Source organism: Cyclopterus lumpus, chromosome 9 (genome assembly GCF_009769545.1).
Source record: "Cyclopterus lumpus isolate fCycLum1 chromosome 9, fCycLum1.pri, whole genome shotgun sequence".
Taxonomy (NCBI): Eukaryota; Metazoa; Chordata; class Actinopteri; order Perciformes; family Cyclopteridae; genus Cyclopterus; species Cyclopterus lumpus.
The window spans coordinates 17,694,330-17,766,418 of NC_046974.1; the positions used below are offsets into that span (position 1 = coordinate 17,694,330).

The 72,089-nt window shown below is 42.8% G+C and overlaps 2 protein-coding genes across 2 annotated transcripts; both read left to right on the plus strand.

Moving 5' to 3' along the window:
- Positions 1-5,375: 5,375 nt before the first annotated feature.
- On the plus strand, positions 5,376-10,655 carry LOC117736928 (eosinophil peroxidase-like). Its single transcript, XM_034542591.1, has 14 exons — positions 5,376-5,641; positions 5,918-6,005; positions 6,201-6,376; positions 6,461-6,593; positions 6,849-6,978; positions 7,084-7,290; positions 7,713-8,073; positions 8,183-8,343; positions 8,437-8,695; positions 8,786-8,956; positions 9,093-9,330; positions 9,462-9,661; positions 9,755-9,787; positions 9,897-10,655. The coding sequence occupies exons 1-14, from the start codon at positions 5,575-5,577 to the stop codon at positions 10,361-10,363; spliced, it is 2,691 nt and encodes an 896-aa protein (XP_034398482.1). The 5' UTR covers positions 5,376-5,574; the 3' UTR covers positions 10,364-10,655.
- Positions 10,656-15,166: 4,511 nt separating this feature from the next.
- LOC117736323 (transcription factor COE2-like) lies at positions 15,167-41,277 on the plus strand. Its single transcript, XM_034541576.1, is given in 18 exon segments — positions 15,167-15,265; positions 15,267-15,301; positions 17,030-17,186; positions 18,888-18,951; positions 20,270-20,325; positions 20,412-20,485; positions 21,848-21,916; positions 36,465-36,546; positions 38,031-38,172; positions 38,265-38,267; positions 38,959-39,089; positions 39,311-39,437; positions 39,554-39,642; positions 39,747-39,812; positions 40,359-40,533; positions 40,628-40,810; positions 40,894-41,064; positions 41,246-41,277. Coding segments are annotated over 18 exon segments (1,755 nt in total).
- Positions 41,278-72,089: the final 30,812 nt, after the last annotated feature.

Below are 72,089 nucleotides of genomic sequence, written 5' to 3' on the forward strand. Positions count from 1 at the left end.
AAACATGCTTGGTTTTGATCACATTGTTGGATGCTGGTGGTTTTTGAAGACCTTTAAAAGGTGCAGTGTGTTGTATTTGGCAACATTTAGCGATCAGGTTTCAGATTGCAACTAAACAAACTTTTCCCATGTGACACAAGCGCCGGAATAATACGACGATGGCTGCCCCGAAAATGAGTGAATATGCAACCCAGTGTCACTCTCAGCGGCTGGTCAGTGCCCCTCGGTGTTTGATGCCAATGCTCCAGACTTTCAACTGACTACAATGTAAAACCCAACTGCGTCATTATTAGACGATCAGAGCAACTGCGCACTTTAAAGAACAAGATAATCGACAGAGGGCTGGTGGGAGGGGAGCAGGAAGAGTCAAACAAACACAGGACACTTGTCCAGGAGACCACTGTTAATGTCGTTGGTGTGAAATTTAAAGTAAACGTTGACATTGTGACGGTTCTGTAGCCTGTCTACTGTCTCCTGCACCCAGCAGGTAACTGGAGGCGTGGAAAGCCCTACTTGGAAGCACCTGGGCCCGGTGCTCTTTAAGAATAAAGACTCCGCCTTTGAGACAGCCCTCTCTCTCTCTCTCTCTCTCTCTCTCTCTCTCTCTCTCTCTCTCTCTCTCTCTCTCTCTCTCTCTCTCTCTCTCTCTCTCTCTCTCTCTCTCTCTCTCTCTCTCTCTCTGCATTGTTTGTGTGCCGCCAGCCAGGCAACAGCAACTTATCACTTGTACCCGTTTGCGATTGTTCTGTGTTATGTGGTGTATTGCAGCCAGTGGTGGTTGGCCAATAGAGGGCCACCTTGAGCCACAAAAAAATCTATATAATATGTATAAATTATACAAATTGTCAATGTTTGTGTTTTGGAAATATGGAATATACCTAGTAATATTTGTAGAATAGGATATCTGCACAAAATATATGCTTTTCCTGCACTTCCTGCACCTCCGCTCCGCCTGTCTGCGCTGTGCTGGGGCCGAATCATTTTGGCCCAGAAGAGACGGGTCTAAAAAGCAGTTTAGCTTATTACTGATTAAAGATATAAATGAGTGATATACAATTTAGCCAATCGGCGTCCTAAAATAGGTTCAGCTTTGGGCCAAAGTCGTCTGGTTCAAAAGCTGTGCGCTCTTGTCATTTGTTAGGTGTGTGTCTGCTTAATTTTCAAAGGATATAATCATTTGTTAATATGGATAATTGCCACAAATTGTTTCTCAAACACACCTTATAACCACAGACAACATACATAAGTGTCTGACTAATTAACCGTGGTTTCTTTATATTATTACTTCGTTTGTACTACTTCAGTTCTGTAGATTTAGTTATTGTGATACAGTTTGTTTTTTCACCATTCATTGAAGGTTCCTTACTTCACTGAACTTCCTTGTGGACAAGAATGTTAAAGGCCCACATCCTGCATCCAGCTTGGAAATGTGGATCTTATTGAATTGCCATGGGCCATCAAACCGCATATAAAATGATTGTACACAAATATCTACACAAAGATATTTAAGTCTAAAATAGTTTTAGAGTATATCAAATGGAGCCATATAGTCGATGCCAGAAAGGCCAGAACTGTATTAGAAAGCCCTCAGGGGAAAAAACAGCCCGGACTTCCCCGGTGCTACCTGTCACATTGATAATTATCAATCGTTTTAAAATGCTGTCTCCTTGAGGGTGTAGCATTATGGCTTACCATCAATCATACCTTAGTCAAGCTCACTAATAAGTCACACAAATTATTAATTTGAGATGTCAAATGGTTCAATTTGAAAGTGCTAATAGTGTACAAAAAGTATTCTTTTGGTATACGATTAGCACAATATAAATATATTAATAAGCTATTAATAATATATTTAAAATATACTTAAAATAAAATAAATATATATTTTAAGTGAACTAACGGCATGCATATTAGCACATACACAGTCATGTACTTAAAGTGTACTAAGTATATAAGTCACTTCACTGAACTTCCTTGTGGATAAGAATTTAAAAGGCCCACATCCTGCATACAGCTTGGAAATTTGGATCTTGTTGAAAAGCCCTCACGGGAAAAACCAGCCCGGACTTCCCCAGAAAAGAACACGTTGTTTAATAATTGTGGAACATAAACTGGTCAGGCCACATATTGAAGTGAATTAGTTTGAACAAATAAAACAATGATTTTAGGTTTCACTCTAAGGGGTATCTATATTCCATATTTGTTTGGAATCCAATAAGAGAAGGACACTGGAATCCATGGAATATCTATTGGATTAGCCAATTACCGATTGATCACCAAATCAACTTTCAAGTTTCAAGGTTTTATTTGACATTTGTGCATAGACCAACAGTCCAGAAGCATTGGAAATCTTGTACAGGGCTCTCAGAGTCAACAGTTTAGAAATAACACTATAATAAGAAAAAAATGAAAAAGAACAAATATAAAGAAAACACTATACAGAAGGTGGTAGTGTAAACAGAAAAGGTGGTACTATGTACAGAACAAGAAATATGCTAATATGTACAGTTTGGGATACAGTTTTAAATTATTTAGTTTTAAGTAATAATATTTCACATATTACCCAACACTACCTCACTTACAAGTGTAGTGAGGTAGTGGTTGGGTTATTATTAAACATATTTCAATAGTTTTGTGTTGCATCAGTCTGACAGTGGCAGGGAAGAAAGCTGTTGAAAACACGTGTTCTTTGAGTGATGATGCTGTCCGCTCTGCTGTGTCTCAGGTTGTATGAGCATTGTTTGTGTCTGAGCAGAGAGTGAGCTGGATGGAGTGAGTCTCTGATGATTCCCTCTGCTCTTTTACGACAGCGCTGCACATATATAGAGTCCATGGAAGGAAGTTGTGTCCCTATGATCCTCTCCCCAGTCTTTATTGACTCTTTGCACAGCCTTCCTCTCTGCCTGTGACGGTACCGTACCAGACAGTGATGCCTGCGGTGAGGATGCTCTCTTCCAGTCCTCTGTAGGCCTGGGTGAGAGGGCGACGGTTCAGACCAGCTTTCCTGAGCAGCCTGATGAAATAAAGCCTTTGCTGGGCTTTTTTCACTCTGGCTGCGGTGTGAAGAGTCCAGCTCAGGTCAGATGTCACCTGCAGTCCCAGGAATCTGTAGCTGTTGGCCCTCTCCACCTCAGTCCCTTTGATGTTAAGAGGCTGTAGGAGGGGGAGGAATTCTTCCTGAAGTCGAGTATTATTTCTTTAGTCTTGTCCGTGTTGAGGATGAGGTCGTTCTCCTCTCCGTAGACAAGAATGTTCTTTACCACGGTCCTGTACCCTGACTCGTCCCACCCCCCCCCCCCCCCCCCCCCCCCCCCCTTGATGAGCCCCAGGATGGTGGTATCATCCGCGTATTTGATGAGGATGGTGTGGAGACACAGTCATGAGTGTACAGGGTGAAGAGTTTGGGGCTAAGGCGGCAGCCCTGTGGGGATCCTGTGCTGACTGTGAGCTCAGCAGACACATGTTCTCACCACCTGTGGTCTTTCTGTCAGGAAGTCCAGCATCCAGTTGCAGGTGGGAGGTGGGACGTCAAGGTCTGTCAGCTTCTCGATCAGTTTGCCCGGGCGGATGGTATTGAAGGCAGAACTGTAGTCCAGGAAAAGGATCCTGGCATACGTTCTGCTGCTTTCCAGGTGTTGCAGAGTGTGGTGTAGAGCTATTGGCAGAATACAAGTAAGTGCAAGTGAGGGGACCTAAATAATGACAGACTAATGAAGAGAGAGGATAAAATTGTTTCAAATTGTGTGCGTCCACAACATATATAGCGTCAGCAAGAACCTCCACATTCCTTAGAGTAACCGGCTTGAACTGGGGCAGGGGTTGAACTGAGTGACGAGAAATAATATGTAATGAGGGAGTGGACGGAGGCTGCACCTGCATTGAGTGCGATGCTATAATAATACGTCAATGTGTTTGTTCGGGAGTTGGGAAAGACAGATGTGGAGGAAAGTTGTTGTCTTTAATACCGGACCCAAATCAGGTTTATTTGTGAAACTGTTGGTTACAAATAAATCTATGTGAAGTGAACTCTGATCCAAACTTTCTGTGTTCTGTGGGTGTTTGATGAGGTTCAGTGTGTGAGTATCCTGTGGCGTCTCACCAGCAGTCAGATAAGAGAGAGAAACAAGTTTATACAGCATCAGGTTAAGAGATTAGTCAGCATTGACCAAGAAGGAAGAAATCCAGCCATAACGCACTTCATGGCAACTGGTGTGAGTGCCACTGGCCTGAAGTCATTTAGAGTGGGTGTGTCTGTATTCAGCCTGTCGAACCTGGCATAGAAGGTGTTAAGGCTGTCTCGGGGGTCTGTGGTTGTTGTGGTTCTCCTGTAGTTTGTGACAGACTGGATTCCCTGCCACACACTGCTTGTGTTGTGGTTGAGCTAGTAGCTCTCAAGTTTTTCTCAAAAACACTACTTCTTGTTTTGTTTTGAGCATTGGTGCAGAACGATGTTTGTGTTTCAACTCGCACGCACAAGAGTTGCATGCCAGCTTTAAGAAATTCCTTTGATGTTTCCACTCCAGGAGCTCGTTGACACTTGACATACCTGTAATACAAAAGGTATATTCAATCTGTACAAAAGAAAGAGTAATCATTTAGGCCGCTGAGCGATATATGCTCTCTCAAATGTTTATAAATATAGCTTTTGTATTACATAAAGTTACATGAATTTTCTTTTCATATATAATTTTACTGCAGTTTTTTTTACTGTTGAGTATTTCAATTAAAAGATGTTTTCTCTTCTCATTTTTATCCTGCTGTGTATATTTTGTGTCTTTAAAAAAAAAAAAAATGATGCAAGCCATTATAATAGAAGCTGATCAGCTATTATCCTCGGTAGCGTTTTCGAGAAACGCTCGATGATGTCATATATAGTGCATCAAATGCCAACAATTTCCTGGAGTGGAAACAACGATTGGAATTTTGACAAGCTGACGTGAAACTGTTGTGCGTGTGAGACGAAAACCCCAAAAGAATCGATCATCACCAATTGTTTCACCAATCTACAAAGAAAAACAAAAATTAAACAATAAATTATAAAGCTAAATGTGTCAATGTTTGAGAGATCATCTTCTCTCTGCCATTAACCAATAATAATGTTGTTAATTATTGCTGGTAACGTCTTCGACGTGATAAGCGTCTTGACATATAGGAACTTTGCTAGAGGATTGTTTTCTTCATTGTTTCATTTACCGTAAATGGCATGCAGTTGCTCAACAGGATTTATGCTGCAGATGCGGAACTTGGAGGATGAATATAAAAGTAATTGTCTGAGAAACATTCCTGACAAACAAGGACGGTGAATGACACACGTCCATTGAGAGTATAAAAGGAGCTCCATCTCCAGATAAGAGTACACAACTTTGTGCTTATCCAAGGTTACTTTACTTTTATTTTTAACCCTTCCACATTCTTTTTACTTTGACTTAATATGTCCAGTAAATATTCTATGGGCATTTAGATGCATTAGATTGGATTATATTTGTTTTAGAACAAAATTTGTAACAATTCTATTAGTTTAAGTGATTTGACCTGTGCTTTACCGACTGGAGAACATTAGTCTTGTTTGCAAAGATGAACCACTTTCTGTGCCTACTGGCTGCAGTTCTTTACCTGAGCGTGCAATGCCAGGTGGATGCCGGTGAGTAAAACCTCTATCATCTTACTGAGAATAGCTATAGCTTTAAATGCATTCATTACTTGGTTGATTCCTACTACATTTTAATCTCTTATTTTTGTATTAAACTTTTGAAACATTTGAGTTCATGGTTTATTGTGAGACAATATATATTTAGTAAAATGATGTAACTGTGTGCCATGGATGAAAAATGATCATCTCAGAAATGCACTGGCCAAAAACATCATCATTAAGTATAAAAAAAAAGTATATGAAACAAAATGTATTTTATGATTTCAGAATCCCATTTGAGCAGGAGTGCCATTGAAAGGGCTGTGATGGAAGCCAAGGCCACAGTAGACTCGGCCTACGAGTACTCCAGGAGAGTGTGAGTAGCCTGCTGAACACATTCTTTCCTACTTTGATTGAAACATAAAGTTGTTCAACACAGGTGTATTAAATTGCTATTGAAGACATTGTGACTGAACACAGGCACAGCATGGAAGTGTACAATACATTCAACTGGAAGTTGTACGGCGCCAGAAGCAATAACTCATAGATCTGATGTCTCCACACAATACAGGAGCGTTGAGCGCGTGAGGAGGAATGCAGTGAGTCCGTCAGACATTCTGCGGTTGGTGAAGCAGCCTGTTGGGCAAACCCGTAATGCTGTGCGTGCTGCTGACTATATGGATAATACCATTAAACTCATCAAGAGGTCTTTGGAAAGACGTGAAAAACGCTCCATCAATGCCACAGGTGTTTATCCTTTACAGCTTCACAGAAATGTCTTGCAAAGAGCAGTTGCAGCTGAGTTGCTCATTTCTTGTCTCTGTTAATAAGATCTGATCTCTGAGGAGGACCTGGAGGTCATTGCTTCCCTGACCGGCTGCTCTCCCAAACATCGTCCCACTTCTTGCAAGACTATTCCCAATTTAAATAAATTTCGCACTGCAAGCAACGTCTGCAACAACAGGTGAGGCAATTTTACGATTGATGGGGGAAGTAAAAGAACAGAAGTTACAAATATGTCCACAGCTAATTGACTACTTAATCTGTTTGCCTATCTGAAATAAAGATGTTAAAAATGGGAGTACAACTGCAGGTTTGTCAATCACTGGTACTCGCTCTGCACCTATGTGTGAAAACAAAGAAATATTCAGACTTTTTTCTTGTCAAAAACGAGAAGATTAACACATTATAATAAGGGATTCATTTGTTTCTTGTCTAGACTTAACACCCGCTGGGGAGCCTCCAACACACCTTTCACCCGCTGGCTCCCTAATGAGTATGAGGATGGAATCTCTCTGCCCAAAGGCTGGGACCCTAAACGCAAAATCAACAAACATCTTCTTCCCTTGGTAACATACTTCAGAATATCATCTTCACTCACTATGAGAAAACAACACTGGCAGTCGAAAAAGTCCTTTTCACCAATGTGCTCATTGCCCACATGCTGTTCTCAGGTCAGAGAGGTGTCCAACAGAATTTTGCGTACAGCAAACTCTGATGTGGAGAGCGACCCACTCTACACTCACATGGTCACAATGTTCGGCCAGTGGACGGATCATGACCTGACCTTCACTCCTCACTCTCCTGTGATTCGCTCGTTCAGTAATGGGATTGACTGTGACCAGAGCTGTGACCGGACAGAGCCCTGCTTCCCCATCGAGGTTAATGTTTGCTGCATTACACAAGAAAAGACATGAATACACCTGACACACACACACACATACACACGCACACACCAAACAAACACACACACTCACACACACACAAACACACACACACACAAACACATACACGCACACACCAAACAAACACACACACACACACACACACACACAACACACACACACACCAAACAAACACACACACACACCAACACACAAACACACACACACAAACAAACACACACACTCACACACACAAACACACACACAAACACATACACGCACACACCAAATAAACACACACACACACAACACAAACACACACACACACACACACCAAACAAACACGCACACAAACACACACACAAACAAACACACACACACACACACACAATGTTAACTGATTCTTGTCATCTCAACAGATTCCCAAGAAAGACCCTCGCTTTGGCAAAAAATCTCAGAGTTGCATCCCCTTCTTCCGCTCAGCAGCAACTTGTGGTTCTGGCAACTTTGGCCACACGTTTGGAGCGAGCACCGTCCGTCAACAGATCAACAGTCTCACGGCTTTCCTTGATGTAGGTCAGGTGTACGGTTCAGAGGACACCAAAGCTCTTTTCCTACGAGACCTCACCTCAGATAAGGGCCTGCTGAGAGTCAACACACAGTTCACTGACAGCAGCCGTGAGCTCCTGCCCTTCTCCACCATGGTTACCAACATGTGTGCCACCCGAGCCCGCATTACTAATGACAGTAAGGCACAGGAGGTGCCTTGCTTTGTGGCTGGTGAGTGGGTGCACCAACACTGATGAACCAATACTAAACGTGTTAAGTCCATCACAAGCATTGCACAGGGCTGACCGTTCTTTTGTCCTCATTTTATCTGACTTTTAAGGTGACGAGCGGTCCAATGAGCACATTGGCCTGACCGCTTTACACACACTGTTCCTTCGTGAGCACAACCGCCTGGTCCGTGCTCTGGCAGACCTCAATCCTCACTGGAACGGAGAGAGACTCTATCAAGAAGCACGTAAAATCATGGGAGGATATTCGCAGGTTAGAAACAAGTTTAGCTGCATGGTATACAGAAATATTGGAATATCTTCACCCAATGTGTTCAATCAACTGAATGTATTTTCTGTCTTTTAGGTTCTCACTTTCAGAGACTACTTACTTCACATTGTTGGTCCAGACTTCATAGCCAGTCATCTGTCCACCTACCCTGGTTATGATGAAAACGTGGACCCCTCAATCGCCAATGTGTTTGCCACAGCTGCCTACCGATTCGCTCACCTTATGGTTCAGCCTTTCATGTTTCGTCTTAATGAGCAGTACCAGGATCACCCTGATTTCCCCAGCCCGTTGCTGCACAAAGCCTTCTTTACACCGTGGAGGGTCGTCTTTGAAGGTAATACCAAGGTCTTGAACTTGTTAGTCTTTCCTTAAACAGAAAATTAATACAAATGACCACAATTAAATGATCTCTTGTGTTCCTCAGGTGGTCTGGACCCCCTCATCAGGGGCCTAGTGGGTCGTCAGGCCAAGCTGAACACACAGGATCACATGATGACGGATGAACTGAGGGACAGGCTGTTTAAATTCTCCAGTGAGTTGGCACTGGATCTGGCTGCCCTCAACATGCAGAGAGGAAGAGACCATGGACTCCCTGGTAGTTATTTAGTCTTCATACTTATTTATTTTTTTATATCTAGAGTCAATTTTAGTTACATATCTAGGATTTTGCAGGACCTACAGACCACAATCTTAAAACATGTCAACATATTTACACTGTATGCCCTTTTTAGGATACAACCAATGGCGTAAATTCTGTGGGCTGTCGCAGCCAAGAACTAATAAAGCGCTGGCAAAAGTGCTGAAAAGTAAGGACCTGGCCAATAATCTGCTGAATCTCTATGGGAGAGCTGACAACATCGATGTGTGGCTGGGAGGAGTGGCTGAGCCGTTTGTCCGTGGAGGAAGAGTGGGACCTTTGTTTGCCTGCCTGATTGCCACTCAGTTCCAGCGGATCCGCACGGGAGACCGGTAAGTTACATAACTAATAACTGTTAAAGATGTGGAGTATATATAAAATATTTGTGTTACCTGCACCTTTCCATTAAATAGAGATTCAGGGATTCTGAGACTTTAAATATTATCAAACTGTCCAATTTCAGACTTTGGTGGGAGAATACTGGTGTATTTACTGAGGCCCAGGGCAACTCCCTAAGGGAAACCTCGCTCGCTCGCATTATCTGTGACAACACTGGCATTACTGAAGTACCGGAAAAACCCTTCCTTTATCGGCCTCGAGGGTCCGGTTACACCCAGTGCGAGAAAATCAGTGCCTTCGATCTCAGTCCATGGAGGGAGAATGGTGAGTAGACGATATCACAGTTCACCAAAGACAATCATTTCTAACATTGGCATATTTTGAATGTACCAATTTTCCTTTTAATTTTCTCTCTAGCACAAAACTCTCGTGGACCCCCTGGACCACCAGGTAAATCTACAACTTATCCATAAATACTTAATTTGAAAAGTATTACTTGAAAATACTCTAATGGGATGGTCCTGTTGATATAATTTGACTATGTCTTTTTTTCATACAGGACCCAGAGGACCAAGTGGACCCCCTGGACCCCCTGGACCCCCTGGACCTCCTGGACCCCCTGGACCTCCTGGACCTGGAAAAGTAGCTTTCTTTGTGCAACTTGGCAATGACTACTTCAAAACTGGCAGGCCTATACCCTTCCGTAAGGTCTTCTACAATGGACAGAACAGCTATAACACAAAGACAGGAATGTTTACATGTCCCCAAACAGGTGTGTATGAATTCCAGTTTCACTGCCCCATCTCCAAAAAGAAGCCCGAGGGGAATCCCAGTATGGATCTGATGCGTAACAAATATATGGTTCTGCACTCATTCAACACGCTGCAGGGCGGTTTCATCTCAGCCAGTGGCAACACGTACATTAAGCTTGACACTGGAGACAAGGTCTATCTGGTGGCCAGCAGTGGGAGCAACGGTCTGACCAAGGACTGTGTGTTCAAAGGGCATTTGCTATTCACTGAGTAGGAGACTGCTCTTCAATATGTTCTTAATGCACTGATACCTGGACTATAGTGTTATATGAAGATCAAAGCATGGTCTACTCTTTTTGTTGAAGAAAAGAGTGACGGAACTAGCTGACTTAATACATCATATTTTACTTTTCTTTTAAAATATTAAGTTAATTGTCTTTCCCTCTTTTTTGAAAATTGTAATGTATTGTAAGATTAACAACTAATAATACTCAAATAAACAGCACACTGTTGTTTTTCCAGTATGCATATGTGAAACACTAATAAATGACTGTTGTACAAATCAACCACATTCTCTGAATGATTTTTTTAATAAAACACAACAACTTCAGAGGATCACAACATCTTAGTTTGCAGACCCAGATTGATGATGTTCTTAACCAGACCAGTAGATGGCGCTGACATCCTATAAGTCATTAAAGCTTTATCATCCTGCGGTTTTGGATGAACTTAAGTCCTGCTCTGTTCATCTTGAGGACTTAATTGTTCTTAAAATAAACAGTCAATTTGTAGAGTAAACTTATACTGGTATCATGCACATCTCGATACATCATAAAGTTGAATCTGTGCTTTAAACACATGCACTTTAAACTTTGTAAAAGTTAAAGCACACGTTAATCGCTTAGAACACAATTGAGAGAATATTGTTCAGAAAATATATTTATTGATGTTGTATCTACAATCTCTAAATGTAACAACTTACAACAACAGTTTGCATTAAACCTCTTCACATGAAATGGAAGCACACACTTGACCTCGGTTCAGTGGTTGGCGGGTCAGCAGGTGTGCAATGCAACACGAAAGCAACGTTTCTATTACAGGGATGACAAATCATGACAGTCATAAAACCCATGCTATCTTTCAGTGCAATAGCAAATGCTTGTGTACAAATTATTTACAGGTATATCAGCTTTAAAAAAGGTAAAAAGTTCAGCAAACAGATGATGAAGCGCAGTGTTTCACCAGTGCATTTCTACTGCTGCAAGCAGCGTGCAATATGAATTATTAAGTGGACTGAATTCATGCTCAGCTCTTCATAACTTGGAGGTGAGACATCCTCTAAAAACAACCAACGACTGTTGTGTTCACCCAACCAGTTAATTATACGTTTCATTGTGCAGTGCACTATATTGACTGAAAAATGCCTTCTGAGTGCGCTTGCATTGGTGTGTGCTAAATAATATCTTATTGTTTAAAGGAACTTGTAACATTTGTCATTTGGATTAGGGCCAGTTCTAATACTTTGCTATTGTGCAAGCTGACTCACGGGCGTGGCCTTTACTGAGAAAGAAGACAAAGCTCGTTGTTTGTAATGTAATGTAGAAGCTCGGTCTGCTTTTTCTGACAAATGTGTTAACACTTCCCGAAGTGTTGGTGTCTTTTCATGTGACCGGGTATACACGACAACTAATTGTGACAAAACAAGAGAAATGACGGAAGGTGAAAGATTGAGTGTTATTCAAAAGGTAAACTATATTGCTAATATTCATCCAATTCAACTGAAAACCAAAAATATCAAATTTGATCAGACTGAGATAAATATAAATATATACGAAGCCTCTGTCGCACTTTTATTTTCTTTAAATAAACACTATTTAACGCCAAATCACAACAGTGCTTATATCGAAATGGATGCAAATGTTTGATGGGTTTTGATATTAACAAATGAGGCTAAAGTTTCTCAACCTTAATTACGGATACCAACTCCTCCCGGGGGTGATCAGCATCCAATGCTTATTAATAAGTAAACAAACAAACAAAAACGAGAACAATATATGGCGATCGATGGGAGACCTGGTGGGTCGCATTAGCTTAGCGAGGTTTTCTGCGCAGTGGAGAAGAGGGACGGGAACCAGCTGCTGCGTCTCCACGCACACACACACACACACGCGTACACACGCACACGCACACACGCACACGCACACACACACACGCACACACACACACGCGCACACACGACCACGCCCCTCCTGACCTCCGTGGACACAGTGCCATCCGCACAGAGGGGCTCTGGGTGTCCCATGGGAGTGGGGGAATGCTGAGAGGACGAGCGGCACACGATACCCCATTGTTTAGTTTAGCAGTCACTGATTCCCCCCTCACCTCCTCCCTAAAACACACGGGCTGACCGTCTCAGCGGGTTAAATTGATTAGAAAGACGTTTGTGGTTTGACTAATCCCCCATTTTCGCCCCGACTCTCCGCTTCACCAATTTAGAAAAGCCACATTTAGACGGGAAAGTCCTGCGGGTTGTGATGATAATCACGGCCGAGCCCGTCGCACCTGTGGGGCTGAAGTGGACAGACCACTCCGTCTGCTTATATGATCATGGATACCATGATGATTTTCTATAGACGTAAGCTGTTTTTCTCATAAATGCACAGCTTTCAGCCATGCTTGAGTTTCTCAACAAATAAATAAAGGAATGATAGATTATTTGTGATTATTTATTTTTTCGGGAAAAAAATTAACACAATGCATTAAAACCCATATGCCTATGTTGTGTTCGGGGAAAACATCACATAATTTAACCAAACATGTGATGACATCAGAAACCTGTTTGTCACTGACTCATGATGACTAAACATGGGTTTTGAAGGTTTCTAATGGTGTCTTCATTCTGCCACCTCCCAACTTGATGGACTAATAGCTCAAATGAAATGCTTGGCTGTTAATCACACACATTATAAGCAATTTATCTTAATTGGTGCAATTAAAGTGCAGTAAAGTCCAAAGTTCTTAAATTAATGTTTTCTTCTTGGGTTATTCCCTTTAAGTTTTGCAGAGGGACGGTCAGCAGCGTAGATTTCCTGCACATATATAACCAATATACAACTGAGTCGATGAGTTTTATAACGAGGAATTGAAACAAAATCCTGCAGCTATTATAGTTTCTTTTGAGATGAGACAGTCGAATAACCAATACATACACACATTTTAAAGAGCGCCCCTCCCTGCATTTCAGTAGAGGAATTTTATTAAAGTGTGTCATCATATACGGATTGTTCATGCTTAAGTAGAGCTGTCAATCATGTCAGGGAAAGTGTGTGAGGGACACGGCGACAGGGCGGAGTCTCGGCAGCAGGATTCCCCAAGAATGCCCTCAGAATTGGGGGAACATCTGACTTTGTCCCGCGCTGGCAGATGGTGGGTTGAGGCGGGATCCAAGGGGGGAGATTTACTTCCATTGTCCAGGCGCACGAACTCCACTCAGAGACAATAGTATCGGTACGGGGCAAAGAAGCAGGGTTTGAAAAAACACTCTTCTTTTCAATGCCAGATGACCAGCAGCAGAAATTAATTTTTTTTGTCTGCAAAAAAAAAGAAGCAAGATATATTCGTTTTGTTGGGCCTAAACACAAAACCCATTATGAAACTGATCATTTATTTAAGCTATAATGTGATTACTGTAAAACTCAGCGCTTTTTAACATTCAACTTATTAGGTTCGTTGCAGCCTTCTAAAGCCGAAAATCACACAAATAAGCAGCTTAAGAAACTTTATCGGATCCAAAAGTACCACTCTTATATCAATGCATTGGTTGTTTCCATAATAGATAACTTGCCAAATCACGCTTGAGGCAACTCCTTTTTTTATCAGCGTTATTTCTCAACTGATTTCATGACCACTTTGACAAGACATTATGTTGTATTGATTAAGAACTCTTTTCGGGCATTGGTCCAAACGCCAATCACAGTGCAGCCCTGTCTGCTGCTGGCGGAGATTGATGGACCAACCAGACGGCCATTGTTGCGGCTGACACTGATGCGATGCCTCCTAAGCGGAATCACTGCGTTCAAAGGAGCAGACGGCGGAGCTTCTGAATGCGCGCATGTCGAGAGCGCACTTGTGTTAGATTTTGACTTGAATGAATAGAACAAACAGGATTTGCTGTACAGACTTTTCAGGGCAGCGTGTGGAGGAGAATGGAAACCCGCATTACAAACAAGTATAAAACACTCAGAGATGAACGAATATAAAACATTTACGTTTTTGTTAACATGTGTCCACAATTTTGAGGCGGAATACTATTGGTTGTAAATGTCCCTTCTCGCCTCGCCCTCGCACACACCAAGAGAAACGGTCATTTCACACCACCATTAAAATCCTACATTTGTACATAAACTATTATGCGAGTATATCTTTTCCCCTCATCATCATCCTGGTCCAACTTAATGTGTGAAAAGTTTGCTGCACGAGTCGCTGGTTGGATGCTGAGTCTGGCAGAAGTCCAAACAACGGATGCACTTTACACCAATGAGAGCATCCATTTCAACAATCGGTCCCCCATATGGCACTAAGGCCCCTCCTCCACGCTCTATCCCCGCAGAGGGTCTCATCATGCTTTAAGACAGCGGTTCACTCCAAGCTTCCTGGCCTTTGGATCAACTGTTTTGACGATCTGGCCCTCTGACAAAGGCAGACTTTCTACACACACATATTTGAAATAATATTTCCTAACGGACTCGCTCTGAACTGTGTGAGGAGTGAGCACCACGAGCAGGTGATCATTTGCGCTCGAACTGACTGGAGATTTGCGCTTGGACAATGCTTGCAATTAGTGTGAGGATATATCTGTTATCATCGTTTCAGCCTTGAAAGAAAGTGCGCGTGGATTTTTTAAAAACTGAAACATCATCACACGGCGTCGGTCATTTGTTTTTTGCAAAGCTGTGGAGGAGCGCAGCGCCTTGGGTGGACCTTCTGCTGTTGGCCAAAGTGCTTTTAGCTCTCCAGCTCAGTTGATCTTTTCTTAAGTTCAAAAAAGGTGCACCAAAACGCGCAGGACGTGGTTTAAATGTTCGGGATCCAGGAGCATCTGATGCGAGAAGTGAGCGGATTAAAAGAGAGAACTCTTGGAGAGGAGATGGATCCGGTTCGGTCGTGGGTGCGTAATGGTCGGGGTTGTGGATGCGAACGTAGCGGCGCAAAGGTACAGTACAAAGCAGCTGATCTACTGACATCAACTTCTCACGTTATTTCCATCAGTTGCGTTCAGCTAGAAATGTCATGGCATTTATTTTCGAATCCGCATCACGAGCATAATATAGTTTATGATGAATGAATACGTAACATATGAGCAGGCGTCCTTACAAACTACTTGTTGCAAAAGATGACACGAGTCCCCTTTAAAGCTGTTTGACCCCCAACTCATAAACGTCGTTAATTATGATGTAAGAGCGACACTTTATATTATTGTAGTTGTTTTTTAAGACGTTTATGTGCACAAAAGGAAAGGAAGGCCTCGACTGCAAAAACGTTAAAACTAATAATCAGAACGATTAGACCTAAACATAATGTCACACACAAGGAGCAACTGATAATTACTCTTGTGTAAAAGGTAAATTTACATATCAGTTTACACAATTCAATTTGAGATCATTTCTGAAAACCCGAACGTGATTAAAGCTGCATTTCCCAAACCAGCTATTTTAGTTGATGCAGCTCAAACACTTTATCTTCAGCGGCCACGCACTTTACATGTTTTAACCGTAGAAGTAAAACGTTTTTTTTAATGTTGAATCATTTTTGTTTTCCACATTCCCCAAAATGTCCAATCTTCATTTTTATTTATTTTTTTACCAACACAAAACCCCCCCCCCCCCCCCCCCCCCCCCCCCCCCCCCCCCCCCCCCCCCCACACACACACAAACACACACGTCGTGTCCAAAGTTTAGAAAACAGTATTAAGTCAGAAAAGCGGCACCAGCGATTTAAAGAAAATAGAACAAGATGATTAGTATAACACACATGTCTTATTAGTCATATAGGCAGTAATTAGTAAGTGATACAACAATAGCGTTATTTGAACTGTATTTAGGTTATTTGATAGCATGCATTATTTTATTATTTTAAAATGTAGCCTAATGAACTCGATTGTAATATGGTATTCCCCCCTCGTTTATTTTTTTAAACGCAAGGTTTAAGAACCAAAAACAATCACGAAAGAACTGCTCAAGTTTTGAGTTATCTGAAAAGCTACATTTCATAATTTTATAGAGAAGTAATTCACAGAAAAACACAGCTGCACACAGAATATGGTAGAATCTTTAAATTATTTAAATTCAACAGTCAGTGAAAAGTATCGTCAGTACATTGTTAACCAAGATGCTCCACCATCAGTAGCAAAGTCAAACATTTTGATTTTATTGTCGAATTTTCAGTTTTCAAGCTGAAACACAGTTTCAACAAGTTTAGCTTTTCCTGTTATTTCTTCTGTGCCTGTTTTTTGTGTGCATATTTTTTGGCCATATTAGTTTCTAATCTCGAAAATATAAAGTGGCCTTCAAGTTATGGGAAACAAAATATTTATAAATAGTCTGTATGTGATTATTTTGCTAACTATTTCTAATTATTGTATGGATAAACCGAAGGCCTTAACATTTGAAAGGAACGTTGTAACCAATGGGAAAGAACAGAACAGAAGAGAAAAAAACAAATAATGTAAAATTGAGTTCTCAGGATTTACAGCATGGAGAGAAAAGTCTTAATTTTGTATTTGGTTTCATTTAGATTTAAGAAATATTTTCCACTACTAAGGAATAATATGTTAGATGTTAATTTAATTAAAAATGACCTTTATATCGATCCTAGATGCAGTTTATTATAACACAATGTACATGTCTGTGGAGCTGACTGTCTCTTCCTCTTGTGCCCTCAGTGGAGTAGCTTTGTCAAGAGCTCATTTTGAGAAGCAGCCGCCCTCAAATCTCCGCAAGTCCAACTTCTTCCACTTTGTCCTGGCTCTCTATGACCGACACGGCCAACCTGTGGAGGTGGAGAGGACTGCCTTTGTGGACTTTGTTGAACATGACAAGGTGTGTTAGTGTTTCTGAACGCCTGTCTGCCTTATTGATTATTTGAAGATGTCATCGATTCACTATGTCAACATTTCAGTTCCATCCAAAACCATTCATCTAGCGCAGTATTGTCTGAAAAACTGTGAATAACCACAGCATTCAAATGTATTAGAAGTATGCCGTATTTCAGCTGTAACCAGGTGCTCAACTTGATCCTCCACATCCCCAGTAAAGCCAAGCATATTGAACAGCTGACGGCTACATGTTTACAGAAGCTCTACCCTCAATGAGCTGATGATGTGGGATTGAAAAAGAATATCTAATGACTAATTAGCAGCTTGCCTCATTAGGAGGACATCACTACTTTTTAAAATGCAAATTATGCTTGCTCCTGTTAAGTTATACAGTGAACTAATCATCAAAGTCTCTTTTCCTTCATGCCCCCCTCCTATACTCTAAATACTGCAGCAGGGGGATTCCTCAGGTTGGACAAGAGCAAGATGAGGAAGGGTGCAGTGTGGAGAAAGAGTTAGGAAGAGAGCTGCCTAGTGCAGCCTTATGCCCCATGTTGATGTGTCTGACTCGTGCTAAAGGGAGCGAGAGTCTCCTAAACTGGCAACAGATCTCCCCTGTGAGAAAGACAAGAGGACACAAACCTGTCAGCTGAAGTTCAGAGATAGTTTTACTATGAATTTCATGGGCAGGGAGGGTTGGAGAGGGTGGGAGGCAGCGCTAACGCCAGGGCTGAAAGCTGTCAGCGCACTCCCCTTTGTGCCACACAGGCCAACGTAGAGCAATATGACGGCAGTGGGGGAGTTCATTTTCTGCATGGTTAACCTGGCATCTGTTTTTGCTTTGTAATTATGCAGAGGTAGAGTGATGGCAAGGCAAAAAATAAATGTTCCTCTCTGTATATTCACAAAACTTATGAAGCTAGGCATCCATCTATCTCCCGACGTTAAGTCTCAATCTCGACTTTAAGTTTATCTTTGGACCCCTTTTACTTTCCAATTTATCTTCATGCATCTTAATTTCCCTCACTACTTATTCTTCCCTTCTCACAACTGTCTCCTCTTCCCAGTTTATCTTCTCCTCCAACCTCCTCGTTCTTTCTCCTCCTCTCTGGCGCTCATCTCTGTGATGCCAGCCTCCTGGGTTATTGGACCAGAGAGCATTCCTTTGAGACCACTTAGAAAGACCAGCAGAGGTAGAAGAAGAGAAAGAAAGAGGGGGAACAAGAGACAGAGGGGGGAAGAGAAGGAACAAGTGAGAAGCTAGTGGAGTGCCTGGGGGAGGAAGGCATAGCGGAAGGGAAGTTTTTCTGTCAAGGTCGACTGCTGCTCAGTCTCACATCCAGTACTTTCCACACTTTGCACACACACACATGCGCATATCACCATGCCTGTGCTACCTCACTGCGAGGAAGACCACTGCATTTGATGTTCAGGTTTTAGAAGTTTGCATCAGACATGATAGTTCAACCCCTACAAAGAACATCCGACTCAAGGTTAAGAGCTCAGCTCTTGAACACAACGAAAGGTCCCACATGGGCTCTGAGCCTAAAACCCTCTGATCTCGATGCTGTTGTCAGGGAAGGGCACGCTGCAGGATTAGGAGAGACTCTCTGTGCTTACCACGGCGTGGGGATGCTCAGCCGTACTTATCTGTGCCTCAAACGTGCTAAACTGTGTGCCATGCGATTGTCTGTCTCTTTCCAAGGAGCAGACAGGAGAAAAGACAAACAACGGTACACACTACAAGCTACAGCTCCTCTACAGCAACGGTGAGTTCTCAGATTATGGGCTGATTCTTTGCTCTTTGAGGTGTCTGATTTCATCATCTAGATGTTGGCGTGGAGCGCTGCATGTAGTTGAAAGTGGTCAATGGTGACACCAGCGTTGCTAACATGACACACACCTTTCCACTTAAGTAATCTTCCTCCACATCCTCACCGCTCCTCGCCGCTCCTCTCTCAACTGATAAATTACCTTCTGCTCATCGTCTAATCACAGAGTTTGTACAATTCAATGTTTCGGCTCTGCGAGGAGCAACTTCTGGGCGCACGCCGGCAGAAATTAGGTGCATGTCCCCCCCCCCCCCCCCCCCCCCACACACACACTTCTCCAACCCCCATGGTGCTTTCACATAAAATCGGGGATACACAGAGAAATTTGGTTCCCATGAGCCACTGCTGCCCCTACTCTACCATCGCAGTGGCACCCATGGGAGAGAAGATAAAAGACATGTTCCAGAGCAACCCCCGTACACACACACACACACACACGCGCGCGCGCGTACATACAAGCACACCAACACCAAAAGCACTTCCTCTGCATCCCATCCTCTCATCCCCTTCCCCCAAGCGATATCAAAGGCATCTCAATCGAGACTTTGATGAGAGGAACACATTTTGAAAGCGATACTCTCTGAAAAGAAATCCTTGGGTAATGCGCTCTTTTCTCAAGAAGCAATTCATTACATGTCGTTTCCCTGTGTGATTTACAGCGGAGGTTTTGAAGCATCCAGAGGTTCAGGTGTTTCTGTAAATCTCACTCAGACACACACCTGATTAAATAGAAGGGGGAGACCAAGAAAAAGGACATTCACTCTTCAATTAAACCCCTTAACAAACTGATCAGGTGCTATTGTACCTGTCACTCTTGTAAACTTGGGAATAAATCAGAAGTTAACTGTGAACCACAAAAAAAGAACAGCTTGACAAATCGTGAGAACATGGTCGTAAATTCTGGCCTCAAAGCCGAACATGACTGATAATCATCAAACATAAAATAACTCTCAATCTCCTTAGAAACCATCAGAGAGAAAATACAAACTGCGTGCCAATCTTATTCCTCCATGTTGGCTGGACAGAGTTCAATACTTTTTCTGAGCGCTTGTCTCGACTTTGAGATAAAAAAAGATTTTATTTTATTTTGAGAATCCTCAGCACAATGTATGTTTTTAGGGGGTTTAAGAGTTTATCTATAGCAGAGCAACTGAGGGCAAGAGATTATGCATTCATTTTCTTTCAGAAAGAATGTCCCTCATGCTTCAAATGGCTTGTGTAAATTATTGCTAACAATCAATTTCTGTTCTTGCAGGGGTTCGCACGGAGCAGGATCTTTATGCACGACTTATTGACTCTGTAACTAAACAGGTTGGTAAACTCTCATCTACGCAAGTAGCAGTAACTGATTCCACTGACACATGACACTGAATCGTCCCCTTGTTTCCTCCTCTCAGCCCATAGCATATGAAGGACAAAACAAGAATCCAGAAATGTGCAGAGTTCTGCTCACACATGAGGTTATGTGCAGGTGAGTCGAACACACACAGACACACACTCGCCCAGTCATTCAAAAAGAAATATCACATATCATTACCGTCCGTCCTCTTTCGTCATCTCAGTCCACTTGAAATGTGGTTTTGGGACGACGCTTGAGGCTCTACAATTCAAATTGTCTGTGGTTAAACTATAAGTCTAGCCTATCTCTCATCATCCTTGTTACAGTGGTAAACACCTGCTGCTTTCTGCTGTAACGCTGCATGTCCTCTCGCTAGCTCCTGTTTCTTCTTGGCGCTCCTCACTCTCTGGCATGTCGTTCTGCAGCTACACCACAGCTGACAGCAGCTGACACCCTTAGGAACAATCTGCCTTTCCCTCATTGAAATGTAACTCAGGCACTTCTGTTTAGCCAAGACTTCCCGTTTGTCAACACGTCATGACAAGTCCACTGGTACATTTCCAATATCTCAGTGTAACAAAGAGCTGTTATAAAAGTTGGGATTTAGGGAGCAGAATGGTTTGGTTAGTGTTTGGTGAATAGAGAAAATAGGTGAATATGGGGTTATGGATGGAGAAGAAGCCGAAGAGAGCGGTCTGGAAGTGGGGTAGTGACCCAGGATTCGGGGGCAGTAGGAGGGAAGGATAGGGGGCTGGGACATGGAGAGAGGGGCTAAGACGGAGTGGGCTTTGCCATTGTGTAGCCAGCAGATGCCCGAATGTGACTCACAGCTGGCTAATAACAGAGCCGAAGAGGCAGAGGGCAAGCGTCACAGCTGGGGAGTGAGGCCGTCTGACAGGGGGGCGGAGGGGGGCAGGGCAGGGCCAAGCTGGGACACGAGAGGGGTGAGGCGAGGTGTAGGGGTGGCAGATGGTTAGGGGTGGGGGCACTTTTGTTATGCAGTGAAGGGGACTTTGGAGGGGGGTGGGGGGGACTGGGTGGCCAGCAGGCTCCTCGGACAGGACTGCTGACGAATGGTAGGATGTTATGGGATGGTGTGTGTGTGTGTGTGTGTGTGTGTGTGTGTGTGTGTGTGTGTGTGTGTGCGTGTGTCTGTGTGTGTGCATGCGCAATGAGGCTGCTTGGGGGTTGAGTTTGATTTCGAAATCAATGTGACAGATTGCCGGGCTGGCTTTTCACTTTTGAATGGTCTCTCACTGTTTGTAGGGTGTGCTGTTGTACCTTTTCTTCCTCTTTTATTCTTTTGTCTAATCCTCCCCTCCCCTCTCATGCCTCCTTTGTGTGCTCCTGGATCTTGGCCCCGACTGCAGCAGAGTAGTCTGGGCCTGTGGATGTGGATGGGCCAGACAAATAATGTCTCCTCCTGTTTAATTTGTTGTGTTTTTCCTCCACTGACTTTTTCCTCTTTTCTGTCTCATTTAACTGCCCACTCAGCCGCTGTTGTGAGAAGAAAAGTTGTGGCAACCGAAACGAGACGCCCTCTGACCCAGTCATCATTGACAGGTAATGAGATCAAAACACGTCCCACACAGTGTCCACTACCTTGAATAAGCACCTCTTCATGTTGCCCTTTCTTTGTATGTATGCACCTACACACTCACAAAGACAGTGAGAGAGAGAGAGAGAGAGAGAGAGAGAGAGAGAGAGAGAGAGAGAGAGAGAGAGAGATTGCGGGTTGATGTGAAGGTTGTTGTGGTGAGATCTCACCAAGCAGCTGTTGCATCTACACAAACCAAGTGAGCGGAGTAGCTACGTAGCAGAGTAGAACCTCCAATTACAACACATTTATATACGGATGTGTGTACAGTGGTATTGTTTGTCTGTGCATTTTACACATTTTACACATATTTATACTAATATTTAACAACATACAAATAATTGCTTCTTCCACTTCAGTTTACACTGCATCCATGGAAGCAGGTCGCAATAAACAGTATAACATATGTGTCCATGTCTGTCCCCCATGTGTTCCTCTCTCTTCAGTTCTCTGTTCTCTGTTGATCTATCGTCAGCCTGCTGGGATTTGTTTCAGTTTGGTCACTCATTACGTTTAACGGCTGACATTGCACCTGAAACCTGCCAAAAGCATAGATTTCTTTTTATCGGAAGCATGTGGATCTTCCATAGTACCAGACACGCTGCCATATGTGGGAAATGTTCACCCTGACAGCCAGTTATCAGGCTTAAAGGCAGGTGACCCCCTCAGTAATCAGCGTGTGTGAGGGCCTTCACGTCCGAGGGATTTTGGAGGTCTCTCGCTGTCTGCCTGGCATTAACCAGTGTGATGAATGCTCGTAAGCAGACCGCATGTGAAATACCTTTTCTGTGATGTCATAGACACAACCTTCATCTCCTCTCTCTCCTTATCCCTCCCCTTCCCTCTCTCCTTCCCTGCAATCGTCTGTCTAGAAAACACTCACTTCATATACGTCAAGGACCCTTTTCTTTCCCCTTCTCAGTTCAAGCTGGCTGGCTGTTGACAGTGAGTCTCGAAGGATCTCCTCCGAAGATAGTTTTCATATAACGGAGAAAATCGGTCTGTTGTCTCTTGAATTTTCCCAGAATACCTTTGGAACAGCTGCTTTTTCTATTTACTGTAGCACATTATTCTCCCAATAACCCCCTCGGCACCCTTTATACTTCCTCCTTACATGTATAAACCTCATCGAAATTTGTTTGTAAGCAGCTTGGTGGCGGGCTGATGAAGGTAGTGTGTTACTTATCTCGTTACAAGTCCTTGTATGTGTGTGAAGACTATAATGTGAGGCTGTGAGGATTGATTTAAATGGAATCATTGACCTACTGTACTCTCTAATCACACTGGGCACATCCCGTCCTGTTGGGGAGATTCTCTCTCTTGACTGGCCTGCAAAACCCTCTCCTCAGGGAGCAGCCTATTAGCAGCCAGTTCATTTCTGATAAGCCAATGGGATCTTTGCGTGGCCCTGGGCCCTTTTATCCAGCTTAATGTGCACTCTCTCTTTTGACTGCATGCATGTACACCACACACTGAAACAGTCAAAAGACTGACAGATGTGCGTGTGTGTTCAGAGCATGTATAGGCTGTCTGTGTGCACACAGACAGATGTATATTTTCATGTGTGTGGGGATCCTTGCACGTTTATTTATGTATGTATATGGTTGTACGTGCGATTGTCTACGTGTCTTTGTGACCCCTAGTTTGACCTTTTTCCCTAGTCACTGCTTGGGTCTTAAATTATTCATGTGTGTGTGCAGCCTATGTGCATTTGTGCATGTGTGTGCCTGCAATGGTGTGTGTGTGTGTGTGTGTGTGTGTGTGTGTGTGTGTGTGTGTGGAGGAAACGGTCTGTTTCTGTGGCTCCAGTAATCAGCCTCCTGCTCCCAGCCCCAACACCTGTTCTCCAATTAACATGCAGCGTGCTGGGGCCCACTCGCTGCTATCACACCAGCCACTGCTTTCTACTCTTTTTCTTTCTCCTTTTCTCTTTTTTCTCTCACTCTCAGCCCCACGCTCCCTTCCTCCCCGCCTTGCCTCGTATCTGTACTTCTGCACACTCCTCTCGCTCTTTTCCGTTCGCTCTCACATGCTCCTACTCTTCACTCACAATTGCTTAGTTCCCCAGCTCCTCTTCTTTTCCCTTCACGTAGCCATGACCCCCCCCCCCTCTCCTTCTCTTTAGCCTGTCTAATTTTGCCATAATTAGGCGGTGTCATTAGGACACCTAGCCAAGCACAAGGGAGTTTGCAATTCCCCAAACGGCCCAAACCCCCTCTTTTCTAATCTCCTTTCCATATTGTTTCAGTTTTCTCTCCCCCTTCTCCTTCTGCTGCTGCTGCACCCCTATCCACCTCCTCTTCCCCCTAATCCTGATTTGAGTGAAAAGAGAAAAAGGAGATCACAGCTGATCCATAGAGAGGGTGAAGGGATAGAGGGTGGAGGGACCGAGGGATGAAGAGGGCAAGGGCAGTCGTTGACAAAGAGATGACTCTTAAGTTGCCGATGGGAGAGAATTATCTAATACCCTGCTGCCTGCTGTGTCTAATAGTTTTACAATTGTCTCATCTTAACACTGGTGAACTGCTACACTCACAGGCCTAATGTGACTTTTCTGTTTAGAGAGTGTCTTATCTTTGACTGATGGACTGGCATGTTCACTGATTGGTTTGATAATCGATCAATATACAAACAGATAGATAGATTGATTCCTCCGGGCTCATCACCATAAATCTTCACTAACGCTTCAAACTCATGCAGTCGATGTTTCAGACAATTCACTGACAACTACTTGGATCATCAATTTCTTTAAAAAGCAAAGTGAAAATATGGTGCATTTCCTCTGTTTTAACCCTATCAATAATCAACTTGAAAATAATCAAATGAAAATATACTATACAGTCAGCCATATACTACTAATATTTTCCCCGAGATCCTTTCATTACTTAGAGCGTCTCTCTTCTGAAAAGTATTAAACCCAAGCAGATCTGTTAATGGTGGCATTATTGCCATGCTGACCTCTGACCTCAGAGGAACTATATTGGTTCTGGGCCAAAGCTGGCCTCTGTATTTATGAGTGAACCATGGGTTTACAATGGAGACAAGCAGATGTCAGTATTAGTATGAGACTGTGTGGTTTGGATGGGAGGGGTCAGAGCTCAGTGTGAGTGTGTGCTTTTATATTTGGCTATGAAGCTGAGATCAATAGTTGGTCATAAGGAGTGTGTGGAGGGATCCATCGAAAGGCAAGAGCCTTGTGAGGTGGGGGTCGGGGGGGTTGGAGAAGGGCTGATCAATGGCAAGCACTATCTCACTAATTGATCGTGTTTCCAAGAGGGGTCTTTTTTAACAAGCCGACGCTCAGAGAAAAGAAGAATAATCAATAGGAATTTTCCAATGTTGTCAATATGGCTCTTCCCTCCCCTCGATTCAAAATGAGCTCACAATGACCAAACATACAAACATTTTTAATACAAAACTGAAAAACAAACCCTCCATCTGGAATGCACAAGCACCAGAGATGTGCTATTTTAAAACAGTTAATTTTGCTTTCTGAGGTGATAATTTTTGAACAACTATTAGTTGTCCTGGGTGACTTCAGACTCTCGGCTCCAAGAGCAAGAAGAATCCATTATTGTTAATCTCAGGTTGTGGGTTTTATTGATTTGTTTGTAGTCTTGGTTCTATATGTGCATGTACCACAGCTTTGTTTTCAACTAGTGAGAGCAGGGTTTTGTTTTCAGTACTACAATCGTTGCGTAGTAGATCTGTTGAAGAGCTTTAGTTTCCATGGCCGTGTATCATTTATTACCCGTTAATTCATTTTGCTGATGTCAATTATCAAAGCTATTTTCCCTGCAAAAAGACGTTCTCCAGTATGATAACCCTCAGACGCACATGCACACATGTTCTGCAGTGCAGTCTTTTTTATAGTTCTTTACGGATTAACACTGTCTGGACTGTTAACAATAAACTATTCAGATATCATTTGTTGTTGTATGTAAATGTCTCTGGTGTCTCCGGGAGGCACCATCTGTTTCCATGGTAGTCCATCCACCTGCTTGCCTCTGCATGTCTTGAGCTAATTAAAAAAATAACAGTATATGGTGACGCGGGCCACGTCCCTCTGAATGGTCTTTTTTTTCCTGCCTGCTCTTACAGCAGGACAGATAGTTTCTTCTTGTACTGCCAATGGAGGGGAACGCCGGCCTCCTCATTCTTCAGCACCAACCAAAAAGAAAATAGAAGCTTCAAGTCTTTGGGAAAAGAACATTAAACTATCAGCCAAAGAATAAATGCAGTAACATTTGTTGGACTGTGTCAGGGGTCAAATTCTTCCCCTCTCCCAGATGCATACTCATGCACTGCCGCCAAGTCGCTCTGTTAGGTCATCATATATGCACTTGAGAGTTTTATGTGTGAGACAACAATGTCATTTTAGGAGATTGTTTCTCATACTCGAAATATAATGGGGTTTTTTTTGCTGTAAAGTGGAACTCATGCTGTAGCTTTTTCTGTTGATACTGGCACCCAAAACCTGTACTCTCATTACCATTTCCACCACATTTTCTTAAAGATGGCTTGTCTAAAAGTCTTTCATAAGGCCCAAGTCCTGAGGGGCAGTGAACCATCCCTTCTTTTAGCCAAGAAATAAAGACAATCCAGTAACATGGATTGGAGTTTCTAATTTCCCTTCTGTTTTTTATATATACTACTCCGAAACAGGATGTTGGATGATGATGTTGTGGTGCAACAAATCACCAGAAAAGAATACTTTGTTTAACTGTGTGAGAAGTAACTGAGAAAAAGACGGATGTGGAGGAGGTGCTTTTTTTTTTATCTGAGTCTCTGGCCACAGAAAGAGCTGCATATGACGTTGGCAAAGTTGCTGCAAACCCTTCATTGAACTGGATATATAAGCGTTTATGGAGAAACTACTGTATTTAACACAGCATCCTAAATTATTACATTACCACCTGAAGGATACTTACTACATGTAGTGTCTTGACTTACTCAGGGCAAGCCGATAATCCCTTTTTAACATTTATGAGCCGTCACTTTTTACTTAAGTATTACTGTATACCATTTTCATTTAATGAACATATCTCAACAAATCAGAGACACGTATCGTATACTGTGAGATGTTATACTGGATATTATACTGACTTATGGGTTGGGTTGTAAGTGACCTCCCGTGGATATATTCCCTCCACAGACTGATTACATTGTCGTGTAGCTGGATTGCACTCAAAGTCTGACACATCACACTGATACGGGAATATGTGTATAAATTACCTGTGTGCCACACATAAATACATGGACATCAACTAAGTCAGACACACTGGCCCCTTCAGTGCGCTGTCACAGGTCTCCCCATGGTGGGGTACGACTGTCCAGTCCCTCCAGACCCCCTGTCAGCGAGCCCCTCAGGCTGGGGGCCAGGCAGCGTGGCGACAGGGCCCCGAGGCTCCAGTGCACACCGCCTCACACAGCGGAGCGGCACACAGGCTGGACCAGTGAGCAGCTGGCACAGGACCGCGGGGATGGCTCCTCCCTTGGGGCGATGCAAGGGGTAGAATGACACAAAGACAGACAGGGAGAGACAATGCAATGTCTAGAATATCAAATTTGCTGACAGGTACCGCTTGAAACAGAGAGAGTCTCACTCAGAGTTAGACCGGTGAAAACAAGTTCATCGACCTTTTGAGGGGCTCGAGCTTTCTGATGTGAACTGGGAAGATCCTGGACTCGAATGTGCACAGGAAGTGTATAATGAGTCGTAGGTTATGAGCCGAGTTTGTGTTTGGTCACCTTTGCTCCGTTTTGGCCAGTGTTAGCTGTTGTGGCTTGAACCCTGACACAAGGAGTTGGCCTGGTTTGTTTTCTTTGAGAGAGCCTACAGAGGGGGCAGTCGGAAACAGAGAACGGTGGAGAAATGTTTTGACAGGAAATGGGAATAGACTACCAATGGGCTAATGTGGAGGAACAGCAGGGGGACTTTTAGAGTGGGTGGGATGCAGAGGGGAAGAGGGGGGGGGGCAAATTTGAAGTTTGGAGTTGCAGCTCAATGGCACTGTGAAAGGCCTCGCACTTTCAGAGTAGCTGGGGCAAACCCTCTCATTTGTCTGGCCACTAATAGGGTTCACCTTTGGTTGAGCAGTGTAGAGATTAAGTAGGGGCACTCAGGGGATCAGAAGGGGGCAGATTAGGTTGATTTAGAGGCACTTCAGATCGCAGGCAAGTGAGCGCTTTGTGGTTATGTGTGTGAGATTTGTATTTGTGGGTTTATTTTTCATGTGAAATTCCTGCATTTGGGATCTTGTATCAGTATTATCAGGGTCTCATGTCTGTGTGTGTGTGTGTGTGTGTGTGTGTGTGTGTGTGTGTGTGCGTGCGTGTGTGTGTGTGTTTGGGGATGAGAAGGGGGGAGGGGTGGAGTCAGAGGCCAGTTAGCAATGGTATTTAGGAACCAGGGCTGTTTTCTTTGGCTGGATGCTGCTGCTGTGGGTGGAGCTGTTAGGGTGTGTGTGTGTGTGTGTGTGTGTGTGTGTGTGTGTGTGTGTGTGTGTGTGTGTGTGTGTGTGTGTGATGGGGATCGGTCTGTAAAGTCTTAAATTTCGCTAATGACTTAACAATGCCCCCTGGTGCTAGGCCGGCCCCGCTAGCCACCTTGTTTGTTTGTTTGTCTATTTATCTGGATTCTGGACATAGTATTTTTCTCCCAGGAGTGAGATTTCTCTACAAATTCTCCACCCTTTCACTTTTTAAAAACATTTCCCAACACTAATATTTACACATCTGCAGTAGTTCTTAAATAAAATGCGATTAAGTATCCTTATTATGCTCGAGGCAATACTTATCCCTCCTGTGGGACACGAAAAAAGGCAAGGGTATTGTGTAGGTACAGTTTGTATACAATAGATCCATATTGTTATCTTCTACTTGCACTTTAAAAGCACCACGCTAACAGAATAATATGGTACACATTGCAGGATAGGCTTACTTATGCACTGAATGCAGTGTATAAAGTTAAAGCAAATCAGACATCTTTGCTGGCTCTTTTGTGTTTTGCTGGCTTAGTCATTAATGCAGCAGATGTTGTGTTTTCCTCATCATGAACGAAAAGTTAAAGGAAAACAGGAACAGCAATCACAATGTCACTATAATCTTTGGATGCATTTGTAAGCTTGTGTGTGTTTGTGTGTGTGTGTGTGTGTAATGGTCCTGATGAATCTGTCAGGGCTGAGGGCAGGGGGTGATGTGACTGCTGACAGGCTCCCAGCATGCATGCTGGGAGCCCCAACAGTCAGCGTGCCCTAGCTCCCTTCAGCCTGCCCACCACCCGGCTCCCCATTCTCCTCTCCCAGTCCTCGGCTACACACATTTGCTGTGTATTAGCCACGGACAGTAAATTACAGCACCCTGGACCTCTGAGTGATTCCATTCCCATCTCTTCACACGTTCTTCTTCTCCTCCTTCAGCACCATTATCCAGCTCACCTTCTCTTGCGTCTGTCTATCTCCCTCCTTTTCTCTCATTTTGATCTGTTTTCCTCCCTCTGTCTGTCATATTCGTCCTGGCATTTCGACTTCCTCAACCCTGTCAGATTTCTCTCCCCTTTCTGTCTTTCTCTCACTTCTGTTATACTTCTCTTCCGCCGTTCTTCTATTGTGTCACGCTACACAGCGCTCCCTCCCTTGCACATCCCCTCCGCTCCCCCTTTACTTCCTTACAAGCAAGTCCCTGTTGTCTAGGCTTCACAGGTTTCTCCACTGCTTCTCTTTCTCTCTCTCTCTCTTTCGTCCTCCTTCCTCCTATCCCTCTCTGCCGCCCTCTCCTTCCCCCTCTCTTTCTGGAAACAGATGTTGTTTGTCAGATCTTATCATTACTGGCTAATTAAGAAGACATCTCTTCTCCTTCTGTTGTTGCTTCTCTTTCCTCTCCTCTCCCGCTTGGTGGCATCAATCCCAGATTCATTGTTCTTTTCCAAGAAAGGTTCAGGTTGAGCTTTGATATACATGCGTTATCTGTACATCTGCTTAGTGGCTGATTGATTGGAAGGGTATTAAGAAAGCAATATTAGTGTTGGTGTATTGCAGATGACCTTCTGGTATGTTTGAGATCTCTTCAGCTGTAGAGGGTGCTCCGTGTCTACATGTGACAGTTGAGAGTATATTTTGAATGCTTGTCCCTCAGGATACACCAGGCATGCTGGGAGAGGTGAAGCCACTGATGGGATTTCTATTCCCTGTCCTGGTTGTGAATTCATGTTCTCCAGACTCTGAATATCTATCCATATCCATCTACTTGGCAGGCTGACCGCAGTCCCGTGTGGCCAAGCTTTGTATGCAATCTTTGCTTTTGGCTGCAGCTTGAGAGACCGAAACAGTAATTCATTTCAAATTGTTGAGATACACATTTAGCAGCTTGTGAGAGGTTATGCAGTAAAACACTTTAACGCCCAGGAGAAACCTCTTTGAAACACTCGAGTGCCTCTTGTGCACCCTTCCCATCATTTTACTTTCCTCCCCTCAGCCCTCTTTTCCTCGCAGCTATGCCGTGCCTCAGTCACTTTTGCGGCGGCAAGCATGAAGGTTTTACAGCGCTACCAAGCTCTATAAATCAGCACTAGTGGTTTAAATGTTTGGCTTTGTCACAGTTCTCAAGTTAAGAGGCGGGGTGGGCTGGGGCTAAGGTTGCAGGGGTGAAGCCAGCCTGGGAGGCAACGGAGAGGAGGCCAAGAGGGGCACAGCCAATCCACCAGGCAAATGTATAAAGAGCTGAGTTCCCCCATGTGCTCGCTGTCTGCCTGAGACTACCTGGAGTCCATTTAACCACTTATTCTCTTACCACTGATCAATAAGATAGTTAAAAAATAAAAATCATATAGTGTAGCTATTTTAGCTGACTTTACTGATATGAAAACAGTACTTTTTCCAATCCTTTAATTAAAGGATTCAAAATCATTTCTATTTTGCAAACTTCTAAACTTCTCAAATACTGAACAATAACTTTGCCTGGAATAAATACAAATACAAAACAACTACCAACGAGTGATGTTGACCCCTTCTGATCAGTGCAGTGGTATTTAGAAAGTAACTAAGTATATTTGGGGGTATTTTGGCAGCAGTAGCTCAGTCCGTGGGGACTTGGCTTGGGAACCCATTCCCAGTATGAACCAAGTAGTGTGGACTGGCAGCTGGAGAGGTGCCAGTTTGCCTCCGGGACACCCTCAGGGATCAATAAAGTAAATGTTCTGCTCAACTACTGTGCTTTCAGATACTTGTACTCTACTTGTATTTCCATTTGATTCAAATCAAATACTTGTATAAATTGTACATTTTACTCCACTGCATTTATACTGCAGGTGTAGTTACTGGTTACCTGAACAATTCAGCCATGTGAGTATAGAGATGGTGTTTAAAGATATACAGGATAAGTACACTGAATATCACTGAGAGGCCATCAGACATCAGACATCAACGTGATGGCCAGTCATTTACTAAAAGGTAAACAGTTTCAGCTGTGACAATCTTGTTAAAATCAGAAAAGCTACAGCTGTTTTATTGATGACTGGATGTGTGTTTTACAAGCTGTCACAAAAAGGGAGAAAAGACTAGCTCGGAGTCTGTTTGGCTGTGAGATGTTTGCTGGTGAAAGGCGAGTGAAGCTGATGCCACAGATATCCCTGTATGTTTTAGGAGGAGGATGAGGGGGTGGAGGGGGTTTGGACTGGGAGGCTGGTGTGAAAGGTCCTGTGGTGGTATGCGACAGAGGGGGTATCAGTTCGTGGAGGGTTCTCTGTGCCCCATTAGCAGTGTCAAAGGTCATGTGCCCCGGGTGTTAACCCTGGTGACCAGTCTAGCTTCCAGTCTGCCAGGGGACCCGGGTCCAGGGGTATTTATTACTATCCCTCCCCCACACCCCCGCTCCATCCCCCAAACACAGCTCTCCCAATGGAGGAAAACAAAACACCTCCATTCCTCCCCCCAGCCTTTCCTCTACTTGGGTATATGTACTAATTGGATGCATATCCATACACTGATGCGTGATGACCCTGGTCTGGTTTATCCAAACCCTAGCACACAGCCATGAGCTGCAGCATGCTTTTGACCCATTACATTACAATTAAATATCAGCTTGCATTTGCAAAAAATAGAACTTTTAGACATTAGTTTTTGATGCCTCCTTTTTTGCTAATGGGGATATTTTTGCACAATCGATTGTGCACCCATGGTTGCTTGCAAGTCGCTATTTGTATTGAATGTGCGCATGAATGTGTGGGTGGTTTGTACAGCCAGCGTGTGACATATGCATGCATACGCACACGTATCTGGGCCTGCTGTATGAGTTAGTGCTCTATGTGTGTGAGTGTGGCAGAGGAAGGTCCTCAGCATGTCAGTATGTTTTAATGCTTCACATCTGGTTTCCTAATTTTCCTCCCACCCTCCCTGCCCTCCCCTTAGCTCCCCTCCACCGCGATGTCAGGACACTGTTTTGTTTTTTCAATGTTGAGGGGGTGGGGGGCAGGGATGTCTGATGAGTGATGGCCCTGAATACAGGACATCAACATTCTCCCTCTCTTCCTCTGTCTTTGCCCCGACCCTCTTCTCCACCTTTCTGTTCCTCTATTTCGCCACTCTCTCTGCTTATTTCTTACAATTAATACCTATTGAGCTTTATGGAGGGGTCAGATTTACATGGATGGAAAAAATGAATACCTCTCTACCGCTTATATTCGACTATATGTCTGAGCAGCAGGGCATCCACGTGTGCTGAGTAACAATTATGACAAGCTCGTCCTCTTCATTCTGTACCTTAAAGTTTCCCCTCCTATATCTTTTGTATTAAAGCATGTGTCATCTTTTGTGCAGTAACCCCAGAAATGGAAGGCCATAGCCAAATCGCAGAAGAGAAGACAAGCAGAGAAAAAGTTGTCTAGCTGTGGCGCTAACTTACTTGAACTCTGTATTAAAGCCTTTTGCATCACATGCTTCAAGAGCTGCTGCTACCAGTAAACCTTCGTTTACAATGAGCACAGAGGGCGATGTTTTTTATGTCTATGTGAAAAGGCAGTTTATGTCAACAGTGATTAGCGCTGATGAACGCCTATGAATTTTTTTGTTGGGGGGGTCCTGTGCTGCCTAGGTGCTCGTTGCATGATTAAGGCCATATGTAAAGCCCAACGTGTAACACTTATGTGCAACAGATGCCCCGATGCACCGAGTCCACACTGAGGGGTGAGATGTTTCCAAAAACTGCATTTCTGCTCGTGTTTTTAGTGTCGCTACTTGCTGGTTGGTCGTTGAACCAGTTTTAGTAAAGCATGTTGTCAACGTTAGGATGGCTGCCTCACACTGGGAGGCCTGTGTTTAGTCTTGGGAACTGAAGCAGATGCAGACAAAAGGGATTCGAGGCCTTGACAGAGATACAGAAGTGAAGGCAGAAAAGAAAAAGCAGACTCCCCATGGTGCCGCAGTGGAAAATGATCCCAAGGTTTAAGACTTCTGTGTTTTGTTTGTGTTTCCTGTCTTAACTGTGTCTGTGGAGGGTAGATGCTGTGGAAGATAAAACTTGGTCTCCATTGCTTACCACAGTTAAGTCTGTGGAATTCAATTACCTCCTAAATTTGTCATCAAACTAAAATAATAAGGAGTTTGCACTTATCAAGCTTTAATATTTAGTCATATTTGTAAGTAATCTAAACTCACAAGAAGCTATTATTTTTCAGCAATAAGGGTAACATGTTTAAGCTGACATTCTGTTCAGCTCAATTATTATCCGCGGTTGAAAACCACATAATTACAGATACATTGAAGGTTTAAGAGTTTCCCATTAGCTTTATTTGCACTATGTTAGTCACTTACCAGTGTTTTAAACAAACACAATCACCATGTTACTCTTGCTTTATGTGCATTCTATGTGAATGTAAAGAACTATGCACACATTAAAAAATAAACACACATAAGCTAGTGAAGTTTTTTGAAAACAGCCTTTCTCTGCAATTTTCCTGTGACTCGAAGATCCCCTCCGATTCTTTGCATGTTCTCCTTATATCTTCCCTCTGGATGGGGAGGTGTGTGGGTGTATTACATTACCAAAACAAAAACAAACAACAGCAATATTAAACTTTTGCAACCACAATAGAGGAGGGGATAAAAAACAGAGGGTCCTCAACTTCTTATTAATTATGCAAGATTAGTCTAATTATAATTCAGCAAATGAATGTGTGGCAGAAGGTGCGAGGCGACGGGGCTGGGAGATTTGCATGTTAAGTGGGCAGGGGGAAGCGGCTAATGCATGCTAATATATGCGTCAATGTCTCGCTTTAATTTCAGCATTTGCAGCTGTGTGCGTCCGAACTGAGGGGGGTGAAAAGTTGACTCAATGGGTTTTTAGGAGGGGGGGCAAAGGTGGGGGTGTCGGTGTATTATGTTGTGCATGCATGCATGTGAATGTGTGTGTTCAGTGTGTGTGAGGCATCTGGTACAAACAGGGAATGATGAGAAGAAGTCAACAAACAAGGTCAAGAACCCTCAGAAAGTGCACAAAGCCTGAGATGGATATAGACAACCTCTCAATTAGAGTTGTGATATCGCTATCTGAGGCGTCCCTGCAAGTTGTATCATGTCATTCACTCCAATGAATGATGACTGCTGGTTAGATGAACACTAAGTAGCTGACAAGCAAGTGGCGAGAAAACGATTGTGGCCAAACCACAGCCAGACCATGGACATGGGTATTAAAACCAAAAAGGACCTAACTCCTTATGAATGACAGCTATAGCCTTTAAACACGGGCCATACTGTGAGAATCAATACCCAGGATAAAACATACATAAAGCATAACCCTCAAAGGAGGCAGTAAAATGAAACAGAACTTTTGATCATGGTCTGTTTTCGGGGGCAGGAAACAAACCGTTTCACTTTCCTTGTGTAATGTCCTCTACATATTGTGATGTGAAATCATGCTAAACTGATAGTCATGATGTCCAACAAGTACATGTAAAAAAGGACTGATGAGGGGAGAAATGGAAGGAGGAAATGGGAGAGGCACAAATGTGCACTTTTACATGTTTCCACCCAAAACGGAGGTCGAGCGCAGCTTTGAGGTTGGAGGTCCGAACTCTCTGATAAATTATAACCACCTTCTGCCAACAACAATATTGATTGTCCTCCGATGAAATAGCTCAAATCAAGAAATATTGGACACACTGTTGGAACCGAGAGCCAGTTTCAAGCCAGATCCTGTTCGCAAGGGAGAAAGCTGGAGCGAGTGATGGAAGAATAGTGAGTTAAAGCTGACAGAATGAGAGAGAGATTAGTATTCGATGGGAGAGTTCAGGGCTGTGGGGCCAATATGAAGTCCCTCTCCAAACAACCGCTCTCCATTAAGATGACTTATTTTTGCAGAGAGCACAGTGTGGGTGGCATTGGGGCGAACCATGAAACCCCGAACCGCTGCCTCCCTCTGCAGCCTTTTTGTCCAGCCCTGTTGTTGTTTGTTTAATTGGAACACTAATAGATGTGTTTTACATTGGCAAGACAGAGTTGTGTTCTCGCAAAGTGAAGTGGACATCTGGTTTGAGGGCGATAAATTAGCCAATTGCCATAATTATATCACGACGTCGCATCACTTCGAGGCTCATTTTTCTTTTCTTTTGCTTTAACACACATTTTCTGCCAAAAGGGATTTGTGTGGATCTTCATGCCTTCGTCTGCACCTGCCCTCTTTATATCTACTTTCCTGCATCTCACCTCGCCAAGTCTCCCTTCTCGCTATATTTCAGTGATGGAATGTGTTCTTGTTGTTGCCTTCTCTTTCCCATCGCTGTCTTTGCCTCTCAGCACAGGGACTTTGGGATTGCGGCAGAGCTGCGTTGCCATGGCAGCGGGCTATGTTGCCGAACTCTGTACACCTGGGATTTGGAGTCTCTCTCCGAAGTCTCCCTCTCTCCTATTTATTCCACATTTCTCTCAGGTGTTCTTTGGTGTAGCAGAGGCTATCAGCACCTCGCTTTCTCTCAGCTTCTCTCAGTCTCCACAGCCTATCGCCCTCAAAAGTGCACTCACATACGTAATGAGACACATATACTTGAAAACAAGATTCATGTCCTTACCAGTGCCTGCTCCTCTATCACTACCTCCCTCTTTCCACCTCCTCATTTCACTTTCTCTGTAGTTGTCTCTACATCGTTCCCTCTCCATTCCCATGTGGGGGTTCAAATACGGCATTGCGGGATACCACGGTCCCCCGAGTCCCCTGGCATACATCACTGTCTCCAGTTTACTTTGAAACAGAGCAGCACGTTCCACTGGACTGTGCTTCAGATTCTCATCACTTTATTTAACGTGTAATAACATTGACTTTAATCGTAAGCTAAACAGCTGGGATTGATGTCAGAGCTGGAATCATGTAGACACGCAAACACACGCACACACCATACATAAGACCTGTCTCTGAAAAATAATGAATGTCTTGTTTGACTGCCAGTGTGCCACGCTAGCACCATTCTTTCATGTGATTTCTTCGTTGCTGATGTACAAACATGTGTCCTCTTATTTACCTTTGCAGGTTTTTCTTGAAGTTCTTCCTAAAATGTAACCAGAATTGTCTGAAGACAGCGGGAAACCCGAGGGATATGAGGAGATTTCAGGTACGAAAAGACTCACACACATGTTTGTGTGTGAGTGTGAAGTAGGAGGCTGGTGACACGTTGAACTGAATATGGGAATCAAATTATGTAAAAAAAAATATATTTTACAGTCTGCAAAACATAACCGCTTCATGCCCCTCCATATTAGTAGATGGAGACTTAATAGTCAATTTCTTATCTGTTCTAAGTAGAGTTTATGTCACAAACTTTGGTTTCGTAAAGCTCTGGAAAATATTTCCCAATGGAAGACATAAGAGGTGAGTCAAAAATCAATTAGTAGTCAGAGAGATGGAAAGAAAAACGAAAGGAGTTAGATATGTGGGAGACTTGGACGTTGGGGTGCAGGAAATAGGTTGAGGTGTTTCAGGAAGTTGTCAAGAATTGAGTGATTGGCTCCAGATGGAGGAGGTCATGCTCCGTGACCCAGGAAGTGGTCACAGGGGACACTCCCGCCCCACTTCCTCTGCCGTCTTTCAGCACCAGCGGCCCCTGTCTGGCATTCTCCTTCTCCCCGCAAACCCTGCGTACCTTCCCCTTCTCCGTGCTCCCTCTGTCTTCCACAATGTTTGCTTTAACTCCTGCGATGTGACACATGCTGAGAAGTTATGAGCACACAGGCGCTCCAAGACTCTCATCTCTGGGTTAAAAGGTGATCAGAGCTGGACAGAAGTCTGCTGCTTGATCGATAATTTACAGTTATTTTCCTTTAGTTTCCCCTCCCTTTCCACCACCTATAGCACATATGCTTTTTCTCTTAATCTCTTTCTCTCTCTCATGTTCCTTCACCTGCAAAATTACTGCTATGTGTTTATTGTGAAGGGAGTGCACGGTTTTATCTTTGCTGTCTGATTGAAACTATTTAATTGAAAATGACCTTTTCCCAGTGACCCGTTGCCTTTAATGCTAAAAAATATGTTCCTAAAACACACTCAAACATTATCACTTTAAGAAATAGTATCACATCATCAACACTCGTAAATATCCAGAGAGAAAAAACCTACAAGTATCATCTCATTAATTATATGTGTGTCATCCATGGAGGCAGATGTGGGAAGGGACGCACACGTGCTGTGGCCAGAAAATCAAATTAGGGCCACTATATATCATCCACTGTTTTAACGGCCGGCAAAAATGGGAGATCTGGTCCATATGTTTGGTGTCATTGAAGGATCAGGAGGAGACAGCGATGAGCCTGCTGCATGGTGTATGAATCAAAAACTTAGGCAAGAGGTAGTGGAGAGGCCATATGGAGACCTGATGGAGAAGTGGGGGGGCTGTATGAGCAGTGTCACCACCAGAATGCAGACATATTATGAAGATCCCAGGGATGTCACATTACCTATTGAGAAATATTACTATCACCTGTATGCTCAAACAGATTGTCGCTCAGGGACTTTGCTGTTGTAACTGGAGATTGTGACTCTCAGCGTGCTGTCTGAGTTGTGCACACACACTCATGTATCTCCCCCCTCTCTTTCTCTCAGGTGGTCTTGTCCAGCACTGTGAGTGTAGACGGCCACGTCCTCGCGGTGTCTGACAACATGTTCGTCCACAACAACTCAAAACACGGCCGGAGGGCCCGCAGACTTGAGCCAGGCGAGTCTGTCGAGAATACAATGGAATATGGTGAGACAATGTTACACCCCATTTATCTTTTTATGTTTTATTTTTATTGCATGTCTACTTCATCATTCATACTCAGAAACATACTGTAACAGCAGGTACTTGAGTTCCTTAATGTCCATTTATAATCACCGTGATACATCAAACATATCCAGTGGTGCTACTGAGGTCATTAACTGAGCTAATTAATGCATTAATTAGGACACTTGGCTCACATAAAGCACAGACGATAAAAATAATATTGTCTTAAATTTAAACATGAAGAAGTAAATGTATTATAGGTTTCCAGTTCGAAGTTCACAAATCACATTTATCTCTAAACTCAAGTACGTATACCTGCACTATTTTATACTATAGAGAAAAGTACTTTGTCACTACACTACAGTTTGCTACTAGTACATTTTGATCATAATACTTCCATATTTTTACATTATGTCTTAAGCAACCCTTAAGTGCAGGACCCTGTTTATTTACACAGCTGTACTGCTACCTTTCCACAATTAAAAGTACCACTGTGCCAGTGTACTCTGTAAGGAGCTTTTTTAATTCTATGTGATTGCAGGTCATGTGGTTTTTAAGCTACTTGTGATATGGATCGAACACTCTGTTCTTCATGCAGTTTGTGGTGTTATTCAAGGATAAAAGCCATATAGATATAATTGAAGTAGCCATGAAAAATGTTAGCTTTTAAATAAGCGTTTTAGTTCTGAGCACTCCACTCTTCTTTCAACTGCTGTATATCCTGAATGGAAACGCTCGGAGTAACGCTTGCTTTGCTCTTCTGTGCAGCCACCCCGTGTATCAAAGCCATCAGCCCCAGTGAGGGCTGGACCACCGGCGGGGCGATGGTCATCGTCATCGGGGAGAACTTTTTTGACGGCCTGCAGGTGGTGTTTGGTAGCATGCTGGTGTGGAGTGAGGTAGGAATTGTCTGCAAAGCATCTTGCTAATGATGGTACAGTCTGCGGCGTATTTTGAAATGATATATATAGCATATGGCTTGTCTCATTATTTAAATGATTTATGGGCAGTCGACACAAATTAATCTTTACACAGTATTGTGTTAGCCTAAATATTTACAAGGCATGGAGGGGGATAATTTGTTGCTGTCTTTTGACATGATTTCCGTCCCGTTCGTCAGCTGATCACGCCACACGCTATCCGTGTCCAGACGCCTCCTCGACACATCCCCGGGGTCGTCGAGGTCACACTGTCTTATAAATCCAAACAATTCTGCAAGGGAGCGCCTGGGCGCTTCATCTACACAGGTATTTAGACAACACACTGTGTGCTTTGTTTAGACTTCTCAATGGTACACAGGCTTTCAATGGCTTAAGGGTCTTTAAGCATAACATTTGATTGTTTCTCTCTTATTCTATGTCAGCCCTCAATGAGCCCACTATAGACTACGGTTTCCAGCGTCTTCAAAAGGTCATTCCTCGACATCCCGGTGACCCAGAGAAACTAGCCAAGGTTAGAGACTCCTAAATAAAAGATTGCTCATGATGTGTTTTCAAGGAACTGTGCATGCTACACTCTTACCAAGATATTAACGTAATAAATGATGTTCTTTGCAGGAGATTCTTCTAAAGAGAGCAGCGGATCTTGTTGAGGCCCTCTATGGAAATCCACACAGTAATCAGGTAAACAGCAGCAGCTTTGGTCCAATGTCCTCAACACTGTAAATGACCAATTGGTTTACTATATAAAACATGCAGATATTTGTACACCAGTGATATGCATGTTTAGCCAATTCAATATTAATGATGTATACTCTATATTTCTGCTGAACATTTTCCAAAGCAGACCATAATTGATAAAATCCCTACTTTGCAGGCATTAACTTGCAGGGATTTGAAAGCTGCTTGAGATAGATCCATCATTGTCAATATTTAGAGGGCTTTGTCAGATTAGGATTGTATGAAAATACAGGTCTGAGCAGGGACTTTGTTCAGTGAGGAAGCTTCAACATCTGATATTGTAATCTGCTGCCAGAAAGTGGAGTCTAATTGGATGTAGCTCCGACATATACTCAGTTTTTTTAATTATCACCTGTTTCCTGTCAGGTTATAGATGTGTGAGTTTACGCAGGTAACATCTTGAGAGCCTAAACATTTGCATCTTGCCTCTTTCTGTAAATGTGAAACTGCAAGCCATTGCTAATGTCTGTGTCTTTGTATCTTCTGCAGGACATGCTGCTGAAACGTGCGGCGGACATCGCCGAGGCGCTTTACAGTGTTCCCCGTCCTCACAGTCAGCTGCAGGCACTGCCTAGCTCACCAGCCCACGGCAGTGTCATGGGCCTGGGCTCCTATCCTTCCCAGTTAGGCGTCAGCATCGGGGACCATGGACAGAGCAGCCAAGGTGAGCAAAATAAGACATAAACCAAATTAATACTTTCATTTTCCCCCCACTAATGAAGCTCAGAACTGACCCAACCTTTTCATTGTTACTTCAGGTTACATTAGGAATTCCAGCAGTTTGTCTCCAAGGGGTTACCAATCAGCCTCCACTCCCCAGCATTCAAGCTACGGGGGCAGCGGAGGGATGACTGGAGGCTATGGGACAGTTCCCATGACCAGTCTAGGAGTACCTGGCTCTCCTGGTTTCAGCAGTGCCTCTCCCACAGGCTCTCCCTACAGTAAGACAGTATAATGATCTATATGTTTCTGAGTCCGCAGTGATATTAAGACTTGAGACTGATTGTTGCTCTCTCTTCAACAGTAATGCCCTCCAGCCCCACTATACCAGGGAGCTCCAGCTCATCATCGTCTCTCTTGCCTTTCTCCTCCTTCCCGTCTGCTGCTAAACAGAAGAGTGCTTTTGCTCCCGTCCTGAGGCCCCAGGGCTCTCCCTCCCCTGCCTGCCCCGCCTCAGGGGGAAACAGCTTCAGAGGTAGCCATCCAACTCACTATCTGACCCCCCTGTCTGAGCTCACGAATGCAGTCTAACCCCCTGTACTAACCGCTCGAAACCGCTTTGGCTGAACAAGACAGAAAGAAAAGTTGCTGGATGTACAATAATGCAAGACCTGATTGATTAGAATCATAGATTTTGTATATTTTTTTCTCTCCAGCGATGACGGGCCTGGTTGTTCCCCTGATGTAGCAAAGCACCCACCCCAATCTACCCCAGACCACTGCTTCACTTAGCCCCTCTTTTGGCAAATAAGAGGGACGGGAGAATGGAAAATTGATCACTAGCGACCATGTTTAACTTTCCCTCATAAGCCCCCAAACTGCCATTTCTTAGTCCCTTTTTCATCCAAGTGGATGAAAAGGATGGGAAACGATAACGTCCAAAGAACAGCCATCTACGTAAGAGGCAAAGCACAGTACTTCACCCACAACTACAGACAGACAAAGCTCCTTAGCTAACAGCACCAGACTGGACCAGGTATCGCTGTGTGTGTACGTCATGAAGCATCTGCATTCTGAAAGGAAACAAAAGGAAATCTCGAGCTTCAAAAGCATCTGTATTTACCTCTGGCCTGCTATCACATGCAGTATCTGATTCTTCCAACAACCTGCCTAAACCTCGGCCAGAGACGGACAACTCTGATATAACATTGCAGCTCTGAGAAGCAGGGTGCTATTTGTCCGTGTATGGACACCTTAAATGGCATGAGTGTATACTGTCTGTGAGTTAGCGAGAGTTTGTTTTTGTAGTAGACTTTTTCGATGACAATTACATTCCAGAAAAATAGACCCTTTATTTTTTGTTCTGATCTCTACGGTTTTACAAGGGAGAACTCTTTGTCTCAAGGGTTATTACTAAAGGAATTCATATATTGATTTATTTAAGAACAAGCAATTTAACTTATTATAGTTAGTTTAGGGAATAATATAAACGTGTTTTTATAAAGTGGTCCTTTTCCAACTGTTAATTAAATGAAGTTATCTCAATAATTGGTAATTCATTTGCTAATTCATCATAGGGAATTGATTTTGTGGTGGAGAAGATAAACTCCTGCACACTTTTTTGGAATAAAATGTCCCCAGTTTTCAGGTTTGTGCATAACAAAATCGTAATGTTATGCCTGCATCTAAAGAAGGTTATTGTCCTTGTGTAAAGGAAAAATGTTAGTTAGCCTTATCATTTTTTATTTCACTTATAATGCATGCTTTGTCACACCAACGCCCTGATATTATTTCATTCCACATTGCAAATTTGAATTTGTATGACTAAACGATTTTACAGTGTCATTTTAAATGTCTCAACCCAATACAGGTCTATAGTCACTATGCAGTACAGTAAATGAAAGCATACAACTGCTCAATTGAAAAGAACGGGGCTTATTAGGTGTTCATGAACCCATATCACGCTGTTCTTACTCATTGATTTGTGTCATCACAACACAAACTTCATTCTCAGGATGTGAAAACAGAGAACACAAAGATTAGATGACATTTGCAAATTTGTTTTTTAGAGTTTGGTTAATTTTATTTATTTAAAGAAAATATTAGCAATTTAATACTATGTTTTTTTGAAGCCATCGTCCTTTGAAACGGTCCACAAAATGGTGCAAATGTGATTTGTATATCTCAAGGTGTAATTATATTTTGTGCTCCAAATAAAACAAATAAGTAAAAAATGTCACTGATGTCAGTTTAAGTTATTTGTGTATGCGTTGCATTGTGAATTGTCTTGGCGGTTACTTTTTTACATGTGCGCAGGAACCGTATTACACAAGTAGGGTCAAACACACACACACACAGAGACGCACACACACTGTGATATTAGACGATTTCCTCGACATTAAGGTTTTTCCTACAAGGCATCTCAGCGTTGGATCTATTTTTCACTCCGCCCATCACCTGTGTGCTCGTGCAGCTTGCTACTCTGTTGTGTATACATAGCTGATGAGCCGCAGCATCTTAATTGTGATGCAAGCGTTAAAGACTGAGTAGAGCATGTCAGGATAAACAACAACACCCCCTCCCCCCATCTCTCTCCTCTTCAATAAGCCTGCTTTTCTCTGAGGACCGAGCCTCTGGGGGCCCAAGTGAGAACCACATGAGTCTCCCTCCAACGTGGCCTCCTCCTCTAAGTCTCTTTCTCTCTCTTAAAACACACACACATTCACACACACGCCTAGACATGTGCCTCACCACAGCCTTGTTGTTTTGGTCTTTGTTTGGTACTGCTTTATCCCGTCTCTCTCTCTCTCCTCTCTTGTGCTCCCCTGAAATGGCCCTTCTCTGCTAATGTAATTAGCACTGATAGAGAAGGGCAGTTAATTACCCACTCTATTTTGATCGGGTAATTAATGTTATGCCAGGAAACAGCAACTGTTTCATTAACATAGCGCTCAAAGCAGTGAGGGGGCAGGGTAGCACCCAGTGGATGCCCGTCTCTGTGTGTGTGTGTGTGTGTGTGTGTGTGTGTGTGTGTTTGTATGATAGATGTATGGACAAACCGTGCATCAACAACTCAGCTCAGAAACAGTGAGGACTTTAAAATGCCGCTGACCCAGTCTGTGATCTGACCTCAACATCAAGTTACTGTTTCTCTCTGTGCTGTCTTTGTCACCATCAAGTGGCACATATCAAAAGAGCTCTGGCTGCCTCCTCCTCCTCCTCCTCCTCCTCCTCCTCCTCCTCCTCCTCCTCATTTCTCTCTCTTTTGATATGCTGTTAATTTGACAAGTTAAAGTCAGCTTTGTTCCCAGCACCACAGCATTCATCTTGCAGAGTGCTCCTTCTGCCCAGTGGTGCAAGAGCCATATGTTTTCTTCCACATGACTGTTTGTTGTTGCTGTTGTTGCTGTTGTTGATGCTGCGGCGGCGCCATTTACCATCATCTGATCACAGTTTGAATAAAGACAGGATGAGATGCCACCTGCCACCAAGTCGTTCCACATCACACTACGCGCACAGCTTCAAAGGAGCATTTAGCTGCTGGGCACATGAGAGCAAACACCATGTCATCTTTCATTATCGATACTGCTTAAGTACTGATGAGCTTCCATGTTTAGGTAACAGCATTGTTTTCCAAATAATAGAGGGAGCATATAGCACAAAATGCACCCTTCCTCTATTGCCTCTCAAGGGATGTGTTTGTGTTTATATACCCAATTAGCCCTCCGGCCAGAGCATGGCCATGCATTAGGCTGACATTAGCCCCGGGTGTATGTAATGTCTCTGTGTGTGTGTGTGTGTGTAAGATGCAGTGCACCCCTTTCTCATTTGAGGCCCAGTTTTAGGGGTGTGCATGCCATATTAGGCGGACGGAGGCAGAGCTTGACAGCGATAGCTCTCTGCTTTGTCATAGATTGGTAGATTGGCTTCCACACCCAGCCGGTGTCCTTTGCCTTTGGCCCGTCAGTAAAACCGGCATTGTTGCCCATTAGACCACTGGACCCCGATTCCTTTTTCCAAAATGAATCCCCCACCCTTTCTGCCATTCCCTTGGGTGTCAGTAGAGTGGGGTGGCAGATGGGACAGACACAGAGCTGCCCCATGAGACTCCCACCCCCCAATAAAATACACACACATGTAAACACACGCACAACCACACACACATATAGGTGCACGCTCGCTCAGACATGCATGCATGCACATATGCATAAGTGCGCACACTCAGCACAAGCAGCACAGGCAGCAACACATAGCCCCCCCCCCCAACCCCCCAACAGAAACCTCATCTGTCAGCCTGCTGCTTTTGTCCAGACCACAGGAGTGTGTTCTGTGAACACAGAGTGACGCCTCTGTCCCTGCCTCTCAATCTGTGCTCTGTGTACCTGTGTGTTTGTGAGTGAGGGAGACAGAGAGCTGCAGTGAAACAGATGCATGGGCTGAGAGACGGGAGAGATTAATTTCCTCCTTTCATTGACGTTATCCAGCCTAACATGCTTCTAGTCATTTTTACATAGCCTACATTACTTAGTGAAGACACATATATAACTTGTATAAATTGCACACTCATGGTTATAATTTAACATATAGATTAGTTGTACTCCTGTATGCATGTACACATCATTAACAGCAATTGTCATGTTCTCTGTTGTGCAAATATTCTGAAAATAAAAGTCATGCTTATGTACTGTGCAATACTAAATTTACTGACCTGTTTCTTATGGTTTCACTTTTTATTCACGTCTTACCTGTCTTGTTAGCACTACGTTTGCCCAACATCAGGATTATTCTTATACAATATGCAGTATGCAGGACATAATGTAGGATAGTTGTTTTTTCTCGGGGGGGAGTTTTTATGTCCCGATCTTTCTCCTCCTCTGGGTATAATATTGACAATTAGCCAGATTAGAGGGGTGGGGATGTAATTTGGGCCAAACGAACGTATTGGCTGGTTGGTGCGAGGTGAGAAGGCCCCACACTGGTGATTAATTACAGCCGGGCCGCGTGACTAGAGGTGGGAGCTCTCCCGGTGCTGTCTGCAGCCGACACGGAGGGAAACCCAGCCTGGCTAATTGACCCGGCTCCTGTAAGGCCATCCATCACGCGTGGCCCGAGTGGCCCCGTAAGAAACACATTATTCAGAGGTAAGTAAGTTAACCAACTAGCGCTCCAGCAGACATGAATGGAGTTCGCTCGTCTCCCGTCTGTTTTCTGCGCGCCTGCGCGTCGTGAAATGTGCGCTTCACCAAATCAAATGAGCAGCAGATCCATAACCAAGCGCGTGGAGAGGGTTATTTTGTGTTTCGACTGATGTTTTCATAAGTTGAACACCTTTTGCCCGTGAAGTAAGCTAATACAGCCAATGCCCACAGTAAACAGTAAACAGTAAGCAGTAAACAGTAAGCACGCCCTTTTCAGGCCCATGTTTTTGGATCAGCGACTACAGTTAATGGGATGACCACCGTCTTTTAAACTAGCGACATAGCATTCATGTCAATGTATTCTTGCTTTTAAATAGGAACATTTGATGTAATCATTTAATTTTACAAGGCAGAACGTAAGTGGTTTTCAACGGACATTAAAACGTTTATTAAAGTCCCTTTTTGTAGAATAATCTGGACAACAGGGAAGTCCTTATTTCCTCCTCACAGTGGAGAAACCTGATCTATTTTAGCCATCCACTCGAGAAAGAAACCTACTAAACCCCTTGTCATTAGAATTAGATGAGTGACATTTTAGTCAAAGCCCCATCTAAAACAACCTTATAGTAATACAACCAGATCAATCTAATGTGGCACTTTTTCCCAATGGACTATAAATTCTGAAAACATTGCCATAAAAATGTCTGAAACCATTACAGCACATTACGGTCAGTCTAGTCTATTGGATTTATGTTCTCTCTTTTGCAAAACCTATAGACTGAATAGGAGAGAATGGTAAGCAGTGTCTATGTCAGCTGTCATGGTCCTTGTGTGTTGTGGTTATGGCAAAGTGAAAGGTGGAGAAGGCCTAAGGTCTCTGGTCCCTGGTCAGAGTCCTCATGTGCTTTCGCTTGACTTCCTCACCAAGCATCCCTCCAGATATCTCACAAGAGAAGACATATGGAGTCACATATCAGAGGATGTTTTAGTGCGAGCAGGGAGAGATGATTTCTCATCCCCAGAAGGTGACTTATCATTCTGGAGTCTCTCCACAAATATCGGTCCTCCTCCTCCCTCCTTATGAGTGTTGCAGAGTCAGCTGGGTCACATCTCGTTGTCACTGTTGACCCTTTGCCAATGAAGTTCTAGCTGTGTGTGTGTGTACCAAAGTATATCTTCAGACTTATAATGGCAACTTTTCTCAGTGATTTGCAAATGTCAGAGGGTGCATCAGCACGGTTTAAGCATCATCTTTATTCATTCAAAGCTTGGCTCGTGTTTTGTCTGAGGTAGCACCATAGCGCCCCCTACTTGTAAAAGAACAAGTTTGTCTGTTTCTGTTCTTCACAAGCATCTCTTTTAGTCTCCCCCCCCCAGCATGATTTGTTGTGAGCGGTTTAATTTGTGTATCCGTGTGTATAATTCTGTCACATCCAGCAGGCCAGTGGTTGCAACACTCTGAGAACAACCACAAACAACCGTTTTATATGTCTGACTGTCCTCTGTATACCAGCATGCATAAATATGCACAAGGATATCTAATCAAATAAATCCATTCATTAGGGGAGCTGCTGGTATTTCTGCTTTTGCATTAATTACATAGTCATTACCATATCAATTAGAGAAATCAGAGATCATGTAATTAAGGTTTAACCAAAAGCACCTGCTGCCTCTGAGCTGTGTTGTGGTTTGTGTGTGTGTGCGCGCGTCAGTCCTAATCTAATCTCTGGCCTTTGACAGGACTCCACCTCATCAATCCTGAGCTGTCGGAATTCAGCTTCTTTTTGTTTGTGTTGTTTTTGTTTATAGGGGTGGTGGCGGTGTTAGGAGGGGCGTCATGCAAAAAGTTGTCATGGCAATCAAATTGATTGGCAGTGACGCCTTATTTGAAAGGAAGAATGGGAGACAGGTGGAAGGAGGCGGGCTGTACATCTAAAGGAACAGATTGGGACAAAGTGAGGACTCGCTGTGTGTCAGGAGGGGAGTCCCTGTCTGTTTTGGCTCTGGTTGTAGCTTGTAAAAGATAACCAGTAATTACTCAAACGGTCCACACAGAGTAGTTCTCTGGGGTTTCAGGGTTTGAAACAATACTGACAGATGTTATTGTATTTGGTTTTATTATAACTAAACTGAATCAAATAATTCAAAAACTTGCTAAAGTGAAGTATTAATATAAGGAGTTTCAGAGGCTCTGATCCCAGAGGGACAATGTGCAGGGAGTGTTTTGTAATGTTGCTTGGCCACACGTGAGGAAAAGATGGATAGAGCTGAGAGGAGCATGGAATCATTATTTTAATGAAGGGGTCAGAGGAAGACATGTGCAAGGAATCATGGGAAGAAAAGTACACGTAAAAGAGACAGAGCAGGAGCAGTGATGAGGGAGGAGAACGGAAAGGGACTCGGGGGGGGCTGCAGCCTCGTCCTCCCCTCCCTGCACTTCCTGTTCCATTTCCTTTCTTCTCTTAATTCTCTCTCTTTTCCCCTTACATGTCTTACATGTTTTCTTCATTGAGGTCACCTCTACACCCACGTGCACACTGTGCCTGGTCAGTTAAGTTATATTCATTAAAAGGGCTAAGAGAGGGGAAAAAAGCCAGTTCAAGAAATATATACATGATTCTGATCAAATATATGATGATTATTTTTCATGTTTTACTGAAATAAACTATTATTCTTGTTTGTAGCTCATAAATATTTCCTTATGCTTTAGGTTTTTAGTTGTTTTTTTTTATCCGGGAGCCATCACTAGAAATTTAATTGCAGGGACGTGAAACTGAACATTTAAGTCACGTTCTATTTATCTACTGTCAAAGTCACATTATTGTCATGTAGCAATGTAGTTACAAACACTTAACGTGTCCCTGATTGGTGCATCTGTAGTGGTTTGTGTTGAGTCCAACATCCCACTCTTGAAAGTTTGGATGTTTTAACTGCAAGTTATTTATACCTCAAGCTGGTTCCAAGTGTGTGCACGTTGATTTCCACACTACTATTACCATGAAAACATTGGCTGTCTGGAAGACAAGTTACTAAAACGTGGTGTGCTTTTGGGAATAATTGCAGATTTAAATGTAAATGGATTTAGTGCATCCACCATATGGTTAATTCAGGAAAGCAAAATCAGTTTTATTGTTTGGATTTTAAAAAGTCCATTGCTTGTATTAGATTGTCGGTAACGCTGGCCCTCCAGATCTTCTTCCCTGATCAGACAACCTTCGTGTTCACATCATCTCCCGTGTGTAAGCTAAGAATGAAGGCAGTAAATATGTTCACCCTCCTCCTGGTATTTCTCTCTCCTTACATCCTATACCCCCTTGTGGTTCAGTGTTGTGAAACACACCGGTTCTCTACATTATTGACTTTAATTCATAACATCTCAAGTCTTTTATCCTGTACATTTCCACACGGCGGGAATAATAAAGGATTATCTTATCTTATCTTATTTTATCTTATCTTAATTGATTAGCTTTAAGAAATATAGATACATTCTTTAATTATGTATTGAACAAAAATATGATGTGACCAAATTTAGTATGTTTCTTAACATAAAGTCATGAAACTACTGCATTTTGAATGTATTTGATTAATTCCATTAATTAGCCTTTTTTTCTGAATCCTGAATCTACAGCCGGAAACCATGGTGCTTTCTTAGGAAATGCGTAAGTTGGACGACCAGTGACAAGAAACCAATAAATAAGATATGAAGACACCGCCATAATACATTTTTGAATTCAATCAATCACCTCTTGTAGTATTTCTACCCCAGAAGATTATCAATCAGAGGTTCAGTTCGCCCCTAGTCATCTGCACTATGGCACCACTAGATGGCAGAAGCAAACTGGATAAACAGTCTGTTCCTCAGCTTTAGCGGCTTCATGTTTTTGACAATCACACTCAGTTCCCCTTCAAATGTATCCTCTGAATGTTCAACCATTGGTCAGAATTGTGGAATTTATACTTAATATGTTGAGTCATTTGCTCATGCCTTTTCCCTCTAAACTGCTCTCCAGAGATTTACAATCCCATACTGTAGTTTGTTTTGACATAATGAGAGATGAAGTTGAGCCATCTATACAAACTGGGTTCTCACAGACAGGTTTCCTGCTCTGCTGAACCTACTGCTGATGTTCTTCATAGAAGGCTGTTTCTCTCGTTTGTGCAGAGAGACTCAACCTAAACCGTTTGGACGAGGGATTTCAAGCTGAGCCTTTTTGATCAAGAATTGCGTCAAACTCATCACATCGCTCCCTCACAGTAAAATGATAGTGGCAGTTATGCAATTGTTTTTTAAAAAGGAGATATTTGCATATCTTGAGCATCATAAAGTCTATAAAATCCCCAGACTTCTTAGGATAGAGTTTGCAACTTAAATATCCAGTATTCTCTTCTATTAAATATCAAAGATGCCTCCTCTCGCTGGATGCTAATTGATGAGATGTCATGTCATTGGAATGAACTGCAACTAACTGGTAATTTTGGATAATTCATCCAAAAATGCAAAAAAAAGTGGCTAAGGAGCAGAGATGGACTGTGGGAGGAGGAGGAGAAGGAGGAGGGCTGCCTGTGTGAGGCAGGAGTGGCTCAGCGACATCCCCTGGCTTCTAATGAGAGGGTGTTAATATTGCTTTAAAATAATAAATATTAACAATAATACATTTCGTGACATAACTGGTGGAGTCCGTCAGCATTGGCAGCGTAAGGCCAGCGTAAAGATTGAACGTACAACTCATGAAATGCAGGTTTTTAATACATTTGGTAAGAAATGTCAATATTCATCACAATGATCAAGTCATATCATTTAGCTTGCAGGACAAAACAAGTGTGCACTTTTAATAACCAAGCCCCAGTCTGTGGCAGTTGGGGGTAAAGGTTGCACTAAATGTAATAGTGTATTTATTTTTCTGTATTAAACACTGTTAAAAAATATCCAGATGGACCGGAACGTTAGATCAATAAATTGTGATGCTGAGCAAGAGCCTTGGGTGGGATTTTTTTATCTCAAGACTCAAGTGATATAATTGTTCCAGTCACTGGACAAAATCCCTTTAAAATGGCCAGTTGTGAACAAAGTATGCTTTGCCTACACACTGCTGTGCGCTGACAGATCCTCTGTACACAACAATCTGCCTAAGGCCATCGCCTTCCCAGTTGGTGTGTCGGGGAAATTCACTGCTGACTCTGCGGCTTTGAGCCTACTCTGAACTGCTGTTCACACCACCGAGCTGGTGGTGGTGCAGTGTCAGTAACACTCGTGGCATATTTACACTGAAGTCTGATCTACATACTTCCCTAGAATCCAGAGCCAAATCAGATGAGGTGGCAGGCTGCCTGAGCCGCGACACAGTTTGGACATGAAGCCTGCATGAAGGTCTACCTGCCATATGGCTTTACCAATCAGTGCTCTCTCCTGGTGCAGTGCCAAGGGAGAGGGAGAGGGAGGGAGAGAGGGAGAGAGAGAGAGACATTACACTCCCTAATGGTGTACAAAATAGCAAGAACACGGTACAATACACCACTGAGTAGCAACTATTTAGTATGTTGAGAATAAGTTGACTTTTGGTCAGAGATATGTTGAATCAACTTCATGGTAATTGCTGATGTAGTTTGAGTTGTTATTGTCTTGGATTGCATTACGCTCATAATAGACGTTTGTTGTGATGATTCTCACCTCCTGTAATGATGTAGACCTGCTTATCAAGTTAAGTTTGTCTTGATAATACTTTGACCATTATGGCAAATAGTATTTATAGTTTTGTATCGATTCTCTTTCTGTTAGTCAATAAAATGTCAGAAAATGGTAAGAAAATAAATAAATAATATCAGGCCATTTCAGTTTTTGCCCAAGAAGACATCTTAATTCAGTGTGGCACTGTAAACACTGTCTATTCTCCTGCAGGCTTCTTGCTTTTTCTTAATATTCGCCTTCTTCTGACACTTATTTTGACGCACTACTCCTCCCACAGCGTTGCCGACACAATACATCAAAACGCAGCCTGATTGGGAATGATGTGCTGTGACTTTTCTTGAGATTCGCCCAGACCAAAAACGGCAAAAGATGCAGAGAAATTCCCACCTACACACTCTTTTTTTTTTTTTTTTTACTTTGGGCCCATATTGACACGCCATCCTCTATCGTAGAAACATTATTTGAAGTTTAAAACTTTTTTTCGGCCAAATCAATAGCACAGTTTTCATGTAATCACTGTAAGTTTCAGATGATATAATTGGTGTGTATTGCATGGAATGTTCAGACCTGAGTGATGACATCACCGCTAGAGTGGAGAGGAGCTTGGAAAACACATGCACAAAAGCATGCACACACAAAATATGTTGGGGAGTCTTTCCTCTCTGTTGATGATAATATTTTGGTTATTAGAATCATGTTTTTTCCCTTGGAAGCAGGGCTTTGACGGGTAGTTTCATTCAAAATCCACTCTAAAGATCTAGTCTGCTCCTTCCGCCCGGTGCACTTAACATGCAGAAATGAGAGAAGCTGTCTCAAATGAACCTCCATGATATTAATGGTAATATTGACGTATATATATATATATATATATATATATATATATATATATATACATATATATTGCCATGTCTTCCGGCAGTTGCAGCCACACGTCAACATTTCTTGCAACATGTTTTAGTTGTTGTTGCTTCATAAATAGCTTGCATGATTAATTGCTTATCAAAACTGTTTGTGTACCCAATTTTTGCACTAAATACAAATTTCAGTGCTCGTGTTCACATTTAGTTTCATCGTGCTCATGTGGACACGTGATTCTATCTGAACAACGTGTTCTCTCATCGGAGCAGCACTGAGCTGTGCGGTCCTGTGGCGCTGCTCTTCGTTGGCTATGTGCTGCAGTGCAGTGCTGAACTCTGCTGTGCGTCTCCAGCCACTAGCAGTACTGCAAGATGAGCCTGTGGGGGGCAGTGTAATCACTATTATGGATGAGTCCTACAACACTTGTTGTATTTGTCCGCTTAGTCTTGTAATTTTCACCTGTAAGATACCTCTGATGTTTGTTGTTGAATTTGATTAAAAGCTCCTTTATGAACCAATTACATCAGCACGGTAATACCAAGACCCTTCATGTTTGACTGTACACTCATGCAGCAAATAGTCTGGTCTCTCTTTATCACAGCACCCTCCAATAATCGATAGAGGGCGCTGCCTGGCCTCTATTCTTCCCTGCTCGATGTTTCTCCAATTGATCTTTGGTGACGACCAACCATAATCTGCTTCACGTGGTTAAAAGGGCTGTAATATGATCCGTTGATCCACTTGAAATCACAAAATAGTCCACAGTGTTTATCCATACCCTAGGAGCACAAATACAGCAGGAGTTTTTAGTTCATCCCGTCATCTCATTTTGGCCGATAGTGACTAACACTGCTGCTGTTAAAATAACTCTGTAAGCCACACAGTTGATGGTGCAGAGGATGGCACAGCCCTGCAGAATACTGTATCTCACTGTAGGCTGTGGACTTGGGCCAGCAAACACACTAGAGACTCTAATATTGAGGTGGATTGAACATGAGCATCATCGTGAAAACCAGCAGCATCCGCTGTATCTGTACACAAGCTACTGCTGCGGCTGATGTGTTGATATGCAAAGCAATAAGAGGCATTATAGCTTCCTGTCATTACGACTGAACTCATTTAATTAATTAGTTTGTTTAAGAAATATTCTCCAGGCCTGTGCGTCCATGTGACCTGTCCCTGATGATGAGGTTGACTATATTAGAGCAGGAAATGAGAATATTATCCCAAGAGCTTTTACCTGTGGTGTGGGTGTACATTTGTGCAAAGCTGACATTTACTGTCAAGAATGACTGGCTATAAAGTTTAGTCCAAGGACGGTGTGCTCTACTACAGTGTTGACACACACTTGACCAGCAGAATGTGCTATTTCAAGACAAAGGAACTTGTTTTCTGCTTCCAGTAAACTGTTGCAGTTTCAGTATCGAGTTGAGACATCTCAGGGAACCGTACAGCAAATGTGTTAAACACAATGTTATTTTTGGCCTGATGAGTGCATCTTTGAGTTGGTCGGTGTCAAAGGAGAAGATTCTAGCTGCAGAACTCCAGGCTCAGGCCCCTCTTCCCCGTCGGACCCTTTCCTCGACGCTATTGGCCAAAGAAAGGCAACGTTTATTTTCTGATGCAGTTGATTGAACTTGTTTAGCATCTTTTTAATGAATGGCTGTCTTGGCTAACAACTAGCACTGCTACCAGATGTTGAGGCTTTGCTTTCGGCAGGGGAAATCTTTTATTCTCTCAGCGGAAAATATTGGCAAGCCGTAGTGTTAATCGCTTGTAATAAATTTACGTAATCCAAATTTAGCCATAAACTAACAAAATTGTGTTGTCTGCTCTCAGACAGACATTGTTAATGTATATGACTACAGGGCTACTTTCTGCACCCTGATGTGTTGGTTCACATTTGTGCTTTTTAAATAAAGTATCACCATAAAGAGAGGGTCAGCAGCTGTCCCTCCTCGCTGTTGGCAGAATACAGAGCAGGACCGACACTGACGACATTGTTGTGGGCACACTTCTCATCCCTTGTCAGGGATCCAACTCCTTAGCTGCCTTTGATGAAGTGTTTAAATCCCACTTCATGTTCAGTCACTATGAAGACTCCCTAGCCCAGATGCACCTTTGTGCAACATCGACATTGGAACAGCAACTGAGACCACTGGAGGTCATGAACTGGCAAATGTTTAGGTGTTTCACCTGCCAGGCTCATATTTAAGTTTCCCATAGCTTTTCATTGGGGACCATCACCATTAAAACACACTGAACATTGACCAATAAAACCATTTTAGTCTGAGTTATGTGGATCGACGTAAAATGCTGGCAAAGATTGATGAATGTCAACATGCAAAAAGGTAGTTTCTCAGCAAGCTGGGTGAAGCTGAATGAGATTTATGAAAGGCCTTGTCATCAGCAGTTCCACTAAGAGTCAATTACCAGTGTCCTCTGAAAAAAGATACTTTTGGTAGGCACTGCGTTGCTGTTATTACGCTTTTGATTGAACATTGTCATGGTATTAGATGGAGAAGGGAAGGAACACGCTGACACTGCAGATTCACAAACCTTTTTACTTACAAAGTGCATATTGTTCAGATGGTGGCTTCCTTTGTTCTTACCAAACTACATTGTATTCACATTGCTTATTGTGATTTTATATATTTTTATACGTAAATATGCCCATCGTATTTTTAGGAGAGCCAAAATATTGCATCTTAGATGTGATAAATGAACCCTCTCAGATAAAATGGCCTTCAGAATGATTTATCAAAGTCAGCGACGTGAACATATTCAGTACATGTTTACACCTGGGGTGTAAAGTGACAATACATGTCTCCATGTATTGGTAAAGATAAAAAAGCACTGTGAGGTGTTAATAATACTGAGTGCTGCAAACATAAGTCTGACTAGTGTGGACCCATGTAACCAGCAGTGTGACCCTTAGCTCTTTTGGAGTTGATTTCACAAAGTATTTTGCTGTGGCTCTTGAACTGTTACATAACTGTCTGTTTCTATCCAGAGGGTCTGGATTTGATCGTGAGGTTACATACAGCATGCTTGCATGTGTTGAATAGGCTCCTTTCACTGTGGTGTGTTTGCATGTGGGTGTGCAAAAGTCTGTGTGGGTGTGCAAAAGTCTGTGTGTGTGTGTGTGTGTGTGTGTGTGTGTGTGTGTGTGTGTGTGTGTGTGTGTGTGTGTGTGTGTGTGTGTGTGTGTGTGTGTGTGTGTGTGTGTGTGTGTGTGTGTGTGTGTGTGTGTGTGTGTGTGTGTATGCGTGTGTGTGTGTGTCGTATCCCATCACTGTTTTTAGAGGAGCACTGGAGCGGCTAACATGCTGGCGGGTGCTGGCCGTCACACTGAAGAGAAGCCAGGCAGTAGCTGTGTGTTTCTTTCTCCCCCCAGGTCCACACAACCTGTCCCTTTTGTGTCCCTGGCAGGGCCACCCCAGGGACCGTTCTTCTACACAGGGAGCACTCTGAAACACACAAATAGGCGTATACGGGGTTTTACAGTCCATTCCAGTATTTTAGCATGTTTCAGCAAAATGTGTCTGCAAATATTTTTAACATGCTTTAGGACAGTCTTGTGATTGACAGGCCCCTACCACAGCCTTGTGCAGTCTGGGAGTTGTCCGTGTTTTTGTCCTAAAACTTTAACCCTTTCACTGTGTAGTTTCAATTCCTGAAAGTTCATTGTTACCTTTTTGGTCACCTAAAAAAATATTCAGCATTTGGTTGTATAGCTCCACCCTATCCTTTCACTTGTGTTTGCAAAAAGCCAAGATGTCCACTTCTTATATACAGACTATGGTCACTTCTAATATGTTTATCCTGTTTAAATACAGTATAAAAAGTTGAGTGCACTGGGCTGTTGGTTGATCTTCTGGTTTGATGTCATTGGTTGTTGTAGCTGATGTTATATATTACTACCATCCTTTTTCCAATGTCCATGTTGTTGTTTTTTCAGCCGTTGGTTTCCATTACATTGCAGTATGGAGCAGTACTTTGGAACACCATTAACATAAGAAGTTACTGATTATTAACATTATTCATACACAATAATGCATTTGCAATCAGTGCATCCAATGAAACTCATGTCAACCATGTTGCTTGTCAGTATGTGATTGGTATGGAACACCGTCTTCTCCACTGGGTCTCTCCAGGTTCAGCCTCAGGTGATCCAGCTACTGTACCAAAGTGGTCCCACTGGCTGTGTTAAAAATCCACTGTAAATCTGCCCCTCCATTAGCTGAGCAAGAGTATAACATAACAAGACCAATTTAGTTGCCTAAGCAAAAACCTCCTTATTACCAGTGCTGTCGGTCCAGCCGGTGATTCATTTCGGCACATTCCCCAGGAGTTCGATATTGTGATGGATCTCTTGCCACGGAGCTGTCAGCCCGTCAGTATTTGTGTTTGTTTGTGTCACAGCTGGGCCACATGAGCAAGTGATTTGTGTAGTGGCATTGCAGACAGAAGGCGATATCACCAGTCCTATTCATTAGTATGCTGCAGTATAGAGAGAGAGATGCTATCAGATCAGGGAAAGCCTTGGCAGGAAAGCCGAGGAAAAACACAGGGACATGAGTACAGAGATATGGACAGGAAGCACTAGCAGATAAGGAGTTTAATGTACATGGAATGGCTCGAAAAGATGGAAATTATCCTTATTGTGTCAACGCATAGCCAAGAAATTAAATTTTCTTGAGAACACTTTTCATTCAAATTGGCATCGATATCATGAGTCATTCATCTGTTAACTGTCAGAAAAGACCTGATAATTAGCTGTTAAAATGGGAAACAACACAGATTGTGTGTATGTCTGTGTGTGTGTGTGTGTGTGTGTGTGTGTGTGTGTGTGTGTGTGTATGCACTGAAGCACTTGTGTTGGCATACGTGTGGACTGTGTTTGTCTACTGTATCAGTGGGAACTGTATGTGTGATGTATAGTGAGCTGGGCAAAGAGAGATGTTAAACGATATTTTTTGCCTGCGTCAGCAGCATTGCAGGGAGGGAGGGGAGGGGGAGAAGGGGAGGGAGGGAGGGAGAAGGAGAGAGGCAGAGCAATACCAGTAAACAGGTGCCGGCTCCTCTCCTCTCTCCCTATGCACCTCTTTCTCACTGCGCACATATTCACACATGCATTGTACATGAGCACTAGACACAAATGCCACTTATACTATAATACAAATATGTATACCCTCCGTTGTCTATTATTGTATGAAAAACTACAACGGGATCAAGAGAGGATAAAACGAATGGAGGAAGCCAGAAAAAGAAGTCAATGAAGCAAAGCTTTTTAACGTTACTGTAACATCCTTTACAATAGATGTTCAGGGGGCGATGTGGAAATAGCCTTTTATTGCTCACCGCCTCACTCTAACAAACACAAGCACACTGCACCAACATCTTTGCGCGGGTACCAATCCTGTCTGCGGCAGCGCCTGAACAGTAGAGAGGGAGAAGGGAGCAGAGAGAGGGGGAGAGAGTACACGAGTAAGAGGCAGGTTCTTTTTTCCCTCATGCATGTTTTAGATTTCTTTCTTTATTTCCTCTGGTCTCTGTGTGCGAGTGATTGTGGTGATGACGGGTTCTCTGTGCAGCCTAGCGATCCTCTACAGATGGACACACAGCAGGACCATGAGATACTGAGAAATGAAATACAGGAAAAGGAAACAAAATCAATGTGAGGAAGGAGAGCTGACTTTGATTCAAAGCTGCTCAGCTCAGGCGAATCCTCAACTGACAGTTCACCCACTCTTGAATTTGTTGGAGGGGGGGGGGGGTCGAAGCAGTGAAGGGAAGAAAGACGCAAACAACAGAATGAAAACAAGTGAAACAGAAAGAAAACCTGCTTGTTCAATGTTATTTACCATTTTCTTCTGCGCAAAGAAAGAGGGAGAGCAGATAGGAAGGCAGCAGAAAAATTGAAGGAGGGAAGTGTACGTGAGCAATTGAGAGAGGGAGAGGGAGAGAGGGAGAGGGAGAGGGAGAGAGAGAGAGAGCAGCGTTGCAGTAGCATCCCACAGCAGACGGCTGAGGACTGCCGATGTGTGTGTGACTGCACTGCTGAAGAGGAGGAGGAGGAGGAGGAGGCAGAGGGTGAGCACACTCTGCAGGGCCATAGAGGAACACAGAGCAGCAGCGGCAGCGCTAGTGTTGGCCGGCACCAGGTAGAAGTCCCAGCGCTGTCGCCCCGCAGACCACCGCCGTAGGATCTGGACACGCCAACGCCACCCAGACCTCCACTACCAACGCCATGGCACAAGCCGCCAAACATCTCCGCAAGAACAAGGATTTAGAAGCCCAGCTAGAGCAGGAGCGCAAAGAGAAGGAGGAGGAGAGGGTCAAAAAGAGGAGTCGCTCACGGGATAAAAAGCGCAAGGTACTGGGACTATTCTCAGGTGGGGTAGTCAGGGGTGGGTTGATGGGGTTAGGGTGGGGAGGGAGGGCTGGCTGGAGAGGGGGGCAGGAAGGTTGGACGCCCCCCCCCCCCTTTCTTTCTCTGTCATGCTAAGCTGTGGTCAGGGGTGCCAGGGCACACATGGAAACTCCGTCACGAGTGTGTTTCTACTGTGCGTACACACAGTCTCCCTGGCACACATGTATGTCCTGTGCATACAGGCATGGGGAAACGGTACAACACACTGCATGCTTTCCTTCTCCCCTTGACTGCTTTATAGCTGCTTTATTGACTGTCCTGTCTCAGCCGTCTGATAAGGCAGTGTAGTACTCTACCTCTCACTGTGTCTCTGTCCTTCTTCACATCTCTGTCTCGTCCTCTCTCTCTTTCTTTGTTTTCACACTGCGGTATGGTGTCAGAGAGCAACATTTCACTCCAGCACTAATTATTCACAAGGACAGCGAGCATGCCAATTTTCCGCAAACAGTCTGTGCTCTTTTCAGCTTTTCCTCTCTATGCCATTTTAATTACTGCAGAGCAATACCTGCAGACTTGTGTCTGACTGAGAAGTCCCAGGCAGAGCTAAAGTGGCTGTCAGGGCTCGTTGTAAACAATAAATCTCTGCTCCGCCAGTCACTGCCTGCAGGGACGTATCGCCAAGCTGCAGAGTCGACTTTATTCCTCTGGCCTCTCGTTTGATTTCTCTCAAACTCATTAATGATAATGAGTCATCCGCAGATTGTGCTCTTGTGTATTGGTGGCAAATTGGTGCGAGTGCAGCCAGCCTGCGAGCCTGCACCGTGCCAGGCAGGCTGTAAACCAATCTGATGCTGATGCAGTAGAGACAGTGTTACGGACAGACGTACAGGACAGCTTCCACTGTCCAATGTCTCTCAGTAGGTGTTTGCTCCTCCGCTCTTTTTGTAGCTGAGTCGGACGCAATCGTCATCACAGACACACACATGCCGCCTCTCTGTCTGTCGATGACTGACATGAGTTCCTGTACGGTTTCGCTATATTCTCCACCTCTAACCTCTCTTGATTGTCTGATAAGACTGATCTTATCAACGTTTTGCGATAAAGACCGGGAGTGTGGAAGCCGGTGCAGAGATGATTGTGTGGCTGCGTTTTATGGATGTGTGATGTGATTCAAGAAGGGAAAGCCTGCTGCTTTAACAGTATGGATGAGGCACGGATAAGATTTCTGGCGGGGGTACTAATGCATCCCAACTTTGACTGAAAGTGTATGGTTTCAGAGGATCGCATATCACTTACGTAACGATGCAGCTTAAGTCTTTCAAATAAGCTTCCTGACTCCCCTCCAGCTCCCCCTCCCAACCTCACTTCTTTTTTTTAACACCAGCTTACAGCCATTCCTGGTTTCTGGGGCAGATGTTAACACTGTGGGAATTCTCTCTCTTTCTCTCCAGTGCCCTCTTTGTTTCCTCTCTGATGCCTGCAGCTACGTAGTCAAATTCTACAGTCTGTAGTTCAGATGTTTCCCCTCTATCACACTTGGTTCTTTTCTTTCTATGCCATTCGACCGCTGTTTTTCGGTATTTGTTCCATCAGCTGTCTTGTGTATTGACCTGCACCTCGGGAGTGTCCCTCTCCTCGCAGAGCAGGCAAGGTCAACACTTTTCTCTGTGACATGTGACACGTTTGTCAGTTTTTTATTTAACCACCTTATACATTTTTCCCACACATACTAACACTCACGCACACACACCAGACTTTTTTGTTATGCAAACTTAATTTTCCTTCCTTACCGGAGACCTTTCAACCATTAATCCTTCACACTTTATATGTATAATTTCACAATTTATTGTGAGTTAGTATGTGAAGAAATTACTCGTTGCTTCTTTTATTGAGCTTTACTTACGTGACCAATTATTTCAACTTATTGTGGCTGTGCTTTTTGTGTACATTTGCAAGGATGGTTGATGCGTACATCTTTCTCAAAAAGCATTTGTATTTCATTAAATATCTTTTCAATAATTGCAGAATTGTTTTTCTCACCCATCTACTATGACACCCTCCCTGCAGACAGTGAAACTAATAATTCATCTTCATGTTCTATGATCAGATGGCAGCTACTGAGCCTGTCAGCATGTGCAGGCCAGATGTTAGTGTACATTTGTTATACCCCAACCATATCCTGTGATATGGTGCCGTGCCATTTCCTTTCTGACCCTCCTTGGTTCATTCTTCTTTGGTCCAGTTGGTCTTATGGCCTCTAGGGGGCTGCCAGCTGGACTTTTAGAGTCAATTTGTTTTCTAGTGATCATTTTAATTGAGCATCTTTTGATTCGCTCACCCTCTTGCGTGCTTTTTGTGGCTGATGTATGTTGGTGTTTTCCATGATTATTTCCATCCCTTTGGGGAAACAAATCTGTGTCCACTTATTAATTTCCAGAGTCTTAAAGCTAACAATTAATCATCAAAGGATGAAAATACCATTTAATTGGCTTCACTGTGAAGTGTTATTATACAGCACAGGTCAGTAGCTGAGCAGTGGCTAATGCTGTCCTCAAATTACTTGTATTGATGAGTTTGCTCCTCTTGAAAAATGAGCATTGTCAGGATGTGAACAAAGACCTATTGTCCTAGTCACCACCTATTTTAACCTAATTCTGTATGTAGGTTTGTGTCCACATCTAAAGCGGCTTCAGTGTGAAGTGTTAGTGCAATTTTCTTTTTAGGCTCTTTGCATATTTACAAGATTAAGGATTATTCCAAAATCACAGGAAATATACACATGGTATTTTTTTTCTAAACTGACTGAAGATTTTCGCTCTTAACATATTGGCTGCTCAATTTCGCAACTTTCAACTTTTTGCAGTATGTTTTATTGCTGTTCAAATACTAATGTAGAAAGAAAAGAATTGTGAACACAAGTACAATACAAACATTAGTAATACAGTTAAATTAATAAAGGTTAAAATTTGACATCCAATTCCAAAGTCTTAACAAAACAACAAACTAAATTTGTCATGTGAGCTAGTAAAAGCCATACAATTCTTTCAGTTGGATTTTTAATCTCATTTTCTCATTTCATTATCAATCAATTGGCCATTTATTAAATTACTAATGTTGTCCAAAAAGCTGTTTATTTAGTTGATATCATTGAAGACAAACAAGTAGCAAGAGGCTGGAACCAGTGAATTATTGGCCTTTTTGTAATGTAATATATAAAACTGGCAGCAAATTTAAACAGTGTGTCACGCTGAAAAAAGCAGTTTCTTACGAAGAAAGTGTGAAAATGGTTTATTATAATATGACAATTATTTTCTTTTTAAAATAATGATTTACATTTCTGATAGAGCCCAAGGTGATGTCAGGTGTTTTGTCCAAACAAGATAATACATTTTCAGGAATGTACTTGAATGTATGACAAGAAGCAGCAAATTCTGCAAGTTGGAACCACCAAATGTGAAAAATGAGACAAACAATCAATGGTTTAATGAGTCTGTTTGAGGTAGCTCAAAGGTCATTGTTCATGTGCACTTCCAGTTTCTGATAAGTCAAGCTTGTCTATTACTTGTAAGGCAGTGAAGTGCAGAGAAAGCGTCCTGGCAGCAGAGGACTGACCACTTAGTGGTGCCGGTACCTAGACTCATCAATACAATACGTCTGGTCAGATGCACTACGATTCCTTTGTTGCTTGATCACATCTGGCACTCAGAGGTGTCGGCTGCTGCAGCTGTATATCGCAGCCCATCGGGCATCTTAAGGTAAAACTCAGCCGCATAGACTCTCAGGTTCTCTTAACAGTAGCCATGGTGCAGGGCTGTGCAGCTAACATGGCTGCCAGCGAACATTACAACAGTGAAAGTGCCATCTCCATCTTCATATAAAACCGAGGTGGCAGCAGTGGATCGGCATTCCAGCCTTGTGTCTGTCTGCCCTTCAACATCTCTTACCCTCTCTGCCTGAACAGGAAGCAGAGCCTTCCCTGAGGTTAATATGTCGATGTCTGAGACAGACAGGTGTTGGTGCTGTGTTTATGGATGTGTTCTAGTGTGTGTCCAGGTTTGGTGCAGTGGATTAGGGGTGCTGCAGCAGTGACTAAGCCCATCAGAGGCAGCGCTAGCACCTGTCTGCCTGTGTGCTTACCTGTGCCTTTACTAGCTATTGAGATCAAAGTTATAAATGTGCAATGAAACATATGGTCAAACCATTGGCAGTTGGTAATCAAATTCATTATCTGCTGCTACAACATATAAATCGTTTTTATGGGTGTGGACATTTGTCTCGAATCTGGAACTCGGCTTCAGTCAATATCTGTTTCAGGCTCATAAACAGTGAGTGGCCTCTTCCTTCACTTCTTTTGAGAGTCATTAGAGGGATATTGGCTGGTTCTCCCATTCAGGGCTGCAACTCATTATTATTTTAGTATCAATGAAACTGATGTTTATTTTTCTATTTAAAGAATATAGGAATATTTTGAAATATTGGGGAATATGCGTCTTCCCCTCCTTGCTAAAGTTACATGAGCGATCAATACCACTCAAGCTGCAAGGCGATTTCTTAGCCCCAATAACTTCCTAGAGTCACTAGTGGTTGCCTGGCAACCTCACAGTGAGTACCAGAATTCAGGGAGCCACTGCTCCCGCTAAAAACAACGGCACTCTGTGCAACATAAACAGTGAGGTGCTGGTCGAGCCAGAAAGAGTCTTGCTGTTCCACCCCATTTCCACCCTTGAGAGAATGCAAAGGGAAACCTCATCTGTGGAATACACTTGCATATTCACTGAGTCTGTATTTTTGAATTGGGGGCAACATATTGCACAGAAAATGGTATCCAAAGTAGATAAAAATAAGAGGGATATATTTACTTTCAGTCCCCTGCAGTTGAGGTGTTCTCGAGCCAGTATTTGGCTGCTGTATAATTGCCTTTTATTGGATTTCCACATAGATATTGGGTAGGTCATAGGCAATATTATTGACCAAATACCTATATCGATATTGTATGGTTGAACATTGGTGCTTTCACTAAATATTACCATTAGAGAAGATTTTTGATAAATAATCATCAGTAACGTGTATATATTGTGGAAAGGAATATATACACGTTGATGATATCAATATATCAATATATTCTCCTAATATTGCCCAGCCCTAGTCTTGGGTTTAAGATCACTATTAAATTAAGATTATGTTTAGAAGTCATTAAGACAATAATGTGTGTTTGTGGCTGCGGCTCAGGTGGCTCTGTGGAAACCCTGAGACAGATGACTCAGCAGGCCCGGCTGAGGCACTCACTTATGTTGATGGAGCCTGGGAAGGAGTCTCGGTGAGTCCAGCTCCTGGCTCTACAATAAGTGCTGCTGGGGCAGGTTGGCCGGGAGCTGCAGCCTACTCTCCTTTAATTAAAGCAGGCCCGAAAGGCACATGAGGACAATTCACCAACCTCTCTCCTCCCTTTACCAAAGTCCCTTTCCAATCTTTTTTTAAACACAACAATGAGGAAATAAACAAGAGCAAAATAACTTCAAGCATCCAGTAGGCACTCCCTCTCTGCAGGGATTAGGCTTCCCCAAAACTCCAAAGCCTGAGGATAGATAGTTTCATCCTCACTGCAGTGCCTCATTCTTCTTTTTTAAAACTGAAGCCACAAGCATCAGCATTCAGTGTGTTTCCCAGCTGATCATTGTAAATGAACTGAACTGACATATGTATGTACTTATATATAGAAACTGTAATGCTTTCATCAAAGCATTAGTCTCCCAACAACAAGTTTGTGTAAATCTCCCAGAAATATTGCAGATGGCAACGTTCATCCTCCCACTGCACAGTCAAATCTATTCATTTGTGAGACAGCACGTGAAATAAAGTGTCATATTATTTCTATCCCTCTCTTTGGCCTATTGCGCTAATCTGTCTTGTTGTTATTCTAATAGTGCAGCTGTTACGTAACTCTCTGAAACCAGAATTGAGAGATCAGGGTTATTGAAATGGATCCTGACCAAAATAAAAAGAGAGAGGGAGAAAGAAAATTAATTTTGCAAAATGATTATAGAGGAATTTTAACTGTAATTGCTGGACAGCTTGTTGTAAAAAAAAAAAAAAAGGAATAAAAAAAAAAAGGAAAGCTTTTGGTGTCCGTTACCCAACCTGAGCCTTTTCCCTTTAAGCTCCTTCTGGATGCTGGCAGAGGAAAGAGGAAAGGACAAGAGGTGGGATAGGGAGCTTAGTGTAGTTTGATGTTCAGGTACTCAGAGTCCTGCCTTGATATCCTCAGACTCTGCAGCATCTCTTGGACGTATATGTGCAATAACTAGGAGCCTCTGCAATGGGCAACCTCTTACTCTATTGCTGTTTTGCTCTGTAGAGAAATATTGTAATATTTGTCCTGCGTGTTGGGCTTTCATCAACGGGGCGTTTCGCTGACACTAAGTGTTCTGTGCACGTTGTTGCATGTTTCTATTGTCATCCACCTTTACAGACCTTATGATTTAGTCACTGTGGTTCCTTTTCATTCATACGTCAGCACACAAGAATGAGTAGGTCTCTATAGCTTATTTGTGTTTGCAGATCCTTTTCCTGTTGCGATATTTTTGGGGAAATTATCTCAACAAATTGTATTGCCATGCCGTTTTGATAACGTTCCTGTCAGGATGAATGGAATACAGTTGGCGATACCCTGACCCTGATTAGTCGACTTCTTTGGTTTAGGACTAAATACCTGGAAAAAAAACTAATCACATTCCCAACAGCCTCAGCTGTACTTGGACATGTTTAACATTATTCATGGTTAGCATCGGTATGTTAGCATTGAGAGCATGCTGATGTTAGAATACAGCCCACTGTGTGCAGCCTCAGAGCTTCTAGCATAGCTGAAGACTCAGTCTTCTTATCTTAGGGGGCACAACCCAGACAGCTATATTTTAGAAAATGTATTCTCCAAGTTTGCGTGTATTTTTGTGTTGAAAACAAGCCTTCCAGTGTCGGACTACTTGTATGTGAAACGCCTTCTGTGTAAGTGATTGTGTGAGAGTTTATCTTACAAAGGTGAGCGCTTAGACTGAAGGAATATAGCCCAGAGGTATAACCACAGAAGAGGAGCGTGAAATCAAAAAGGGACATATCAGAGAAGTGACCTAAGGGTGACTCTGCACCCTTTTCCTGTGCATTGAATGACGGGTGTCATTTATCTGATTGATAGAATGATTCCTTTTTGTTCTGTCAACCAGAGAGAAGAGGAATCATTTAATTCTAAACCGAGCAGTGCAGGAGGTCATTACAGCTGCACAGCTTCCTGTAATTCACAGTTCTCTGAGTGTGGACAATAGACAACGTCTGATTCAATTAATGTGATGGGAAGGAGAAGATTGAGTTCATGTTTGGAGTCTGGATTTCTTTACTGACATAGACCTGCATAGGCCAAAGTGGCACCTTGAAATACAGTTTATATGTGACAGCATCTTAGTAGGGCTTTTAGGGAAGGGATTCTGGTTCAGTTTTTATGACTATTGCAGTCCTTTAGGGTAACGGATGATGACATTACGCGACCAGGACTATTGCATTGGTTGGAGCCTTGGACTTTCACTCTCTGCTCCCTGATGACAAATCTTACTTAGTGCACGGCAGATGTCTTGAGTCATCTAATCCGTGTGTCAAATGTCATCGTAGTGTCGTAGCATCATGGACCTGTTATTAAAAGCGTAGTCATTTGTCAACCCCTTCATCTAAATCCCCCGGTGGCAGAGGTGGTGTCACTTTGATTTGATCCTGTTGCTCATCCCACCCAGCTTGCACAGGAAAGCTGTGTTCTCCAGGAGGGAGGGCCAATGACATGTAGATACACAGAACATAACAGAGCCCTCGTTCATTCATTTATCCATGTCTATGTTGAAGGGGATACATGTACAGTAGCACACACAAAAAGACCATGTTGCATCACTCACACAAATGGTTTCTAATGGCAGGCTCCATTTGCTATATGGTTAAGCTTTAATAATATTACTATCCAAGGGAAACTTTGATGATTGTCATTACAAAGCCAGTTAAAACTTGTCCCTTTTAATCAATGAATCTAACAAATATCTTATTGAATATTTTGTTACCTCGGCCTTTTGCCAGATAGAAAGAAATGTACACTTTATTGATCCCTGTGGGTTCTCTGCATTTATTATTAAGGAGCAGTGGGCTGCAGTGAAGTGCCCGGGGGGCAACTGGGGGTTCAGTGTCTTGCTCAAGGACACTTTGAGATGCAACTATGGGGAGAACGGGGATCGAACCGGCTACCTTGTTGTTACGGGACGACCACCCTCCCCATGAGCTACAGCCGACCCCCAATATGCTGTTAGAAATTCAAATGAATGACTTGTACATTGTCCTCTACTCATGAAAATGTTTTGCCTGCATATTAATGGCTCAGTTCACCCAAATCTGGATTTGAGAAAATAGATTTCATTCTTGACCTTGGAAAATAATCTGAACACATGGTCCATTCATTAGCTGTCCTGGAGCTTTTGATCATATCACATGATTTTCCTCAACAGATAGGATGTCCTAGTTGTTATGGAAACATAGATGTTCAATTTCCATTTTCTCAGTTCCAATTGTTTCCAAAGACGATCTTGTGGTCGATATTTGTCCCCTACGAAATGTTTCTTTGGTAGAATGGAGTTTCAAACAAAAACTACTCACACTGTTTGTGGATTGTCCAGAGTTGCAGCATTAAATAGTATATATATCATTCACAATTCCCTCTGATTGTTTATTGTTGTATACTGTTTTTTTAAACAACTGAATTTAAGTTATGTTTCTCGACAAAATTACAATTAAACACATCATGATAAAGTTAAAATGTACCTTCGCTGATTACACATTTTTACTGAATAGAGCCTGAACGCACCATGATGTAACCCAATGGAACCTCTGTATGTTAGCTTCAGGGATGTCAGTTTCAATAGCCCAACACTCACTAACTAGTAACTAATCAGTTGATTATTAAGGAAAGAAATGCTGAGTAAGAGGCGCTTTCCTTTTACGGCGGCACTTCAATGACTCAATGAGCAAGCGCTGCTTTTAGAGATGCTATTGGGATCCCACAGGATCGGGTCTGCGTGGGCAGCTGGCTTGTCATCTGGGATATGAGCCCAATCTGGCCATGAAGTGTGTCAGTCATTCCAATGACGATTCAATGATAGAAGTTAATACTCAATCTTATGCCGTTGAAGCAAGCGACCCTGGCTACTCAAGTGCTTACCTGTCGGATGTTTAACTATCTCCAATCTTACTGGGTACTTCACATTTTTGTGTGTGTGTGTGTGTGTGTGTGTGTGTGTGTGTGTGTGTGTGTGTGTGTGTGTGTGTGTGTGTGTGTGTGTGTGTGTGTGTGTGTGTGTGTGTGTGTGTGTGTGTGTGTGTGTGTGTGTGTGTGTGTGTGCGCGCACAAGCCACACACACGTTCATTGAACAAAGGCACACGAGTTGTCTTGTGGCGCAGGATTTACTAGCTGGCAGAATGGTTGTCACCCAGCCTCTAATTGGCTGACCCCAGAGATTTGCAGAGCCATGTGCCCTCCCTCTTCCCTTTCTTCTTCCCTGCCTCCAACAGTACATTCCTACATCCATCCCAAAATCAATTCTCCTGCTTCAATATAGACTACAACTCACTCTCTCACACTTTCTCTCTCTCTCTCGCTAGCTCTCTCCCTCTCTCTCTCTCTCTCTCTCTCTGCCGCAGTTACTTGCGACACATTGCAATGCTGCAAGACCATGCTTTCGATTCTTAACACCTCTCTCTCTTCAATCTCAGCCTCTGATTTTACATTAAGCACTATGGATCTCACATTTACAGAGCGAAACAAGATATATTATGTGAGCAACAGAGAGAGGCGGGGGGGTGCCAGTCATTTTTACTGTTACGGCATTCTAACATTTATGGGAGGCAGGAAACGAAAACAGGAGTGCTGTGTTGGAATGGAGGTATCAACTTCCACCACACCCGTTTATAAATCCTTTGATGTAGTGAAAAGACATTTGTTCAGATAATATTTTAGTGCTATTTTCCTGCGCCATATTAATTCAGTTTGGTTTGCAGAGGAGGGAGAGGGGGTTGGTCCTTGGGGACTGTAGCGGTATTTGCTCATGATGGAGCAGAATGTGCATGTATGCAGCAGCTTTACAAGGTCAACCGCACCTCGCGCACCATCACATGTAAGCACTCATGTATGTAGACTTGGCAAACGCACATCCACTGTCAGCCAGCCCTTAGTCAGCACAGTGTCAGCTGCTCTGTGAGAAAGTTGGATATCACCACCTAGTGTTTATACAGAGGACTTCCCTCTTCACTATGTGAACGCTGACATTATCTCTTGTCTTCTCTCGTTTTCTTGTGCCTCTCCTCCTGTCAAATGACTCCTCTCTACCACCACTACTACAGCACACATCTCCCTCAGAAAGTATGCCCTTTTAATGTAGCTTACACTTTAACAGTGCATGCTCTTACGCACATACATATTTAATTTTAATGTACAACAACATGCTGCACTGAACATCCATCTTTACCGTATGGAACAGGTCACCGCAGTTGAGCACACCGTCCTCTGTGTTTTTGTCTTTTCCAACGCAGTTTGATCAGAGGGATAACCTGGCATGTCTTTTTAGGTCAATTATAATGTTTTATTTATTGCTGGAGTTACGCTGCATTTGGCTGCATTCACTATGACTTCATCTCTTTTTCGTTGCTCCTTTTGTAGCCTCTTCATTGAGCAGCACTTCCCCTCGCTCCCGTGGTCACTTTTTGACCCTTTTCCCCCGCTGCCTCCATGCAGAGTCTAAGTGAAGGAGAATATATAGCGGAGCTTGAGGCGGTGCATGACAGTTAAGTCTGCTGGTAATGGAGAAAATGTTTGTCAGAGCATAGAGCACTGACTTTGGCCCCAGCTTCGCCTTGGGCACAGACTTTTAATTGCCTACACATTGCTGGAACGTGCGTGTGTGTGTGTGTGTGTGTGTGTGTGTGTGTGTACACGTGTGTACGTATACAGTCAGGGCCATACGTTTTTGCACTATGACACAATATTTCTAATTTTGCCTATTTACACGACTGTAATGGATTTTAAATTAAAAACAGTCAATATCTGGTTGAATTGTGGACTTTCATCTTTATCTCAATGGATATTAAAAGAAACATGGCATTAACTGTTTAGCTACCAAATGCAAAGTCAACATTTTGAATCATCTCCAGACCTTTTTATCTGCTTAATTTGTCATGAAATAACGAAGGAGCAGGACACACCTGGCCATCAAACCTTTGTGTGTAAGACAATTGTTCAATTACTTTTCAGCCTCGGAAAATGTTGGGTTATAGGTTGTGGTTGTAATTCCTAAATGCGATAGTTTTGTTACATCCATTGAATTAAAGCTGAAAGTCTACACTTCAACCACATATTGACTGAATTGTGTCACAGTCCAAATACTTCTGACTGTTCGTTGATACACCTGTGAATGATTCAAGCCTAAATCTCTTGGACATATCTTTGTCAACCTTTTAAGGATTTAAGAGGCAAACAGTGTGCTGGCTGTAAAACTTTTGGCTGTGCATAGACACACAGAATTTGTCAGCGTGTATTAAAAAATAACTGCAGCAATTTCACAAGAGCAGTCCTGTTATTAAGAGCTGAAACAATTCATCCATTAATCGATCAACAGAAAATTAATGGATTGTTTGTTTTTGTACAACATTGCAGGCTCTTTGCCGGCTCAGAAGGTCCAATTACATTGAGTTTTTTTTTTTTACAATGTGGTTATCAAAGATATCGAATGGTGGAAGGATATTTTACAGTTTAGCAATAAACTTCAGTGAACTTAAACAGTAAACTTCACTGAGAATGAAATAAAAAGCCATGAAGTCTCAAAAAGAATAAAATAAAAAGATCACAGAAAAAGAGGAAATAAACGATCATTTCCTGAGCTCTCCGTCACCGGCAGCTTGTGCTGTAGTTTGTTTACTCGCTTTGAATTGTTCTCGAACGCAGCTCGTAATTCCGCTTTGTAACCACTTTTAAATGCAGTGCAGCAGCGATCCAGAGGGTTTGTTCCTCTGCCGGTATGTTGATGGTATTTGGACAAAACAAGATATTTGAAGACATCACCCATGAGAGCTTCTTACTGACATTTGCAATAATTAAAAGGTAAATTGTGAAAGTAGTGAAAATAATAATTAGTTGTAGAAGTGTTCATGCTGCCAGTGGAATACCTCAATAGTTGTTTTGTCTTCTCTTGTCTCTGTCCTTGGTCAGGAGGCTGAAGGTCGTCATAAAGCAACTTCCTTGAGCCAATTGCTGTTTTCCATCATTCATCAGCTCTCTTTCTACACATTCCCCGCTGTCACTCCATTTGAGTCGTTCTTGCATTTTTGCTTTCTGCTGAATCAATGAAACTGAATCCACTTCAACAATTACTCACTCTTAAGTTTCTTCCCCCACCCCGTCTTGCATCCTCACATTTTTCATATTCAAGTCTTTGAATCGTCTTCATAACCTTGTCATACTTAAAATGTAACATATTGTATGCTTAATGTTTACTTCACAATCTAATTCAGTGTGTACTTTCTCCTGCAGTTTGAACTTAATAGCTTCCTTTTGAATCTATTTCTATAAATCTAAAATGGATTGTGCTTTTATTTAATTGTAGATTTCAGTATTTCCACCGTGTTTTGAGAAAAGTTCTGATTCATTTATTTGGTGTATTTTGGTTTCACACTTGTAGTATCATTGAACTTCAGCCTCTGTTGTTATGTAATGTGCTCAGAATATCTCGCTATTAAGCAAAGGAGTTTGAATGTGAAAATATGGATCATGTTTCCAACAAGCCTTTCTGTTGAGTGAACATATATGGTGTCAACAGTTTTCATTTCAGAATAAAGCTAGGCATTGTTGTGTTTTTCACTTTGAGTTGTCTGCTGACACATCAACAAGCATGCACTCTGTAGTCTGTCTCTTCCTGCTGTTCGTTATACTCCAGACAGAGAATCCTGGTTTACTGTAAAATTTGTCAAATACATTAACCGACATCTAGTTAAAACGCTCTAGCTGTTTTCTACTTGGAGTAGTTTAAGATTTCTTTCAATAAAAAAATGAGAAAGGAAAGCCTGCACTGTGTGTGTCTTAAGGACATTTGTTCTCACCAAGTTGCCTGTGGCATTAACGCCTTCTTCACCTGAATATGCAAACTGGAACTGATTTGGATGCAAAATTAAACAATGTGTGACCATTTTTTTACATTTCAGTATATTCTGAGTGAGCATGCATTTCTTTGTTCTCACCCAATGTATGGCTCAGCACTGTCATCCAGATTCTATTTCTATAAATAGGAAGATGAATGAGAGATGAAAAAAACAAAACAATAGCTATATATAAAACAAATAAAACGCTGACATTACAACAGGGATAAGTGTGAGAAGTCAAAAAGAGAAGTATATGGAGATGAATGTAGACCATTATATTACATTACATGTCATTTAG

Coding starts and splice junctions, on each gene's coding strand:
- LOC117736928 (XM_034542591.1), top strand. CDS start 5,575: ATGAACCACTTTCTGTGCCTACTGGCTGCAGTTCTTTACCTGAGCGTG. Junction 5,642..5,917: donor GCAATGCCAGGTGGATGCCG/GTGAGTAAAACC, acceptor TTATGATTTCAG/AATCCCATTTGAGCAGGAGT. Junction 9,662..9,754: donor CAGTCCATGGAGGGAGAATG/GTGAGTAGACGA, acceptor TTTTCTCTCTAG/CACAAAACTCTCGTGGACCC.